This window comes from Ammospiza caudacuta, chromosome Z (genome assembly GCF_027887145.1).
Source record: "Ammospiza caudacuta isolate bAmmCau1 chromosome Z, bAmmCau1.pri, whole genome shotgun sequence".
Taxonomy (NCBI): Eukaryota; Metazoa; Chordata; class Aves; order Passeriformes; family Passerellidae; genus Ammospiza; species Ammospiza caudacuta.
In genome coordinates, this window is record NC_080632.1 from 17,213,631 (window position 1) to 17,285,314 (window position 71,684).

At 43.0% G+C, this 71,684-nt stretch overlaps 2 protein-coding genes across 3 annotated transcripts; one reads left to right on the plus strand and one right to left on the minus strand.

Annotated features, from left to right (window-relative positions):
• Positions 1 to 15,810: 15,810 nt before the first annotated feature.
• On the minus strand, positions 15,811 to 28,588 carry LOC131571598 (E3 ubiquitin-protein ligase Topors-like). The gene is made up of 2 exons (XM_058824377.1): positions 28,529 to 28,588; positions 15,811 to 17,226 (listed from the first exon to the last, which is right to left on the minus strand). The coding sequence occupies exons 1-2, from the start codon at positions 28,586 to 28,588 to the stop codon at positions 15,811 to 15,813; spliced, it is 1,476 nt and encodes a 491-aa protein (XP_058680360.1).
• Positions 28,589 to 32,759: 4,171 nt separating this feature from the next.
• TOPORS (TOP1 binding arginine/serine rich protein, E3 ubiquitin ligase) lies at positions 32,760 to 38,099 on the plus strand. 2 transcript variants are annotated; one of them, XM_058823537.1, is made up of 3 exons: positions 32,808 to 32,990; positions 34,033 to 34,146; positions 34,582 to 38,099. In XM_058823537.1, exons 2-3 carry the CDS (start codon positions 34,087 to 34,089, stop codon positions 37,561 to 37,563), a joined length of 3,042 nt encoding a protein of 1,013 aa, XP_058679520.1. In that variant the 5' UTR covers positions 32,808 to 32,990; positions 34,033 to 34,086; the 3' UTR covers positions 37,564 to 38,099. The 2 variants fall into 2 exon arrangements, with proteins under 2 accessions (XP_058679519.1, XP_058679520.1); XM_058823536.1 differs by lacking the exon at positions 34,033 to 34,146 and having other exon boundaries at positions 32,760 to 32,990.
• Positions 38,100 to 71,684: the final 33,585 nt, after the last annotated feature.

The window sequence follows — 71,684 nt, forward strand, 5'->3', positions numbered from 1 at the left end:
GGCTCCATCTCTGCATCCAGCATCAGGCATCAGGTATCCTCCATCCTCTATTGAGGGATCTCCAGTCAATAAAGAGGGCCACATGGCAGGTTCCTTTTTTGCTCTGTGAGTTGTGGTGAAATACTGTCCAAAGCGTGTACAAAACAGTTTAAATCACTTCCACCAAAGAAAACATTTTTCATTGGCATGGTGGTAGGAAAGACATGGTAACAGAATTTTGGTAACTTTTTGCTCCTTCCTGCAAGGTGCAAGTGGTTCCTCAGGCTCTGATGGCATTTTGGGCGCCCAGGGTGTGTGGGCACTGTCTCTTTAGCTGGCCCATTCCCAGAAGCCCTGTTACAGCAGGACAGCTGTCAGAGGGGCAGGAGAAGGACACTGCTGCAGGAGAAGCCAGCGTCCTTCCCGCTTCCCTGACTGCCACCCCACAAGCAGATGGGCACAACTCATCAGTGTCACCCTGACACAGGGCATTGACCCTTGCCTAAGCACATCCTTGAGGCTTCCCGTTGATTCCAAATGCCCTCCTCCCAAGACTAACTTTCATTTTCCATCCAGGAAGCAATGTCCAGCTGAAGCAATGGAATGTGGGCATCAGAGACTCCTTGTCTAGACAGAGAGTTTATCCCAGGCACAGTCACCTGGCTTGGACACACCCTCAACCCTTCTCCCTATGGAAAGTGAGCACAGGCCAAGCTGGAACCCTCCTCTGCTGCTGTCATGGTCTGTGGAAAGGAGCAACCAGCCATTGGTGTGTTTTGAGTCTTACCTTGTGCTTTGACAGGAAGCTGCCATGTGGCAGGATGAGAAATTAATTAGCCTCATGCTGCTGCAAGCATTTCCAGTCCCAGCTGACAACAGACTAATTAGGAACCTCCCTGTGGTGTCTATTTTAGATAACCATTTACTTTGATACAATTTAACAAGGGCTTTTCTAATGGTTAATTTCACAGGCAACTCATTAGATTAATGAGTGGCAAACAGCAGGATCTTGAATAGACATTTTGAATTCCCAGCTACCAAAAGTCAATACAATTTTGCCAAAGAGTGCACTAATTTTATCGAGTCAAAACATATGCTTCCTTCTGATATTTTGTGTCATGTCATTTGTTTCCATATGTCGCCTTAACCTAAGTCCAGAAGTTTTGAAAACTGAAGGTGACCTTGTAAGTGCAGGTTCTTAGGAGCCAATTAATGCTCCTGAATGAGATTGCCCATCAGAGTCATTTGTGATGCTTGCAGACTGAGCACCAGGGCTGCTAAGTGCACCACAGTGTCAGTGCTGTCTGCTTCTCAGTGAGGACTGAGGAACCAAACTTCCTGCCAGCCCAACAATCCCTGCATCCATGACTATGGAAAATGCTGATACATGTACAACTCCAAGGTTTTCACAGGATCTCCCACAAAGCCTAACAGAATCAGAAAAGGGCCCTAAATCCTTGAAATGGCAGGAAGGAGTATCCAGCCTTTCTACCTTAACTTTCAAATGTTAAGCTTGACCCTACCTAACTGCATCACCACAGTTTGTCTTTAGGAGCCTACAGGAGTGCCAGATGTAGCCCGGACTAAAGTAGGGACATGGGTGGAAAATGAATCCAGAGGCAGCTTGTTTTTCTCTGCACAATCTGTCCTAATGGGAAAACATGCAGGAGGACTTTACTTTTCCTTTTTGTCTCTGCACTGCCTCATGTTCACAAGTTATAATTGTGAGGGTGAAGTATTTGACTCCAAATTAAGAGGGGATGACAGCAAAGGCGGCAGGTTGGACCTTACATTGCATATGATTGCACAGCTTGGAAGGAGGACTAGGGCTCTGGGTGGAGAAAGAGAGCAAAGAACGGGAGCTGAAAGGGCTTGCCCGGGGAATAGGGTGATGCTGCAGCAGCAACTAAATACTCTGGGTGATTTTCAGCAGGATGCAGTTCTCCACATGACTGAGATCAGGTTTTTCGTTGTCGCTAGAATTAATTGGCAAAGTCTCTTTGAAATGAATCTTCGAACATCTGATGTTTTTTCTTTTTCCCTGGGGATACTAACTAACAGTTCCCTGCTTTCAAACACCATCGGAAACTTAGGTTAAAGCCTCAGAGATTACTTTTGCTTCCAAGTTTGGTTGAAATTGCCTTGTGGATTTGGATACATAATTTCATTGGATAAATTGCTAAACTGGGACTGCCCCCTTCAAGTCATTTGCTCAGAGCCACCTGCTCAGAGGCACCCAAACCATCAATGTTTGTTGATGAAGAAGAGTGTTTCCATGCTTTTCTTTCTAAAATGCTATCCCAAACTAAAATCCCTATATTCTTGTCTAGAATAACACATAGGAAGTGAAAACTAGAAACATTAGTGAGGTTATCAGTTTGCATTTCTCAGCACCTTATTGTTTGTAATTCTTGCCTCACTCTCCCTTGCTCCCAGAAATTCTGTGTGACCAGAATTTGGAACACTTCCCCTGTTTCATGGCAACAGAGCTATGCTGTAGAGGCTCCACAAAGCCACACACATTATGATTTTTATCCCTTGTTGCCGTCTGGCTGAGTGTAAACACTTCCTTCCCAGTCCTGTCTGAGCCTTTTTGGATGCAAGCAGCTACAGCAAATATCAAGTGTGACTTCATTTGCTGTAGCTATCTGCCCTCTGCCTCCTGATCCTTCGGGCTGTGGCTGCTTTCCCCCTTGGCTGCATGCTGGGAGGCTGGTGACCCACTTCCCAAGGCTGAAGGCCCCGTGGAACAGAGGGTGGCTGCAGCACCCCGCAGCTCTGCTGAAGCCGAGTGCTGACAGCCAGAAGGCAGTGAGGACTGAATGCAGTTGCCTCTGAAATGCACACTGTGCACTTCCCCCAGCAGATTCCTCTGCCGCAGCCGCGTGACAAAACGTGCTCTTGACTCACTCCTCACAGGTAAATAGTGGCTCAGTGCTATCAGCTTGTGTTTCTTCCTGCCAGGAGCCTCCAAGGGTGCTATTAAGCAGAGGGTTCTAAAGCTTTTTTTCCTGAGGAGTAGCTTTATACAAGTAGCCTGTGTCACACTGATGAAATTATTAGTTCTGTCCTTTCTTGGCAGTCCTTTGGGCATTTCATGGTGCCTTCCTGAGGTCACTGGCACTGCTCTGCTGACTCCTACCTGGCATGCTACTCCATTGGTGAGCTCAGCCTGCCAAAAAACAACTTTGTCTACCAGGGTGCTCATGTCAACAGCTGGGTGCAACTGGATGAGCTGCAGTTGTCGTTCCTTTTCAAACTATCAGATGCTCTTTTTTTTTTGTACTCTTATTTACTATTAAATATCTGTTTCCAATAATATTGTGTGGTTTCTAAGGATGCTGTGTGTAAACTCATGTGTCCTTTGTGCTTTGATGTTGTGGTTTGAGAGGAAGTGAGTTTTTTTGGGATGCTGTGGTCAAACCAATAGGTGCTCAGATTTGAATATTGGCACCTGGTGTGGCCACTGGGGACATGGATATGCCTCTGAGAACACGGGGGTTAAAAGCAGAGAACTCTTAGGAAAACTCCTTTTGTGTTCGGGTGGTGAAAGAGCTCAGAGCTCTCCCTGCCCGGCTGTGGGCTGGGCAGGAGGGGCAGCCACGCGGCCGGGTGAGGTAGGCCGAGCCTGGGACAAAGAGGGGAGGTGAAGCGGCCCCGAGAATGGAAGGGTGGAGGAACATTGGAGAGTCATTGGGCAGCCACCTGTTCCCCCTTCCTGCCCAAGGAGTGAGGGAATGAGAGAGAGAGCGAGAGCCGGTGTCTGTGCCTGGGCCACCTTGAGATTTGATAGCAGGGCCGGCCGAGAAGGAGAAGGGGAGGGATGCGGCGAGGAGAAGGTGCCCAGCAAGGCAGCCGTGGGAGTTCTGGACAGGCAGAGACTGAGATATTTAACCCTTTTCTTGGATGATGGAAACCTTGCAAATGCTAATCCTCCTCCTGAATGAGAAGAGAGATAGGGACGAATAGCAGGAAATGGGCAAGTGTGATGCAAGTTTGTGCAAGTGAAAGATGTCCGAGAGAAGTTGAGAAGAATCTTAGGTGGGAGGAGATGATGGAGTGGCCTTTGGCTGGACTTTTCTTGTATAGCCATGGACAGAACCATTTTTTTCCTGTGACACAGAGACTGCATTTAGGGGGAGGCAATGGCTCGGAGCCAAGGGAGTGCAGTGATGTTATGTGAAGGAGTGCGTAAACAGAGACAACGGGTGAGGAGGGTGGTTGGTGCCCTCGATCTTCAGTGGAGAAGATCTCTGTTCTTGAGACCCCTTGGCCCTAGGGGGTAAAATCTGGGGGGGACAGGTGTCCCAAAGGTGAGACTGTGCTCTTTTTGGAACTGGACAAAGCACCCTTAAAAGGACCCTAGAAGCAGCTCTGGTCCCTGTGCAGTGGTGAGAGCACTGGGCATGGAAGGAGGAGGTCACGATGGCAGATGTTCTCTGGGCAGTGCCACGAGCGACATGGAAACACACGAGGTTTCAACGGTGTTTGCTGGGGAAGCCTATGGCACAAGAGGGACTCCTCTCCTCTTGATGAACTGAGAATTGATTGTCTGAAGGGTGGTGATGGACCGAGAGTTGGTGATCTGAGGAGTGGCAACTGAATTGAGAGTCCAAGGTTTTGTCTTACTGTGATGCATTGTGAACTTGGTTGGGGGGAGGAGGAATGTTTGGAAGGTTTTCATCCTCAGTTCTGTGTGTTTCTTTTATATATTGTAAGTTAATAAAGTTTTTTTCCCTTCTATTCCTAAGTTGGAATCTACTTTGCTCTGTTCCTGGTCACATCTCACAGCAGACACCAGGCAGAAGGTATTTTCATGTGGGCACTGGCATTGTGCCAGCATTAAACCATGACAGGTGTATTAGCAGATGGAGTACTTGGGCATGTTGCAGTACCTGAGAGTCTGTCTGGCTTCTGAAGCTGACCTGATATCTGCTGATAATTTTCCAAAGCAGAAATTCTTTATGGGAACATCATGGCAAGGTCTTGTGGATGAGCTACATCTGAAGACCAAGTGACCACAGCCCCCCATGCTGCATATTTCCTTGCAGAGGCTTGCTCTGCCCCATCAGTAACACTGAACAGCACATTGTACCTGGTTCTGAAGTTTTGATTTTCAGACTCTCACCAAATGTGTGCCATTGATTCCTAGGTGCTCTCTTGCCCTGGGTCCCAGGCATAGCACTTGGTTCCTTCTATACTCCTAGCTCCCTTTAGGGCCAGGGCTATCCTCAGGAATAACATCGTCTCCTGTTAAATACACTGAGAACAGCCCATGAGGCATGGAGTCCTTGGGCTTAAACTGTAAGTATGATCCTGTGTCTCTAGTAAGGGCATTGGTTTTCCTTTTGTGAATTCCTGCCCTAAATCCCACCCTATTCTGCCAAGGGGAGCCACCAGCTGCCATGTTATCCAATGGCCTTTGGCAGAGCTGCTGTGTCCAGCAAATAAAGTTTCTAGTAGTGTTTCAGCATTCATTCTGACCCTACATCCCTGTCAGGATCTTTTCCACATTTCCTATTCAGGTGCTACCTGCAAAACATATAATCTGTCACAGGGACAAAGACTGGATTAAACATTCCTCAGCAACATGTATTAGAGAGATTCATCCCCTGTGATCAAAGGCCCTATCCTTATCCTGTTACATTTAATGGAAATTTTACTAATAACCTCAGAAGACCAAGATATTATTCTCCCTGATTAGTGGACAAGACCATTACAACATTACAGCTTCAAAAGAAATGATAAATCCCTTTGTCTACTCTTTGGGTGAGGGAACAAGGCATGTGTGATGCTTCCTCTTTGGATGATGTCTGTTCTCGCAACTGGTAATCATCTGAGACAGGAGCTGGTGTCCTGTCAGAGGAGTGTGCTGTAGCAATTTCTCTCATCATCAATTTAGCCCTGAGTTTGGAAAATGGCTCCTACTAGATCGGAGCTGAGCTAAGTTTACGTCCATGGTTGTAGCTGTGCATTTCCAGTCCCTGTTACCACTGGTGCTGCAGAACCTGGTGCTGAACTGCCACTACTTTTTATTCATTCCTAGGAGATTTGGTGAAAGGGTGTTGAGATAATTGCTCTGTCTTCCCCTGAAATTTTTATTTTTGGAGTGTGTCTCAAATGTACTTAGAGAAAAGGAATGAAATTCAGCAGTATGACTGCGCTAGCAGAGCAAATGTTTTGCTGGTGGTAGCTATTTCCCCCGTCATGTTAGCACTGAATTTGTTCTGGTATTCCTGAAATGCCTTTAAACACTTCGTTTCTTCTTAAATGCTTCCTTGTGTGAAAGCTAGCTCTGGGAAGACAGTGCTAAGCCTCTTAGTAGAGCAAAGTTGTGCCTGTGTTTAGACTTATTCCATCACCCTCGGTGGCACTTGAGCTGATTCTACTTTTTATGCCTATCACTTTCTCATTTCCTTTGGCTATGATCCCTCTTTCTTTCTGCTGAAATGTTTGGAGGGCAGGCAATTCCATGGCTGCCTGCAGATGAAGCCAGATCAGCTTTCAGCACTGAGCTGTGTAACAGCTGCCCAGTGTCACTTGAGAGCCAATTTTGGGACAGTGTCATCAGCTTTGTCAATCCATATGTCCCAGGGAAATTTTAAGTGGATAAAAGCCTAAGTGTCTATTAATTGGATCAAATTCTTAAATGTATATCTGAGACATCAAGTGTCAAATGGAACACCCAACTATCACAACTAACTGCACAAAACTGTAATTCAATGATATCAGAGTTCCATGAATTCCAGCTATCCCTAGGCACATGATAGCTAAAAGTTTGTCCTGTGCTCACCCGAGCCTGTATATGAATATGTGGGAAAAATATTAGTAGCGTTTTTGCAAATTTTGCCCTTTTTTTGGTGTTTTGTTAAATAAAGGTTCTAATTGCCAGGTTTGTGTTTGTCAAAAGCATGTGACAAAAAAAGCCAGTATGAATAGTATCTGAGTTTTAGTTCCACAAAGCAAGTGTAAAACTTGGAAGTGGAAGCTTGCATATATATATATATATATTTCTAATATATATCTTTCTAAGTTTGCAAATATAAAAATAATCTTTCTAATACTAAAAATGTCCCACTCGCCTTAGATGTGGGACACTGTGTCCTGGAAGATGTCCTCCTGCTACCTGAACAGCAGAGCCCCAATGAGAGCATGCCCTAAGTTGCTCTTTGCCACTGCATTCATTTCTGAACAAGACAAGAAGAGTCCAGGGCTGGAAGGTCAGCTGCACACAAGCTGCATCAGATCCCAGGCGGCTTCTGGCAGGAGGTTCAGCACCAGCCCATCCTGTCAGCAAGTGCCAGGCTGCTGACGGGCTCTCCAGCTCTGCACGCAGCTCAGACAGCTGGTGGTTTGCATAGGTTTGCATAGACAGCCCCATAACTGAAATTATGGGGAGCAACACAGCTCCAGGTGAGCTGTCTGCAGAGACCCTGCCATTGAAAAGTAAGTCTCAGGACTGAGTTTGAACATTTTTCTCTTTGTCTAAACACAAAAGCATGATCAGTTCAGCTTGGCTCACTTGCCTTGTTTGTACTGGTTAAATTACTCACTAGCCTAATAGGGGCTTTCCTTCATCCATTATCTTAATATTTCTTTAATTAATTCATTCAATTTAAATAAGAAACCAATCATATCTGGTGCAAAATTTACTGAATGATAGAGAATTGTGGCTGCTCAGAAGCTCACAGTCTGACATTACCTCTAGATCATTTCTCAATAGACTTCTCTGCATCTACAACATGACAGTTGCCTTCAGGGTGGCCAGAGGAATGAAAAAAAAATAATGCTTATTTATTTTATTTAAGTAACTCATATGTTATAAACAAACTAGTAAGCACACCTCAGCCAGGCATGGAGCATTTATAAATCAGTGTAAAGAGCTCTGTTACTCTGATAGTCAATCGGTATATATTGATTTGCATTTTTCATTGATCAGACCTGCCTGCATGAGATTAGCCTCTTACAATTATCTTATATTTGAAAAGTGAATTTCTTTACAGCACAGGATAACTTTTAATAGTACGCAATAACCTGGCATCCTGGGTCCTTTTAAACAATGGATTTCACTGTGGAAGGTCACATAATACTTTTTCCAGGAATAACCAGGAATTTTTTCAAGTTGGATAAATTCCAGCTCTAGTAACTACACTTCGCCTTCCCCAGCTTCCCCAAAGGTCCAATTAATTCAGGCATTCTTAGCATAAGACTGTTACACACTGCTACTGTACATGACTAGACAGCTGCTGCACTTCCCTCCAGTGACAAATACATCTCAGTGGTGCATGAGCTAATTCCCTGCCACCACTCTGATATGGTGTGCCTGAATGATTCCAGTTCTCACAGTCCTCCAAGAAAAACCACACTGGTAACACACAATTTTATCATGGTCTTCCTAGACCTGCTAATCTTGAACATCCTTTTTTTGTCCTGCTGGTTAAATTCACTCCTGGATCTTGAACTCCCATAGGTGGGGAGGGTCTCAGAGCAGGGGATGTGCCAGGTGCACTGTCAGGTTGTACTCACACAGCACATGTTGTTTTGAATAGCTGAGAAGGCACCCCCACTGAGGTAATTGGTTACCTCCCCATTGCCTAACAGGCCTGTGACACCTGTGTTGGCTGATGTTTATCTGTAGTGAAAGAAAAGTTAAAACCTCAGACAGCGAGTGGAGATAGAAAGCCCATAGCTGCAGTGGTGCCTGTTCTGCTTTTCCTTTTGAATGTGTTTTTGCATCTGTTATTTTGACCAGGTCTCAGTCCAATCCTGGCAGCAAGAGCGTGTTGCTTTGAGCTTATCTCTAATGGTCTGGTGTGACTCCTGTGGATTGTAAAATCAGCTGCAGCGCTCACGTCTGACCCTTGCTGCCAGACTGCAGCCGGCTGTCACATCAGAGTGTCAGAGCTTCTGAATAGGGGGCTTTCCAGGCCTTCAGAAAACTTGCCCCTGTCATAATCACTGAGGTAGTGAGGATGTTTCAACACCAGGGTTGAAAGCAGTGGCCTCTTGCTTCTGTAGTTCTGCTCAAAAGCAATGTGAGGCCCAAAGGTAACCCCTGGCTACACCACCTTGGAGGGACCTCTGTCCTGCTGGAGCAGCAGCTAAAAGCAGCTGGGCTACAATGAGAGATGGTCTCACAGAAAGAATGCTGAATATGACAAAGATCAGAAGGGGGCAGCTTCTCTACTGTGTGCCTTGCTCTTTGACCTTCAGGGATCCTCTTGGACATGTTGTAGGATTTCCAGTTGTGTCAACTCCCAGCATACACATCCAGGTCTGCAAAATGCAATGGGGACAAATTATTTGTGGAGTTGCTGTGAGATGGGATAATGCACACTTCTGTCTCATCTGCACCTGTGGATGCACCTACCTTTCAGCCCACAAGGGTCTCAGTTCAGCTTGCATTGCTTGAGGGGTAGAATTTCAGCTGGCAGCTTCTGGGTCAGGCTAGTGTTGGCAGGTGGAGTAGCTCTGGGAAGGAGGTTGTTCAGTGACAGGTGTCCTACGTCAGTCTCTCTCTGGTGTCTGTCAGGGTTTCACTCAGTGCTGATTTACAGCTTCCTTCCTGCATGGCTTTCAGGACTAGCTGTCATGGTACCAGACCCCTCTTCCGATTGTGACATTGGCATCCTCTGACCACGACACAAAGCACTGGGAAAAGGCTGCAGCAGGGAGGTGGCCTGTGCCTGCCTTTACTGCATGTGCTACCAGAGTCAGCCAGCTCACATTTCATCTGAGCTCAATCTGCAGATGAACACATTCAGTACACATCCTTCCTGGGGAAAGGCTGTTATCCCTGAAACTTTGCTTCTTCCAAGCCCATTAGCTTCCAAGATGTGGTATGGAGTGTAGACAGTAAGTTAAAGGATTAGGAAAACACATATCATTTCACATGTGTAATTAGGCAAATTGAAATTCTACAGAGTGGGATGGGGAAGAGACTGGAAAGGGTAAGAGTGAAAAAAACCCCATGGTGAGAGGGATCAATTTGATTTTTATTTATGGCTCACCATGTGGTATATATGAGGTGAAACATCACTGTAAAGACTGCACACGTGTGGGGAGCCCTGTCCCGGGGAGCCTTGGCCTGGCAGCCACTCAGGCCAGACAAAGCTTCCCCGCTCGGGCTGCGAGTGACCCCACTTGCTGGGGCGATGCTGATGCCCGGGTGCCTGGCACAAACCGCCTGGGAAATCGGGCTGCGGGAGGAGCTTTAGCGCATCAAAGCAATGAACTGCGACACCACCGATGCCATTTTGCTTTGGGTTCCTTCCTTGGAGGGATCAGGGGCTCGCCCGGAGGCTCAGCCCGGCCCTCCTCGCCCCTCGCTCGCTGTCCGCGCTGTCCCGCCGGGCTCCGCCGCTTCCCGGGCAGGACAGACAGACAGACATCCCGTGCGCATCCCGGCCCGGCCCGGCCCGGCGCGGGCACGCGGTGCTGCCCCGCTCGGGAACGCGCCCGGAGCTGCGCGGGCCCGGCCCCGCTCGCAGCGCCCGCTCCGCCCGCCCGGCTGGGGCTGAACGGCGGCAGCGGCCTGGCCCGGCCTGCTGCTCCTGCTCCCTCTCTCTTCTCCCCTCCCTGCTCCATATTCTGTCCCGCTTCGGCAGCAGCACTTACCCTGCTTTATCAACAAACAGTTCTCAGATATAATATTGCTGCACTTGTGCTTTATTTTCATCTGAGAGGTCTATCAATAGGAATCCTCCACATCTCCCCTTTTACAGCAGGATGGGGCATTCATACACCCTGTTTGCAGGGTCAGACAATAGGGATGATATATAGCCAAGTACCATATGTCTCCAAGAAGGGCTTATATTCTAATTTACTGTATTACCATATAGTCACATTTATTCCAGCTCTAGTATTTTTTATATATATATATATATAAAACTAGTCACACATGACCAGTCACACAAATGGGGATGCCATGGTCTTGACAGTATGCAGAGTTCAGCTGATCTCTTTGTGCTGCTTCCAACTGGATTTTTATATTATTTGCATTGCAAAGGTCTGAGGACTACATTTTACGTGAAATTTGCAGCTGAATGTATTTGCTCATTACCATCTAATCACCTGTTACAAGAAGAAAGCCCGTAACTTCAAATGAAGAACCCCTGCCTTGGTAAAGCTGGGCTGTCTTCTCTACAGAGAAACACTGAATGTTTCACCTCAAGAGAACTAAACTAAGAAATGCTCACATTTCAGTCCTTCTTTCCATTCTTGGGCTGATAGATGGTACCTATGAGGAGTTACCTGTTCAAAATAAGACAATTCAAAAGGCAGTCAATGAAGCCACTATCCCTAGCTTAAGGCAATGCAACATTAGGCCTTAGCTTTATTTATTGCAACCAGAAGGGTTTTTCATCAGAAAATAGTGGAGGGATTTAGCCTAGTGACAAAGGTGTCAGCAATAAACCCCTCTTCAAATAACTGTATTTCATTAGGCCTGATCTCAGGTTTCAAGGAGGTCTGATAGAACTGTTGTTAGAGCCATCTGTAAAAGTAACACTGAGACAGCTAAATTTTTTGGGGAGTGCAAAAGATAGCAAACTCCATGGAGTTTATGGTCTTACATAGAACAGCTGCAAAACAAGCAAAGGAAAATATAGTCGTGGCTGTTTCCCTGAGGAGGAGCTGAGGAGATGAACTGGCAAATAAATTGTCTGTGCTCTCAGGCAAGGTGAGAGCTACTGATTGACCACAGCCCTCCTGTGATGACACAGCATCTCCCAAGCCAGACAGGGTTTTAAAGAGCCATTTAAAACACAGCTAACATAGAATTTCTATTAAAGACTTCTGAAACTGTACTGAAACACAGACATAGCTGTGATGGGAAATGTGGGCTGCAAATGGATGACAATGGAGAACTGTAGAGATTAAGAGAAAATAAAACCTGTGGTGTCACATTGTAATGTCCCAGATTAAAAGACAGATTAAAATAAATCTGATATTTAAAAATCTGAGCAAGATGGACCCTGCTCTGAAGGGTAGGATAGGAAAGGAGACAGTTCCACTGGGCAGGCAATGGCAAACTGCCCTCCTCAAGATGGAGCAAGTCAGCAGAGGGGGATATTTTTTCCATCCACCTTAGTCTGTTCAGCACAAGTGACCATATGGGGACATCAGCAACTCATAGATGATTGATTTGTATTTTTCCTGACAGCTTGTTTCTTTCTGAGTGGTCCATTAATTTTGGCTTCAGGCAAAAAAAAAAAAAAAAAAAATCCAATGCAAAACCAAACAACAACCAATCAAAAAACTTGCATAGGGAATTTTGGTTTTGGATAAAAAGAAATGTTTTACAATAAATAGTAGGACAGACTTACAAAATTCAGAAACAATTTTCATTACTATTCCAGATATAATGAGATTTATTAATATATATTAGGACAAAGTCTGTGTAAAAATATGTAATTTAATATGCTTTATAAAATGGTTGTATCTCAAACCACCAACTTTACCTTTGAATGGGTAGTAAAGATAATTTGCAATTTCCTGAAATACTAAAAGCTGAGAAAACCATGCTTTCCTAAGACAGATATTGGTAGACTAGAATAAACTGGCTGTGTTTTCTGTGCAAGATTCACCCACAGATAGTCTATGAGTAAGTCAATACTGCTATCAATTTTTCTTAATTAGGAGGCTTTTACCCATGAGGAAGAAAGAAGCATAACTACATCTCAGAACTACTTCGCTCATGCTTCAGCCTGCTGTTGGCCAATTTATCTTTTTCAGCCACAGCTCTAAACAGCTTCTGGGAAAAGGGCTCATTTGAAGAGTACATACTTCCAGTTTCGGAAGCAATTGTAAAAATAGCTTAGTAGGATTCTTATTAATAAGCGTATGTTCTTTTAGTGCTTCCTCAGGGTCAAGCATAACTCATCTATGTTGTTTTTTGCTATTTAAGTTAGATAATGAAACTGTAAGTGATGCTTTAGAAATCAGTATAAAACTTCTGTGCTGAATTAAGTGGGCAATATCAGTTGCTATATAGAACTGAGTTACTATTATTTTTAGAAGACAGAAAGCTGTGCCTGTAGCCTGCTGATAATTTACATATTCACAGACATATTTTTCACTAAAAGAAATGCTTTTTTCCCTGCTATGTTGTGTGAAAAGCCCAAATGAAAAAAAAAAAAAAAAAAAGATTGATGTCATGCATGTGAATGTAGAAAGCTGTCAAATCAGGCACACACCCTCATCCCTCCCAGGGAACAAAATGCAAAGTAGAGACTTCTAAAACCACTTGCCCTTTAGAAAACGAGACCATACCCACCAAACTAAAGTTTGACTCTTTCCTGGCACAACTATCTCAGTAGACACAAAGTCATGCCTGTGAAAAAAAAGTAGAAAAAAGCCTGTTTCTTCCTTTGCTACATTTATAATAAGTTCAAGCACAACTTGCCACAATTTGAAAGTGAAAAACTCAAATTGAAGTCGGGTTTTTGCTAAGTTCACACAGTGTTCCTTTGAAAATAGTAAAGTAGACAGAGGCAACAGTCTCATACTCTACAGTGTAAAAATGGTGCTTTACTGTTATCAAGACCCTTGAATGAGGCTTTCAAGCTGCATAAAAAACTAACACACAATTAAAAGACAGGAGATAAAACCTGTTTTATATTCCATATTTACAAATCTGTAATTGTTTTAAGGATTTCATTCTCTTCCCATGCCTGCATGTATAATTTGAATTACTCTAGTATGAAACTAGATTAGGCCAACATATGAGAACTTAGATAGATATTTTCTCTTTACAGCCATCCAAGAATTAGATATCTAGCTTAAATTGTCCAACTAGGCTTTCATCCTAGGCCATCTAGTTTTTGCTGAAAGATTGGTGTCTTGGTTTTCATCCATGGGCCAGACTCATCAATGAATTATTACTCCATGCTCTGTTCCCAGATTTCTCCTGGGCGCTTTAAGAATGTGAATCAGACATAAATCAACAACGCACTTACTACCTGCATGGGAGTACAAACATCTAAGGGGAAGAGCTGCAAGGGGTTTTGCTATGCCACAGCAACACTGCTCCAAAATGCATCATCACATCAGCTTAAGCAGTGTAAGGTGGAAAAACGTATGTAACCACTGCCTGAATTTGGGACATTATCTGTATTTTTTCTCCCTGAAAGTGCCCAACCTTTTGCCACGTACGCAAGGTGTTTCTGACAGGCAAAGATCACAAACTCCTTGCATAGACTCAGAGCAGATGTTTTGTCTTCTGAAGCAAAAACTTTTATCAAAAAAGTAACCTGAATTAATGGATTTTTCATAAGGGGCATATGGCAGAGAGATGCCACAGGGATGACGCATGGTCAAAACCATTGAGCATCTCATCTGCTTGCGCTCTTCATCTTTCCATAGCTTCCAAAATGTGCAAAACCAATGTTAAACTACAGCTTTTATTAAACAGAATGAAGAGAAAAACATGGAATTAACCTGTGCATGGAGTGAGACATTTTTACCATTCATGTATAAAGCCTTTTGATTTTCAGAAAGCCATGTGGAATATGAAGGATAACCAGGAAGTTATTTCTACAGCTGGCCTTCTTGACTTGTTTCTGGTGCCTAACTATGCATCAGTCACATACTTTATATTCTCCTAGTGACATTGATATTAGCAACTTGAAACAAACCTGTCTAAATGCTTCAAAATTATCAGGTGAACTTCTGTGAAAAAATTCCCAATTACTTACAGTGATAACAAGGTAACAAAAGATTAAGAAGGTAATTTTTACCATTAACAAAGCCCAACATAATCCAACACACTTCAAGTATCTACGAAAGTGTATATTATCAAGTATGCTCCATTTCCTGGACAGAGTCTCAACTGACAGTGCAAAAATCAACACCCTTGATTTATTTTTCCCTTTCATTAGGGTCTTCTGATGGTACAGGAGGAGTGTAATTTGAACAGAAAGGCATATTGTTTAAGTCTCATCTCATACATCTCTTTCCCAACACTGACTCAGGATCACTCCACTCCCAAGTCCTCCAGTGCACACAAGAAGTTCCATGTTGGTTCTTCCTGTGTCAGGAGAGAGCTAACAAAAGAAAGAAATGTCAGGAATGCTTTTCTGGGAGTGAAGTGCATTTCCCACTGATCATTCATAAAGGGAAGCTGGCATGTGAAGTATGTATCTAAATAAAATTATAAGGACACAGGAGTGAGGAAATAGGCAAACTTCATGCAAGGTACGGGTTTCTGCTCTCCCGAGAAGATCAGTACTAAAAAAAACTTTGATTGTGTTTGTCCTGAAAACTAGGCAGTATCCCCTATTGTCCTCATGAATCAAAGAATTAATAAAATAGTATTTAAGCAGCATTTTCTACCTCTGCCTGTAGAAAAGATGCTTTCCAATGGCTTAGCCCTTCTTGCTAAGCTAATGTTCCAGGCTGCACTGTCTGCCAGACTAGGGAACTTGATTTGGAACAACGAGATCCAGTCATGCAGTGAGGAGATTAACTCACATCCGTTATAACACCTTTTGAGGCAACTCATTAAATGTCTGGCTGTGAAGTCCAGCAACTTGATGGCATTAATCTAATGTCTCATCCCAGCCCTGAGGTTATCAGTGGACAGCTGTAATTACAATTGATTGAAAAGACATTTTCACAGAGGAGTTTCTGTTTCCTGGAATTCAGGCATTTCTGAATATTTTTCCTGTGTTGCCCAGCCCAGTCATTCCAATCTTATTATCTGCAGGCAGGCATATGCAGCTTTTTAGTAACTTGAAATCAAGGTATGAAATTGGCAATATTCTGATGACAGGCAAGCTACAAAGTTAAGCTCTAATGACAAGCTCACATGGTCTTTTAATGGCACTGTATCTACTTTCTGCAACCTCCTACATCCTCCCTGTATGTTGGGGAACGTGGTGAGAAGCTCCTGCTTGGTTCACTGTCACTCCAGCTGTGACACTGGACTGGTCGCTGTTTCTTGACCTCTTCCCTTTTCTCTTCCTTGATGGACTCCTCAGAGTCAGAGGACAGCTCGACCACTTCTGGGGTCCTCTCAGCCAGCGGCTTAACGTACCCAACAATGACACAATTGTCTGAGGAAGAGCCACTGTCGTTTGAGTCAGCATTGGCCTGTAACTCAGTCTGCAGCTTGGTTCTTCGGCTCCCTGAAGCAGAGTCGTCGTCAGAACTTTCTGATGACTCCAGAGGAGAAGCTATGGTTGCACGAACCTCTTCTGAAACGGAATAGGAAGGCCCCGGAGTTTCGTCATCCCACGGGGCCTGACCAAGGCCAGGAACAGACAAACTATTATCCGGCCCTTGCGGGTACGCCACATCGGGAGATATTGTAATGATTGATGAGTCTGAGTGGCTTCCTTCCTCATACGACGGGGCAGGACAGTCGTAATTGGCGTGTTGATCGTATGCTTCTAAGTTAAAAGGACAACGAGCAAAACTGATGAATTCGTGCAGGAAGTGCTCTGTCCGATTCAGCAGAAATGGCTTCAGGTCCTCAGCAAAGGCCTGGCTTTCCAGATCGTACCTGGTTACGTTGCTCATGATGATGTGCTGCACAATGTTGATCAGAGACCCGTGGGCACCAAACAGGACCGTAAGCTCTCGCTTCAGCCAAGGAACCAGGCGGTGAAGGCAAGCAGGGTTGCGGCGGAAGAACTCGGCAGAAATCTCTCGGTATCGGCCGCCGTCCTGGATGCTGCGGATGCGCACGCCGGTGCGGTACAGAGCCCTGCGGAAGGTGATCATGTCCTCCTCCTGGATCTGCCGCAGAGATCTGCCCTCCGCGCTGGCCTTCCTCCTTGAGGCCAGCCTCCTGAGCATCTGCTGAATCTCCCTGTGCCTGTGTCGCACCGGCTCGCTCGACAGCCCTTCAAACAACATCCCGTTATCCGGAGGGGACGGCATCCTTCGGGAAGGGGAACCGCGCGCGCGGCGTTCCCTCGTCAAGGTGGTGCGGTAACGAAACCTCCGGCCGTCGGGGCTGGCAAAAGAGCTTGTTTCTAAAGGGCTGAGGATGTACTCCTTGAAGTCATCTTCAGCACGAATCGTGTGGAAAATGGAAAAGAAGGGTTGCTTGCAGAGCGGGCATTCTGCTTTGTTCTTGGACCACTCTTGCACGCAGCGGAAGCAGAACCTGTGCAAGCAGCGATCCAGATACGCCACGTTGTCAAATCTGTCCAGGCAGATGGGACACTTGGAGTCGGGAGACGCATCTGTCGGCAGCTTACTGGTGCTGGCTTTCGGAGAAAAACTGCTATCTTCTGCAATCTCTCAGCTAACAGAAAGCACCTAGTACCTCCCACATTTTAGGATTACCATTTGGCAAGTGAGGTCATCCCTGCTGCAAAGCACCTTGGAGCATGAGTCACATCCTGACCTGTGAAGGACGGGCTGAGTTTACTCACTGAGATAAGGAGTTTTTCCAAGCAAATGCTCTGTGTGCACCTCCTGTTTCCACTCTTGGCTCTTAGCCAAAGGGTGCCCACAGGGTCACAACTTGCAGTAGAGATTCAAGGGTCTTTCTCTTTTTGTTTTTATTTTAGTTCCCTGCCGTCTCAAGGATGGTCTTAAGCAACCATCTCATCTTGATGTGACCTGCAGGCAGCTGTCAGATGGCAGCATTGCTCACTGATATGTGAATGGGAATTGAGTCAGAAACTCAGAAAGCAATGGTTTAGCTTCAACAACCACTATTTTAAGCCACCCAGTTCTCACAATCAAGTGAGCTATTTTACTTTATAAAATAATCATGTTCTAAGGCAAAAAAATAAAATAAAACTTGTTTTAAAAGAAAATTAATTATTTTTGTCCAGACAAAAATATAGACTCAGTCTTCTGGACATGAAAGGAATCTAAATATACCATCCAAACCAGCATTATAATCCAAAAGACCAAGAATGTACAACATGCAGTCACTTACCAAAGGGACTGAATATTTGCAAAATAGCATGCTCCTCTTGAGGAGCTCTCTGGGTAACAATTGGAAGGGAAGATAGAAAGAAATTCAGTATGATCTGCAGACTTTTATTTCTGAACATGGAATAATATTTAATATTCCTGGCACAGGCTCTTCTATGCAAAGCCTTCAAGCTCTGAAATGCACTGCCTTCTACCAGCAAGCTGTAAATCCTCCCAGTCATTCCTCACACTCCTGCAGGGCTGCTCATCCACTGGCCAAACAGTAGCCACATTAGGAACCTGACACCTTAAACAAATTCAACACTTGCCCTTTGGTTGGCTGATGGCAAAGCAGCAAGTTAAACTGGAAAGGTCAAGTGGAAATCTCTGAACAGAGTGAGCCATATTGCAGACACAAAGTAAAGCGAGCAATGAGTTCTTGAGCTATGTGAAAACTGGGTCAAAAGGGCCTGAAACAGAAACTGTTAGGCAAAGTGAGAAACCAAGGTTGTTATTTCAAAGGCGGTCCATGTGGCAATATCGCTCTGTGGCCAGGATGTGCTTTGCTTTTGGCTCTGCTCAAGACTGCAGGCAGTTTTGAACTGAAAGCAGAGGTTGTATAAAGCAGATGCAAACTGCATTGGGAGCAGAAGCCATGTTCAAAAACAAGGTGTGCAGGGAAAAGCAAAATCAACAATCCTGATAAAGGGAAGAAATTACATCACATGCTTTCACAGATAGGCAAGGACAGCATTGAAAATCTTCCACACTCACTAACAGGACACATATTCAGAACTTTTAACGTTCCAAGGATTTCATGCATGTTGTCCTCTTAAGTCACAACATCTAAGCTTCCAGCCTTCTGCACCTTGACTAAATCTGCCTCAAAAGAAGAGCAATGAAACCAGAATTGTCTCCATCCTCCTCAAAGAAGGGTGCTAGCAGGACAGTGCTTACAAGAATCCCTGTAACACCCTTTGGTAAGCATTTCAGAACTTACAAAGGTGGTGCTTTGTGATCCTGGGCAGCTTCTGGTCCTTCATTGCAATGTATTCAGAGCACACAACACTGAGCGTAGAAACAGGGAACTTTGAAAAAAGAGATGCATGGCAGGTGTGAACACTACGAAGACAACCCATCCTTTCCCTGGTGGAATGCAATCAGAAAAAGCATTCCAAACCAGGACTGCGGGAACTGGTGTAAGACAATAGCAGAATCCTGCACTGAAAAATTTACCTGGAAATTTGTACAGAAATACTAAGGGCACAGTGGTTTTACTAGAAGCCTTAGCCTGTTATCCCAAATTATCTGTCCTTACATCTTGGAAAAAACAGCCAGCACTTGTGAACAGGGACTGAAGTGACATCCTACTGTAACAGCAGCTTCTTTTAAAGAGGATGAGCCAGGTTGAGTAGAGACCATAAGGGAAAGAATAACAAAGGTAATTCACATTCTGTCTTGCTTCCACAACAGCTGAGCCCTGCACACAGAAAGGCTTCTGAGGCTCCCTCCTCTGCTCCTTGTATGCAGTGGAAATGCTGCTTTTATTGTATGCCACATCATTATGTTGCAGCTGGAGAAAGAAAAAAAAAAATATAAGCCCTTTTTGTACTTGCCTATAAATGGTCAGGTCATGAAAGAAATAAATTGCAACAAATTATGAGGTCCTACTCAAACTGCAGCTCTGTGCAAGCACAGAGTATTCCCAGGTAAGCTTGCCCATTTATTTAATGTTCCTTTTTTTTCCATTTAATTAATTTTCTTTTTTTCCCCCTTTTGTAATTAAATATACTTTAGACATCAAAACAGCCAATATGGAACAGCCTGGTTTTGAAATCCAGCATGCTTTGTAACCGTGGCAAGCTCTCAGAGTCAGGCTGATGCTGCAAGGAATGAACTGCACATTTAAGTTACATAAGCAACTTTCACTAGAGAATATGTAAAATGTCAAAATCTGGTACTATGCCTTATGTTCCTCTGTTTCAGAGTTTAAAAGTTAAAAACTACTGCAAAACCACCAAAGGTTTTCAGTCACAAAGGTGCATGCTTTGAGCTTTAGATATTTGAGAAGTATTTTAAGATGAATCTTGGTGATTTGAGAAGGTTTCAAGGTCTGATTTTTTTATTTAGTTTATTCAATTTTAGCATTCCTGGAGTTTGGAAAGTTAGATGTCCATCTGGATCCCACAGTTTTAAGATTTTTTTTTTAATTCTGAGGTAAAATAACTTTCCTTGATATTCACAAAAAGGCAGTTTACAAATATAATCACATGTGATTTCCTTTACCATGGACGCATGATTCAACTGGCTGCCAGCAAAACAGGCTGCTAAATGCTGAGAAGGTTTGCAATCAGTCTGCAATGAAAAAATCTATACCCCCTCCACCAAAATTTACATGGCATAGTAACGAGATAACATAATCATTGAGCAGAAAGCAACCACATGAAATAAATGCAGCAAATATTTGCTTATCCAGCCACTAAATAAGTAAAATGCAACCTAGATTGAGTGAGACAAAAATGGAGAGTCCTTATTTTTCATATGATACAAACTATTATCATACTCTTCCTTAAAAAGCCACGTGAACAAGTTGAAGTTACAGCGTGGTGGAAGGAGAGCACAAGCACACTCGTGCTGTGCCACATCATATTTGTTGTGTTCTAAAGGCAAGTTAGCTCATTTCTTGCAGCACTTGTGAAAGCAGGAGAAAAAATAGATGAGGGTGGGGCAAGAAGAGAATTTGAAATATAGAAACAGAGCAAACCCCCATTCTCTTCTTCAAGTTTCAAAGGCATCGTCATTTGCATTTCCATAACTGAAAATTGAAAGTGCACATTTACTTCTACCCTTTCAGATGTGATATTGTACAAATTCAAAATGGGCCCACAGTCTGAAGAGACACAACCCGGAGTCCAAGTCACCCCTGAAGTACCAGCAGAACAAAACCTGTGCAGGGATACAGCAGCCAAGATCAGTACATAGCAGCAGGTCAGCCCCTCAGCTTGGTCTGAGGTGCCTGTACTTCAGAGACTGTAAAAATAGAAAGCAGCAGGTTTTTAAGAAAGCACCAGCATTCAGTAGTGCTGCAGGTTAATGGTATCCTGTTAAAGCCATATGGATCAGTGTCATGCAGACACCAAGGAGGAAGGAGAAGGGGACAGGGTGATGAAGAAAACTGAGACAGGAGAGTGGGAAAGCTGAGGAAGAGAAGAAGGGTAGCTGCATCTCCGCTGGTCTCTATGGCTATTGCACAGTCAGGAGCTCATCCTGAAAATGGCAATTTAATATGTCCACGCCCTAGGCCCAGAAACACTGGTTCCAGTGTCTGCTCCCCACAGGGATTCCCCATCTGGCACAAGGTAAAGAGCAAATCAAGCTCTGGCTGAGCATCCCATAATCCAAAACTAATCCCTCAGATACTCCTTTGGACACCAGCCACCTTTTGTGCCTGATGCCACACACTGGGTAAAGCAGCATCAGCTCCTTATGGCCATTCTCCTTGGCACAGAAAGGCCCTGGGTGCCGCCTGTGCTGGCAGGGTGCTGTGTGGGGAGAATGCCAGCAGGCACAGCTTTGCAGCCCACCTTGAACCAGAAACATATCCATGCACACACACCAGAGTCAGACAGCACTTCAGATCAGGTGAGGCACCCCTCTAAAAAGGCCTCAGGTTATGTGCAAAACTTGGTCATCGTTTAGGCAGGTGTATAAGAACAAGGACAAGGAGATGGTCTGTGTGCTGGTTTTGGCTTAGGTAGTGTCCACTTTCTTCACAGTGCCAGTATAGGGCTGGGTTTTGGATTTGTGATGAACAAGGCCTTTGTTGCTCCTCACCCACACCACCAGTGAGAAGGCTGAGGGAAGGAGAAAGGCAGAAGGGATTGTGAGAGGACACAGCTGCAACAGCTGACCCCAAATGATCCAAGGAATATCCCAGTCCTACAGCTTATGGTGCCATGCTTAGCACGTAAAACTCAGGGAAGAAGAAGAAAGGGGAGGAAGTTCAGTCATGGCATTTGTCTTCCCAAGTCATCCTTACACAGGATGGGGCCCTGCTCTCTTGGAGATGGCTGAACACTTGGCTGCCTATGGGAAACAATGAATTAATTCCTTGATTTGCTTTGCTTCTTTTACTTTCCCTATAAAACTGTGTTTATCTCAACCCATGTGTCCTGTCCTGCTGTAAAAGGGGAGATGTGGAGGATTCCTATTGATAGACCTCTCAGATGAAAATAAAGCACAAGTGCAGCAATATTATATCTGAGAACTGTTTGTTGATAAAGCAGGGTAAGTGCTGCTGCCGAAGCGGGACAGAATATGGAGCAGGGAGGGGAGAAGAGAGAGGGAGCAGGAGCAGCAGGCCGGGCCAGGCCGCTGCCGCCGCTCAGCCCCAGCCGGGCGGGCGGAGCGGGCGCTGCGAGCGGGGCCGGGCCCGCGCAGCTCCGGGCGCGTTCCCGAGCGGGGCAGCACCGCGTGCCCGCGCCGGGCCGGGCCGGGCCGGGATGCGCACGGGATGTCTGTCTGTCTGTCCTGCCCGGGAAGCGGCGGAGCCCGGCGGGACAGCGCGGACAGCGAGCGAGGGGCGAGGAGGGCCGGGCTGAGCCTCCGGGCGAGCCCCTGATCCCTCCAAGGAAGGAACCCAAAGCAAAATGGCATCGGTGGTGTCGCAGTTCATTGCTTTGATGCGCTAAAGCTCCTCCCGCAGCCCGATTTCCCAGGCGGTTTGTGCCAGGCACCCGGGCATCAGCATCGCCCCAGCAAGTGGGGTCACTCGCAGCCCGAGCGGGGAAGCTTTGTCTGGCCTGAGTGGCTGCCAGGTCAAGGCTCCCCGGGACAGGGCTCCCCACACGTGTGCAGTCTTTACAGTGATGTTTCACCTCATATATACCACATGGTGAGCCATAAATAAAAATCAAATTGGTCCCTCTCAGGTATGTGAATTTATGATTTAGAAGATACCACATAGTGATACATAAATACTAATTAATGAATGGCAACCCTGCAAGGATTTTCGTTTGGTGCTTATGTGTAGTTAAAACTGAATTAATTGGCTTTACGTCCTGAACATGGAAGTTCAGCACATGCTTTTGTATGTGAATAGTCACCTTGAAGTCACTGGGAACAGCTGTCAGTCATGGGAACCTTCATATCTGTCATGGATCTGAAGCCTACTGCAGATGTTTATACGGAGCATGATTTTTTTAAAAATTGTTTGCTTTTATTGAGTTTGATGCGATGATTTGCCCCAAGTCAGGTGAGTAATTTGTGTGGATTTTGGATTTAGTCTTCTAAAGAAAGGAAAAGGGGAAGAAATTGAAACAGAGATTGTGCTAGGGATTTATCCTTCTTGAAATAGACACTTTTACCTGCCACAAAATGTATTGTCCGTCCACAGTTACATCTGAAAAATAACAACAGAGAACTCACAGTGTGTTTTCCTGCATTTGAGAGCCTTTGTAGCAGTGTGCAGTGACAGCAGGATGACTGCAGCTGATGAAAAATTATAAGATGTGATTATCAAGCTGCATAACCAGCAAATTATTTCACTTGCTTGGGTTTGATATTTTTTCTTTTTGTACTCTAATGCTGGCACCGAGCTTTTGGTTCACGATAAAAAACCAATATATGGTCTTAATTGTAGTTCATAATTTAATTAATTTTGATTACTTTGCTACTTGAATCAGTGTAAGGATAGAGTCAAAATATCATCTATATCTTTTGTAATGGAGAACTATGAAAATCACTCTGTCAAAAAATAATTTGTTGAGGAAAAATATATTGTCCTGATGACTGTAATCAGTAACACACGTAGTGTGAACAAAGTAAATGTTGTCTTTATCTGCTGGCCATGGGCTCTTAATTGCTGCAATTATTTCAAAATGAGTGGAAGAAAATGCGTTTTCCTCTTCCTTAGAGTGACTGTTGTCCTTCTGTTCTTAAGTGTGATGTGTGCCACAGAGGAAGGAACTAAAGGAACGTACTGTCTATGATTTTTGGTCTCACCAAGTCCAGAAATTGCTTTTAGAGCAATCCTGAATAGCCACACATCTGTACCCAGTTAAAAGATTATTATGACATTATTATTATTAGAAATCGCTGCAGCAACAACTTGTCAAATGAACCATTAAAAGCAAGCCAGACTCACTGAACCACAGTAAAATCAATTAACGGCTGCTTGGGGCAACATATGGTCTTTGAAGGTCTTTATCTTTTTAACCATTTGTCTCTTCCAGTGTTTGTGGCAGAGCTCTCCACCTCTTTCATTTGAATGCAAAGAGCCATTTCAAATATTGTAACTTCCTCTTAGTAACAAGCTCATTTGGTGGTGTGTCACTGTTAAATTGGACCTCTACTGACATGCAGAAATTTGAATTAAAGGGAGAAAACACCTTTTACTGTTAAGGAAAACGGTGTGTTCTTTCTGCTTTGGGAATTTCACTTGAGCCTTTTTGGCTGTTGCTCTACCCTACGCCCTGAGCGCCTCTTTTGTGGTTGTTGTTTTTGAGGCTGAAGTTTCAGAGATGCTGAACCATTGGTTTTTTCAGATGACAAAAAAGGGAGGTGGAAGGGCGATTCCCGCGGCTGGATTTGCACAGTGATTGCCGGCTGTGCCGGGAGCGTGAGCCAGCACTGCCGTCTAGCCTCGGCCGTGCGCCCTGCTGCCTCCGTCCGTCCGTGTGCGAGCTAACGCAGCTCTGCCGAGCCTCCGCCGGCCAGTCTCCTGTTGTACTCACTTCTGTTGGGAAACACAGGATCTTCTGAAGTGGCCACAGCACGAGATGAGGGATGGAAGACGGCAGCAAACAGTGGAGGAGATCTGAAGTGGCAATGCATCAAGAAAAGTCACCGTCTGTGTTTGCAGATAGGGAAATGAAACCCATCTGTCCAAACTCTTACAAGATATCTGGTGGCACAACAAGGCAGAAAAACCAATTCCAGGTCTGTTCAGTATTTCCAATGACAAAGCATTTGCAATGTCATTGAGCAGGGTCTCCTGACATAGCACCCCCTGCTATATCCTTTGGGCTCTGTGTTGAATCCCACTTTCCTATGTCTCTCTCTCCCTTTTCCTTCTCTGTCTCATACCAAAAATACTTCTTTTTTACTCTTTCCCCACAGAAGTTGTAGCTTTTGCTTCTTGGTGTGTGGTGACCTGTGAGCTACTTGACTGAAGTAGTTTGAAGTGCTGTGTTTAGGTTTTATATGCATATTTTGTCTGGACATCTTGGGATTTTAAAACTGTATTGCTTCCATTCACCATGAACTTATGTTTGTTTACCAAAATCTGTGTCTATATAGCCTTTACGTTACAGATGGTAGTGCATAAATAATAAAGAGGATAACAAATATATAAAACATTTTTACTATATATGTGAATATATGTATAATTATTTTTAAAGAGGCAGAAGGTTCTATTAGGGCTCTAATAGAAGAAATTGCACAATTCCTCCATTTTCAAACAGCATGTAATGCAGGAATGAAGCAATTATATTCAAGCTTTCTGGGTAGTGTAACTTGTGAGAAATTGATTATTATGATATATTAAAGTGATTTAAAGCTGTATTTAGCCCAGAGTGGCCTGACAAGTGATTTTGTTTCTTGTTTTTACTCATTTTCAATAGACTTCTTTAAATAATTCAGCTACAACAGTAATCATAGAATCATCAGGGCTGGAAAAGACCTTCAAGATCATCAAACACAACCTTTGGTCAACCACACCCTGGCATTTAGACCATTACAAATCCAATAATTTCTTGAACACTTCCAGGGATTGTGACTCCACCACTTCCCTGGGCAGCTTGTTCCAATACCTGCCAGTGAAGAAATCCATCGTGATGTCCAACATGGACCTCCCCTGGCACAGCTTGAAGCTATGTCCTCTCCTCCTGCCAGTAGCAGCCGGAGAAAACAGGCTGATCCCCACTTTCAGGTAGCTGTAGGGAGTAATAAGGTCACCCCTGAGCCTCCTTTTCTGCAGGCTAAAAATCCCCGCTCCCTCAGTCACTCCTACAGAACTCACTCTATACACACTCTACCATCTCTGTTGCCCTTCTCTGGACACACCAGCTCCTCAGTGGGTTTCTTTTAGTAAGAGGCCGAAAACTGGATTTTTGAATTTTTGAATTGAGGTGTGGATTCACCAAGTACAGGGGCATGGTCACTGCCCTGGTCCTGCTGGCCACGCTATTGCTGGTACAGGCCAGGGCACCACTGGCCTTCTTGCCACACTGCTGGCTCCTGTTCAGCCATTGTTGACCAACACTCCCAGGTGCTTCACCTCTGGGCTGATTTCCAGCCCCTCCCTCCCCAGCCTGCAGCTCTGCAGGGGTTGTCGTGACCCAAGTGCAGGACCTGGCACTTGGCCTTGTTTAACCTCACACAATTGGCCTTGGCCAATCAATCCAGCCTGTCCAGATCCCTCTGCAGAGCATTCCTGCCCTCCAGCAGATCAACTTGGTGTCATTTGCAAAGTGACTGAGGATGCACTTGATCCCCTCACCCAGATCATGAATAAAGATGTTAAACAAGACCGGTCCCAACACAGAATTCTGTGAAACACCCCTGGTGAGCAGCCACCAGCTGGATACAGCACTGTTTGCCACCATTCTCTGGGCCTGGCCATCCAGCCAGTTTCTAGCCCAGTGAAGATGCCAAGCTGCAGGCTGCCAGCTTTTCCAGGAGTGTGCTGTGGGAGACAGTGTTAAAGGCCTTGCTGAAGTCCAGGCAGACACATCGACAGCCTTTCCCTCATGCTCCAGGTGGATCACCTTGTCATAGAAGGAAATAAGGCTGATCAAGTAAGACTTGCCTTTCCTAAACCCATGCTGGCTGAGCCTGATCCCCCCTGCTTGTCTTGTACATGCCATGGGAGCACACTCAAGAAAATCTGTACCATAACTTTTACCGGCACCAGGTTTAGCTGTCCTTACATATTCTTATCAACCTTATAATTAACATGTATCCATGGGTACTGCCTCATGTTAATGAGACAAGATTATATTTGAAGGAGAATCTTTTGTCTCCATTAAAGCAGCTGTTAGTGTGGCTGCATACCTAGGTGAATCAACTAATCATTTCATTAAATGAAAGTCCTCTTAGGTATGCTAATCAAAAGCATGCTGATCACAATTTTTTTTTCAGACAACCCCCCTGAAACCTAAACAAACAAACCACTTCAAGGTTTGTTGAATAAACCAGACTTACTCTGACATATAAGCTATGCTTTATTAAAGAGGATTAAAGAAAAAGAAGATCTGAGGGAGATTTCATCAGCATTATGCATATATTCCTTTAGCCATCTCTGGTGATGTCATCTGAATGGTTAATGCTGCCTAAACATAGTTATTTGCTGCATCATTTTGAATGTGACAGGAAACACAAGGTTTCTGCTCTGAACTGCATCTTCTTGGGTGAGAAGATGGTGGATACTGAGCACTGAAACAAAACCCTTCTGATTAAATCCCAGAAGCAGGCTGAGGGGGTTTCTATGTGCTTCTTGACTTCTATGAGCAAGCATACAAGCAGAAGCTGAACAGAGTTTTATCAAGAAGGAGAGGTGGAATGTATAACACTGTCAGTGAACAGTTTCACAGACAGCTTTTTCAGAGGGAGGGAGATCAGTGTATTAAAAAATGAAATAACTGGCTTTAAAACTTCATAGGTGTGGTTTAAACCCAGCAGGCAACTAAGTACAATGCAGCTGTTTGCTCACTCCCTCTCCAGCAAGATCAGAGAGAAAATCAGAACAGTAGAAGTAAAAACCTTATGGGCTGATAAAATAACAGCTTAATAGGTAAAGCAAAGGACACATATACAAGCAAAACAAAACAAAGAATTCCTTCACCACTTCCCAGAGGCAGGCAGGTGTTCAGCCATCTCCAAGAAAGCAGGGTTCCATCATGCATAACAGTAATTTCAGAAGACAAATGCTCTCCCCCTTGGTTCCTTCTTCTTCACCCAGCTTTATATATTGAGCATGATACTACAGGGTGTGGGATACCCCTTGAGTCCACTAAGGCCAGCTGAACTGAGAGTGTCCTGTCTTCTCCCAACTCCTTCTGTGTCCCCAGCCTCCTCCTGGTGGTGTGGGTAAGGAGCAACAAAGGCCTTGGCTCTGTGGAAACCCTGCTCAGCAGTAACAGAAAATGCTTTATATTGTCATCACTGTTTTAAGTGCAAATCCAAAACACAGCCCCATACTAGCCACTGTGAAGAAAACTACCCCAGCTAAAGTCATACAATTTTTGTCATGCTGTAGTCCAACATGATTTTATAGAATCTCATTGACACCCCCTATTTCCTCTCCATCCTTTGATATAATACACAGATATAATTCTAGGGACACCCCCTGCAAAAGCCCACCAAATGCTAACATATGTCCATAGAATGCCAGCTGAATTACTTTCAGGGCTCATGAGCTGAGGCTCTGTCTGTTCTGCTGGTCACTCAGGACAGGATAGGAGAGGTGATGTGCTGTGGTACTGTGGCCTAGAGCCAGCTCAGGTGAAGTCACTGCTGCATTTGCACTGGTTATTGTAAGAATTGTCCTCCATTGGTTCATGTGGCTCCTATTACAGTAATTCCTGTAAGTAAAACTCAAATAATGGGTTACAACAATTTAAAGGCATTTTGTGCCAGACTGAAGGGTTTAAGAGTGTAATGAACTACTTACCTTGCTTCTAGCCTGGCTAGAAACAGGGGTTCCTGCTATAGCAATTACAGGGTCCACCATGGACCTCCAGAGGATACAGAAGGACAGCCTGTCTGACCATGCCTTCACCATGGGCTGCAGGCGAATCCCTACCTCATCACCTGGCTCACATCCTGCCTCTCCTTCTTCAGGAAAAGGGTTTCTCACACTCTTCCCCTGTACTGTGGACTCATCCACAGGTCACAGCCCCTTTGGCTCAAGTTCATACTGGAATTCCAACCTGTCCCGTGCAGCAGACAGCTCCAATGCCCTGGCCACCTGCCAGCCCAGGCACATCGCGGCTCTTATCAAAATGTTCCCAGGCACAGCTGAGTGAGATAAGAAGCAGAGCACTACAGCAAACAGCCACCAACAAGCACTGGATTGCTATACAGCGTCAGGCAAGTGACCCCTGTGGGCAAGCACTGCAACCTGCTGATTAATAATTTAACAGCCATAACAGCTGAGAGTTTAATCTAGCACATTCCAATCTAGTCTGTCATAATCTGAGTTTTCTGAGCTCCCCATTGGGTCCAAAGAAGGACCGTTGTGGTTTAACCCCAGCCAGCAACTAAACACCCCATAACTACTTGCTCACACCTCTGTAGTGGGATGAGGAAGAGAACTGGAACAGTAAGTGAAAAAACCTCATGGGTTGAGATAAACACAGTTTAACAGGGAAAGTAAAAGTCACAAAAAGAAGCTATGCGAAATAAGGAATTCATTCATTGCTTCCCATAGGCAGCCAGCCAGGTGTTCAGCCATCTCCAGGAGAGCAGGGCCCCATCCTGTGTAAGGATGACTTGGGAAGACAAATGCCATGACTGAACTTCCTCCCCTTTCTTCTTCTTCCCCCACTTTTACATGCTAAGCATGGCATCATACAATATGGGATAGGGATATCCCTTGGGTCATTTGGGGTCAGCTGTTGCAGCTGTGTCCCCTCACAATTCCTTGTACATCCTCAGCCTCCTCACTGGTGGTGTGGGTGAAGAGCAGCAAAGACCTTGGCTCAGCAGGAAAAAAACCATCCCTATGTTATCAGCCCTGTTTTCAGCACAAATTCAAATCAGTCTGAGAGCGTGAAGAAAATTAGCCCTACCCCAGCCAAAACCGGCACCTTCCCACTGGACTAGGAGGTATTTTCTAAATCTCTATGGGGCCTTTAATCCCACTTCTCTCTTATGGGGGATGTAAAAGTGGCTTCTTGCTTCTGCCATCATGCTGACATGACTTCAGGTCAGCATCAGGATGTGGAAGTGGAGATGCTTTTTGACCCTTGACATTTACTCTAGTATTGAGCTGTGACAGCAGTTTAGGAGAGAGGTTACAGAGAATAGACAGGCTAGAGAAGTAAAAGCTCTCGAGTGAGACTATCAGTTCTTTCAATATATGCAGAAACATCACACAGGTTTCTCAGCTAATAAAAAGAGAAAGGTCTCCTTCTGCCTTAGCTTGCTGTCACTGTGCAAGGTCCTTGTCCTCAGCAGAGACATTATCAATTGTTTTATCTCTCTTGTGAGCAGTCACAGTCTCTGCCTTGGACTTCAGGGAGATACGAGTAAATGGACAGGTCTTGATCCTCCGGAGATTTTTAAAGAAGCATCTCAGACAATGCACATTAAGCAGCAGGCTAAGATGAAGGGAGTGAAATTCAGCTGCTGTTGCTGCTGCTGCTTCCCCATAGTCCTGCACGGCTCCACCTGCGGTGCAGGCAAGCCAGCTTGGAGGGGATGATGGGGAGTATTTTGCCATCTCGTGGCAGCTCTGAATTAAAGCATCTCTACGCGATCACAGAGACTCGCTGCCCAGAAGGAGCAAAGCCAAAAAAGAGATTTCCATTGAGCTGGCTGCAAAGTGACCCTTGGAAGGTTTGCAGCAGAGCAGGCTACAACCCTGAACTGCCCGGTACCTGCCCATGTGCCGCTGCAGGTGCACACCTGTGGTGGAACCTAAAACAAAGGATGAGAAGATAGCACTGAAGAGGACCCAGCCTGGGGCAGGCCAGTGGTCAGAGACTATTTCTAACTCCTGTTCTTGGTGTCATGCTGCTGGAGATTTCCAGCTAGTACGGGAAAGGGGTGGATAACTGCAAGCTGGTGAAGTCTTCAACCACAGTGAGGACAAGGGCACACTGAAGCTGAGTTCTTTTGATGTGGACAGTGAAGAATGATCCAGCCAATCAGCTTTGGCTCAGAGAAAGTCAGAAGAGAGGCAGTGAGCCCACAGAAACCTCTGGAGGAGCACTGCTATAGGTCTATCACAATTTTAATGTATTTACAGGTGATGTAGCTAAGATGGGAGATGCTGAGCAAACCCAGGGATTGAACAATTTGCACCTTCCACTGAGCTCCTTTCCCACAGGAACTGTTGCTGCTGTGCCTGAGGGAGCACTGTCCGAGGTGCCAGGGTACACCAGAAATGGGGCTGAGGGTTGTCCCTTGTCAGGGACTGCAGATGTCACTCTCAACAGTGTGGCACTGCCAGGGCTGTGACTGATGCTCAGGGAGACACGGGACCTCTCCACACACCTATTCCTGAAAATCAGCAGAGAAAAATCCTGCTGATGACTAAGGGACTCCAAAGGTCCTGATGGCAGAAGGAGGAGGGCCAGGCTCACCAAGAAAAGATTGTTCCCCAGCTTCAAGAGGTATGTGGGATGAGGTGCTGCCAATCCTCGTGGGCAGTGGCCACGAGTTCTGCTTTTCAAAGCTGTTTAGAAAACCAGCACCTCAAACCGGATCCATTTTACCTCTAGAATTGCTTCTTTTCAGCTCAGAAATTATAAACCCCTGTGAAGAGCCCGGAATGCCTTTCAAGTATACCTTTACAATTCCACGACCCAGAGATGAACTGTCCAAGAGGGTCCCACCTTGCCTAGGAGCTGACACATGCACACAGCATTTATCAAGTTGACAGAGTACAACTATTTGAGATACAAATCCCTCCTATTGTGCCAGCAATGGGAGCGGGTAGGTGCCAGTGTGGGGGCAGGATGGGTATGTGTGCCCCAAATGCACCTGCTGGGGAACTGAGGAAAGTAAAACCAGTGAGTCTTGGCACCCACACACAAAGCAGGGCTGCAGGTCACAGCCCACATGCCTGGTGCTGCCTGCTGTGGACATAAGAGAGGTTGCATCTGCCCTGAACACCAGGGAAAATTACTGGGAGCAGTGATGTAATTCCTGAGCAAACTTCAACATGGGCTACCTGGTGAGGAGCAGGCAAGTCATGAACAATAGGCCTGTGCTGCTACCTGGGGAGATCTTTAGGAGTGGAGTACCTGTTGGGAAGCGCCAGAGCAGGCATTTACTCTTGAGCAAGAAGAAGGACCAGCTGGTGCGTGGGAATGAGTAAAATGGATCAGGATGTGGGGCAGGGCTATCACATGAACAGAGGGCTGTGCTGGTACTCTGGGCATCTGTGAATTCACGTGTGCTTTTGCAAACTTTAGTCCATACTGACTGTGGGTAAGAAAAGGGAAGGGCTGGCTGTGCTTGTGTTTTACCCAAGTCCTGGTAGTAATAAATGCAGGTACCGTGGCAGGCTGCGCCCCACCTGCGGCAGCCTGCACAACTGGTCTCGTCCGTGTTCTTTGCACACTTTTATCTACTCCAGGTATGCACTTGTAAAAATCAGTAAGGACAGTTATTTTTCTCTTTCCTAATAACGGCTTATTAAGAAATGCTTTTTCTGTCTCCTCTTTGCTACGTGCTATTTATGTTTTACTTGCTCAACCAACCACAAGACTACTCCAGTCTTCCATGGAGTCCTCTGCGCTCTGGGAGACAGTGCCAAGCTCCCGCTGGCGCCGCCGGCGGGCTCTGCCATTGCCTCGGGCAGCCCCTGGGGCAGGAAGCGGCTCTCCCGCGGCCGTGGGAGGCCACCCGCGCCCCTAGAGAAGGACACGCCGGCCGCGCCCCGCCGCGCCAGCCGCCACCTGCGGAACAAAGCGCGCTCCGCCTTGGCGCCGCCACGGCCGCGACTCCCCTCGCTTTCACCCGCCCGGGGCCGCCGCCGCCCGGGCTGCTCCCCGGGGCTGCTCCCCGGGGCTGCTCCGTACCGCCAGCCCTGCCGCTGCCCCGCGAACACTCACCGGGCGGCGCAGCGGGCCGGAACCCGCCCACCCGCCGCCGCCATCCCGGCCCCTCCCCGGCCCCCGCCCCGGAACGGCGTCACTGCGCGGGGCGCGGATGTGACGGCGCCGGCCCCGGCCTCGCTCCCGGCAGATTCCGGCTCAGCTCCGCGCCCGCGGGCAGCTGTTCCTGTGGCAACGCCGCCGCCGATGGCGGACTCGTCCCGGCGCCTGGCGGAGGGTGCCCGCCGCCGCCGCCCGCCCGGGGAGGAGCGGCGGGAGCCTCCCGGCACCGGGCGCTGCCGGACGCGCCACAGGCTGAAGGCGGCCGCGGCCCTGGCCCGCACGGGAAGCGAGGGCCCGGCGGCGGTGAGTGCGGGCCTGGGGGCGGGCGGAGCGCCGTCTCCTCCGGGGCGCTGGGTGGCGGCTGCTGAGGCAGGGGTGGCGGGGAGCGGGCGGGGGCGGTGTCGCAGCGGGCGGAGCGGGGCGGGGGCCGGGGCCGGGGCCTGCTCACCCGCTCGGCAGTGCCGGCACTTACTTGAGCCCGGGCTGCGCCTCTGGCGCCCCAGCGCTGCTGCTGCCCCATCCCCCGGTGTCCTGCCCCCGCAAAGGCCTGCTGCCAGACAGGCTGCAAAACATGGGCTAATGGATTTTGAAGTATGGTGGTAACTTATTTCCACCGGATTGTAATGCCTTAGGGTAACGCCAAAACTGAAAATAACTTTTAAATCGATTGATTTTTTTGTTGACCATGTTTGAGATCTCTCATTATTTCACCGCAGCCAAGCACCACATAGCCACTTGCACACTCCCTGAGATCAGGGAGGAAATTGAAAGGGTGAGAGCTGAAAAACTTGTCAGTTGAGATAAAGACAGTTAAATAAGGATGCCTAAAGCCATGCACAAAACCAAAATAAAACAAGGACTTAATTCACTGCTTCCGATGGACATGCAGATGTTCAGCCATCTCCAGGAGACCACAGCCTTATTGTGTCTGATGTGATTTGAGCAGACAAGCATCATTACTCCAAACATCTCACGTTTTCTCCTTCTTTCCCCCATGTTATATATTGAGGATGTCACATGGTCTGGAAATCCCTTTAGTCAGTTTGGGTCACCTGTCCCAGCTGCATCTCCTCCCAGCCTCCCATGCCCACCAACTTCCTCACAAGTGTGGAAGTACAAAAGGTTCTGTGTAAGCCCTGCTCAGCAATAATAAAAAATATCTCTGTGTTATCAACACTGTTCAACGCCAATTCAGAGCTCAGCTCCAGACCAGTCACTGTGAACAAAACTTACTATCTCAAGCAAACAGCATAACAACCTACTAGATAAAAGACAGTGTGTACTTCAGCATGACATCTGGTTGTTTGTCCTTCGGTCTTGAAAAAAAAAATACTTATTTTGGCAGGAACACATCCCTGGAGATTGTCTTGTCCAACAAACTGTGTGTGGTCCAGCATGAATGCCCAACAAAGAGGGGCAGACTGTGCAGGAACAGAACAGGTCCAGCAGAACTTGGAAGGTGATAACATAGTTAAAGTCCAATTACTTCTTTTGGTTGGTTTGTTTCAAAGTACAGAGTTAACTGTTCTCATACTTTTCATATTTAAATGCTAGATTTTTTAAGCTATATATTGGAGGATACGATGTAAATAATAAATGTACTGACCACATCAACAGAGTTATTTAAGGGTGGGGAAGAAGACAGGCCTGCCTGTTACCTTCATCAGTGCCAGCATGATTTGGGTGCTGTGTAAAACTTGCAGCACTGAAGAACTAGACCTCACTGTGAAGAGAAGTCAAACCAAGTAGTTAGGTCATACTGCCTCTTTGTTCAGCATTCTCTCAGAGCTCCTGTTGGGTTTTGCAAATGTGAAAGAAATTGTTACGGGTTTCTACAGGGTAAGATTTTTGCCTCTCTGTGACAGCAATGATCTTCTGTCTCTGTCTTTTCTAGAACATGACATCAGATAAGGAGTTTGCAGAAAATAGCAGTTTTTCTCCGAAAGCCAGCACCAGTAAGCTGCCGACAGATGCGTCTCCCGACTCCAAGTGTCCCATCTGCCTGGACAGATTTGACAACGTGGCGTATCTGGATCGCTGCTTGCACAGGTTCTGCTTCCGCTGCGTGCAAGAGTGGTCCAAGAACAAAGCAGAATGCCCGCTCTGCAAGCAACCCTTCTTTTCCATTTTCCACACGATTCGTGCTGAAGATGACTTCAAGGAGTACATCCTCAGCCCTTTAGAAACAAGCTCTTTTGCCAGCCCCGACGGCCGGAGGTTTCGTTACCGCACCACCTTGACAAGGGAACGCCGCGCGCGCGGTTCCCCTTCCCGAAGGATGCCGTCCCCTCCGGATAACGGGATGTTGTTTGAAGGGCTGTCGAGCGAGCCGGTGCGACACAGGCACAGGGAGATTCAGCAGATGCTCAGGAGGCTGGCCTCAAGGAGGAAGGCCAGCGCGGAGGGCAGATCTCTGCGGCAGATCCAGGAGGAGGACATGATCACCTTCCGCAGGGCTCTGTACCGCACCGGCGTGCGCATCCGCAGCATCCAGGACGGCGGCCGATACCGAGAGATTTCTGCCGAGTTCTTCCGCCGCAACCCTGCTTGCCTTCACCGCCTGGTTCCTTGGCTGAAGCGAGAGCTTACGGTCCTGTTTGGTGCCCACGGGTCTCTGATCAACATTGTGCAGCACATCATCATGAGCAACGTAACCAGGTACGATCTGGAAAGCCAGGCCTTTGCTGAGGACCTGAAGCCATTTCTGCTGAATCGGACAGAGCACTTCCTGCACGAATTCATCAGTTTTGCTCGTTGTCCTTTTAACTTAGAAGCATACGATCAACACGCCAATTACGACTGTCCTGCCCCGTCGTATGAGGAAGGAAGCCACTCAGACTCATCAATCATTACAATATCTCCCGATGTGGCGTACCCGCAAGGGCCGGATAATAGTTTGTCTGTTCCTGGCCTTGGTCAGGCCCCGTGGGATGACGAAACTCCGGGGCCTTCCTATTCCGTTTCAGAAGAGGTTCGTGCAACCATAGCTTCTCCTCTGGAGTCATCAGAAAGTTCTGACGACGACTCTGCTTCAGGGAGCCGAAGAACCAAGCTGCAGACTGATTTACAGGCCAATGCTGACTCAAACGACAGTGGCTCTTCCTCAGACAATTGTGTCATTGTTGGGTACGTTAAGCCGCTGGCTGAGAGGACCCCAGAAGTGGTCGAGCTGTCCTCTGACTCTGAGGAGTCCATCAAGGAAGAGAAAAGGGAAGAGGTCAAGAAACAGCGACCAGTCCAGTGTCACAGCTGGAGTGACAGTGAACCAAGCAGGAGCTTCTCACCGCATTCCCCAACATACAGGGAGGATGTAGGAAGTTGTAGAAGCTGTTTATCTCCTGCAGTTGAGAAGATGGAATCAAAAGGGGATGAGAAGAACAAATACAAAAGAAAAGATCTGCCTCCACAGGACTTGAGTTGGAGCCCCTCTCCAGGGAGTGATACAGTATGCTCCCCTTGGAATCACAGATTGTCTAAAAAGGGAAAGTCTAGAAGCCCACAGTCCTGTTCACGGGACAGTCGAGGCAGCCATGGCCATCGGTCTAGAAGGGAGCACCATAGCAAAAGCCAACTTAAAAAGAGACGATCGAGAAGCAGAGATAGTAGCAAACATAGGAGCAAAAGAAGCAGCAGAAAATCAAGGGCTCATGACAGCAGAGCCTCTCTGAAAAGCCAGAGGGGCTCTCTAAGTGGTGAGAGCACTGCATCCAGAGAAGTGAGCAGATCACGTTCATGCAGCAAAGGCCACAGTAAAAGGAGATCAAGAAGTAGAGACAGCGATCACTATTATGTAAGAGACAGTTACCAAAGTAGACACCAGTGGGGTTCTGCTTTCTGTAGTCGAAAGTTGTTTGGAGACAGCTATGAATCCTCCAGCAGAAGGAGGACCCGGTCTAACACTCTTTACTCGCGGCAGTCTGCTAGTCCAGAATACAGGATACGATCATTTATTGAGAGGACAGATCTGCATAGCCAGAGGGGACTCCATGAGAGGCACTATTACTGTTACGAAAGATGTAGGTCAAGGAGTCGGTCAAGCAACAGATCAAGGACTCCTTCTGGAGGAAATGACAGAATGAAAAGTGAAAAGCCTGGTGGAAAAAGGAAGTACAAAACTCGCCACCTGGAGAATACATTCATGGAAAGCACAAGTCTAGAAAGAGAAAATGAGTCCAAGAAAACTTCCTCAAAATTTGGTGATTGCTGCAAAAATGAAGATAGCCTGTCAGACAATCGTGCAAGCAGCGAGACAAAGCGTAAGAAAAGGAAGAAGAAAATGAGGAGTCCAAGCGTGGAGATAGTCTATGAAGGAAAAGCAACGGACACAACGAGGCATCTTAAAAAGAAAAAGAAAAAGCATAAGAAGAAACACCGGAAACATCAGAGTAGCTCAGTACATTCTTCTCCGGTGGTGATTACAATTGATAGTGATAGTAGTAGCAAGGAACCAGAAAGTACTGGATGGGACAGCAGTATTACATGGACAGGCACATCTCAAATAAATGAGAGGGAAAATGAGTCTCCATCTTCTTTTCTGAGGAGGACAGGATGTGAGGAAACTGCAGAAGTAGACAAAAAGTGTGATATCTCTGACACAAGGGAAAACTTAGATGGTGGCGTTAGAGATGCTGATGTCAAACTTCAGGAAACAGCAGCTGATCAGAGTGTTACCACAGTGAGTACCAGCAGTAACACCTCTCACACAGAAACTGTAACCAGTTATGTTCAGGAAGCACCAGCAGCGCCTTCCAGTCAACTGCCTTCCCCCAGGACTTCCTTCCTAGAGTGTCCAGAGAGAGAGCCATTGATACTGAGACTTCCTAAGAGACTTGTCAACAGATCCTCGTGGTTTGATTTCCCAGAAGAAAAAATGTAGTAGGCTTTCCTTGGAACACTTGTTAAAACTGTGAATTTAACGACTTTCTTTTTCCCCTTGAAAACTAAAATGTCTGATAGGGTTTCTGTCTGTTAAAAAGATGTCTAGGAAATGTATAAAACTTTTGAATGTGTATGCACTTTGAAGTCAAAGAAGATAGAATATTGCTAGTATGTAATTTTAAAAGTTTGTTAGAGGGCTCTTTGGAAGTTTTAATTTCATAAAGCCATCCACAGAGTGGATTTCAAAGTTTTGTGTAAACCAAACAACAGAAAAGGAATCCAAAACAAGAGCCTAGAAATGCATTTTATGGGGATTGTTCTTCTTAGACCAGAAAAATGTTTAGTTCATAAAAAGTGATTCATTCTGAATTCCAGCATCATTTCAATTTCTGGTTTAAGCAGATCTCTGCTGAAAAGCAGTCACTGATTTATTTCCACAGAAATTCTCAAATATGTCAAAGTCTGAATAAAGCAATAAGTTTTTTTTTGTTGTTTGTTTAAATATATTTACATATGTACTGTGTGTTTTGCAAATGGAGTTTTTTCTTTTGGTTTTGAGTGTTTTACGTATCCAGACCATTGGATATTTTTGCAGTCAGGAGAACTTCAGGTTGGAAGGGTTGTTTGGAGATCAGTTGGTACAAGCCTTCACTGAAAGCAGGAACTTTGATCAGATTGCCTGGGTTTGGTTCAGTTCTGAGTTTTCCCAAAAGCTGGGTGGCCGCTCTGTCCTACCCTTTCTAAAATAAGAGTTTTCCCTTGGGAAACATTTTTGTTTTCAAATTTCTTATTTTTATTTCCCTTTTTGGAGCCTGTGCATTCTATAGCTGTGCAATCTTCCAGAAGTCTTTTCCTGTTCTTTATATCCTGTGGCTGCATACTTGAAAAACATCTGTCTTGTCTAGCCTTGGCAATAAAAGGTCTTCCTCCTGACCTCCTTGAAATAACCATCATTCACCCAGGTCAGCGCATCCTAGATGTCCTGCTGCAAGTATGTGCAATTCACAGGGCTCTGGCAGGGTTTTGTTTTCCAGGTTTGGCCCTTTTCTGTGTGCACAGCAGTAGCTCTGAGGGCTGAATGAAGAGGGTACCTTCACTGTCTCTCCTGCATTACCTCCATGAGTTTTATGGATTTGACCATGGCTGGTTGCTTGCCAGGTAGTCAAGCTGCTGCTCTGTCAATTTCCTTTGTCTGCAGGATGGGGGAGAAAGTAAGATGGGAAAGCTGGGTTGAGGCAAGGACAAGGTACTGTCACTAGCCAGATAGAGCTGGGTACAATTAATGTCTTGTATTGCCAGTGAAAAATTGAGTAGGAGGAGAAGAAAAAAAAGGCAAAACTGAAACTAATCTCCCCTCCTTTCTCAACTTCACTCTTTCATATGTGCTCTTCTACCTCGTCCTCCCCAGCTGTACAGAAGGATGGGGATGTTAAGTCCATCACATTCTTGCTGCTTCTTACTCCTTACACCGTTCCTCTGCTCTAACATGGGCCCTTTCTACAGGTATGCAGTACTTCTGAAACAGATTGCTCCAGCTGCCAGGAAACCTGCTCCTGTATGTGCTCCTAAGCATAGGCTTCAGCTCCTGACAGGAGCCTGTTCCTGTGTGAGATCTCCATGGGCTTGAGCTTCCATAAGGGCATCTCTACCTGCTCCAGAGTGGGGCTTTTTCACAGCCCTGGAAACAGCAGTAACTACTTATCATAGAGTTGGTCCTCCTAGGAGGAAAAAACAGACTCCCAAATCGACTTCTGAGTCACAACTTCCCCTGGTTTGTCCTGTCCCCACACTGGATTGGTATCCCTGGTGGCCACCCCCCTTCCCCTGGAGACCAAATTCCTCTGCCCAGCCTTTAGCTCCACTCCCCACCCCTTCCCTTTTTCAAGCTGCCTGCTCCATGTGGTTCTCTTTTCCTCGCTGGGTCCCCTTCAGCCACGCTCCGCTGGAATAAAACCTTGCAAAAGAGACTTTCTTGCCTCTGTCGCTGAGCCAGTTGTGGTGAGTATCGAGTGGGGGTTTGACTGCATTGCCTGAACGTTAACTCCGCTTGCTTTTCAAGAAGAGCATTTTATTAGGGACAGATAATAGGCAGCAGCACCCACCATTCTGACACCGCATTTTTACACCGTGGTCTTCATCACCTGGAAGTGCCCAAGCTGTGGAAAAAGGCTGCTCCTTCCAGTCAGTTGGCACAGCATAGCTGAGCCTGAGAGGGAGTCAGGAGTGGTGACAGTCAGTCACCTCCACTCTTGCCCTGGGAGCGTCTCTGGGCTGCAGGGTCAGGTTGGTCCCTACCATGGGATTAGGTTTCAGAGAGCACAAATGTCTGAGGGAGCCAGGGCACTGGGAGGTCCGGGGGCCGCATGCTGAGAACTGTAGTGGTGGGCTTGCCGTGGTCCAGTCTGGCTGTTGGCTGCCAAGAGCTCTCTGGCGTCTCCTGGGAGTGAGTGTGGTGCCTCCCTCTGTTCTGTTCAGCACCAAGTTCTCCTGGGGGGCAGGGGCTCAGGGCCTGGGGTGTCCCTGGCAGATGGCTCAGGGATTGCTGCTGCAAGTGCTGTTGACTGGAAGGCTTGGTCCATTCACACAGCTGGGATATCCTTGGCAAAAGTGGCACTTCTCCTACACCCAGAGTGCTGGGATGGAGGGTACAGGCTATCGAGGAGAGGGCAGGGCAAGGTGGAACTCTTGCACTAAATAGAAGGGAGAAGTTTAATACAGCCCTTACAGTGGGTGGTGATGTGGTTGGGAGTCTCTGGGTGAAGATGATGTGGTGGAAGACAAAGCAGATATGGTGGGTGTCTTCTATCAGTTGCCCAGCCAGGATGCCAGTGCTGAGAAGTTAATTTAACAGGCAATTAGGAGAAATCTCTGGATCAGCAGCCTTTCTCCTTGTGGCAGATTTCAACTTTCTAGAGACCAGCTGGAAATGCCTCCTGCTATGGTGAGCAGATTTGAAAAATTCTTACAGTTTATGGGAAAGAACTTTGTGTTATAAGTATTCAGAGAGGTGCCTAGGGAAAGGAAAGGTATCCTAGACTTACTGGTTTGTTATGAAGAAGGCCTGTTGGTAGATGGCATGGTCTTGGGCCACAGTGATCAGGAGATGGTTCAGCTTAAAAATGTCAGTGCAATGAGGAAAAACGAACTGCAGGGTTGCTTCTCTGTTTTGAGAGCAAACATTGCACCACCCAGGAGTCCCATGGGAAGCTGCTCTTGAGGTCTCGGGAGCTGCATGCTACATGGGATCTGCTGCAAACACTGGAAAAGAGCAAGCTGGCAGAAAACATTCTCAATACTTCAAAGACATTTACAGCATGGGAAACTTCATTTGGTTGTTTTTCATTACACTGATTGCTAGGAAATTGTCAGTAAAACAGGGTGAAGGGTGAAGGGTGTCTAGGGCAGTGAGCACAACTGAGGAAAACAAGTGTGCTACAGGCCACCATTGCTTTCCAGTGCTGCTTGTGTAAAATCAGCTCATGACTCCCACTGCACCTACCTGCCTAGTGTGAGTAAGCAGCATGACTTGGCGTCAGCTGCTACTAAGGGTTGTACGTGTATAGAGAAGGCATTATGGCTTAGCCCCAGCTGGCAAATAACTACCGTGCAGCTGCTTACTCAACAGCACCCTACCCCACTGGCATGGGGAGAACTGGGGGGAAAAACAAAAGTGAAACTTAACAGTTTAATGATTGAACTGGAGGAAAATATAATAGTAGTATTAGTAATAGTAATAAAAATGAGGGAGAGAGAGAACCAAAGAAAAGTAAATAATGGACAACATAAGTGCTCACCACCTGCTGGCCAATGCCAAACCCAGACAGGCCCTCATCTGGATAACTCCCCCCGTTTATATACTGGGTGTGACATTCTATTTTGTGGAACATCCATTTGACCAGTTCAGGTTCCCTGTTTTGGCCATGCTTTTCTCCACCTTTTGGTGTGCTTCCTCACTGTTAGAGCATGAGCCGCTGAAGAGTCCTTGGCTCAGAGTATGCATGCCAACAACAACCAAACCATCAGTATGTTATCAGCATCATTCTCATACTGAATCTGAAACACAGTGCTGTACCTGCTTCTAAAAAATACCTACTCAAATTCCAGCCAAAACCAAGACAAGGACTGAGCTGCGTTAATCAGCTCAGGGCAGGAAATGAGCTTTATCAATTCTCTTCTAGAGTTCCTGTGGCATAATCTTGTAGGCTTAGACAAGACTTCAGCCAGCAGTTGTGTTGGATTTAGCAACCCACATAACCTTATCCAGGGCTATTTGACTTTTCCTGGATATTCTGCCTGTTTTCCAGGTGCCTTTTGAGAAGAAGGTGTCTTACCTACCTGGGGTGTAAAGCCCTGGACTCTCTTGATATGTTTCTTTAAGGTTAAGATTTTTATTCCCTGGGACAGGCATATGGGAGATACACAGTGTTCTCAGGAGGTTAAACAAATTTTTACAGGCAAACTTAAGAGAATAAGGGTACCTGGCAAATTTTAAAACATTCAATTGACATAAAGCATTTCACAAGACATTGACTTAGCAAACTCTAACCCATCCAACTTTAAGTTACCCAGATTTCAAGAAGAAGAAGAAGTTAGGGAGATGGTATTTGTGCAATTGCTTTTATCTGCTTTAGCCTCCTGGAACCCCCCCCTCCATGTGGGGCTTCTGGTGTGCCAGTGGCTGATAACCATTTTAAAGCTGGGTTAGAGGCTCCAGGGAGGTGGAATATGGAAAAGTGCATCATCCCACTTTTTGCAGAGCTTGCCTTGCCACCCTGCCGTGCACACACACACTTTGGTTGTTTTTGAGCAAATAATGATTTTCTCCAGTCTCTCACACTGGGGTAACTTGAAATCTCAGGAGAGACAATGAGAGCAGATAAACCCACCAGAGTTATTTTGCTGTACATGCATGCAGAGCTTACTCATGTAGGCCTGGGATGTTTGTGGTTCATCCTTTCAGAAATACATAATAACCTAGGGTGTTCTGTAGGGACCTCCTCCTTTAGTACCCACCTGCTGTGCTTCAAATGAGTTTCTAAGGTTCATCACATTGAAGTGAAACTGCAGAGATGAAGCATATTTCTGTCTCCAAACTGGACAAGAATCCAAAAGGTGGCTGCAGAAAATACTGCTGCTGTTGTCATGCATACCTATTGAATATTTTACTGGTAGATGAATCATCAGCAGTGCCACAGATGTTCAGTGCCGCAGTTTTAAGAAGTTTCAAGGGCCAGTTTCCAGCAAGCTGGAACTATCTGCAGTTCAACAGGTTTCATGTCTTTTGCCATGGAGTGATAGAAGACCTGGAAACATCCCAAGCCTAGCTTGGCAACCTGCTCATCTAGGTATGTTGTCAGTAGTCTCCAAAAAAGAGAATTAACTGAAGCAAGCCTTTTGTTATTAGCAAGGACTGAGGAAAAGTTCCCTCTTAGGATACTTCAGAATGCTGAGTCCTGAAGAATTTTTTGCCCAAGGTGTGGAATGACCAACTGCACATTTAAGTTAGTCTTTAGTCCTGATGAATAGCATATGAACCAGTGTGGGTTCATATGTTATTCTTCAGGGTGGCAAAAATACCATTTATCTTTTGAAAACCTGTAGCCATTAGAGATCAAATGTCCATCCAGAGTGTTATGCACAGAAGTCACAACTAAGTGACAAGCTGCTGTCCAAGGCATTGAGATGAACATCAAGTGCAGAGGGCAAAAGACATGCAGAGCATAACTTTTTTTTTAAAGATCTTTCACTTTGTGAGTGTAGCTGGGATGGTAAATTTAATCCTCAGCAAATTACTAGAGCCAGGTCACACAGTTCCTCCAAAACAGAGGGCTTTGTGCCTTGAAGTCATAGCAGTTTCTTGTCCATTAGCTGAAAAGTCAAAAATTAATGTACATAGATGTACATGTACGTGTATGCACACTGCATGCATTATGTTTATGGGGAGGGAGGGAGAGAGAGCAGGGGGTAGAGCATGAGTAAGCCTCTTGTACCCTGGGAGAGGAGAAAAGCAACAGCAAATATTGTGCATCTCCTGCATGAACTCCTATTTTATTTGGATATACAAAAGAAGGAAAAAATCTGAAACAACAAACCACTGGATGGATTGGTGTCTTGTAAGATTTATGAACTACTAAATTAAGAAGAGTCATTTTACTCTTGCTGTTGTATTGCAGGCTCTTATGCAAGAGTCAATAAGAAAAGAAAAAGTAAGTTACTTTCTCTGTGAGAGCATGTACAAGTACATAAAATAGGTTCAATTAATCTTTTCAACTACTGAATTTACTCTGGATAAACAAAGCATGTATCAGATTATACATTCTAGAAAGGTAATCAGCCTTTTAAAATGCTTCACAGTTCTGCTTTTCCCATTACTGTATTTCAGATAGTTTTCTGAATGGGAAAACTGTTCAAGTAAAATGTTAAATGGCATTCATTTGTCATTTTCTTGCACAGACCAAGCAACATCCTGCTAAATCTCAAGATACATAGTCATTATGAAGCTTGCATTGAACTGTTCATCTTTTTTTACTCTTTTTCTGAGGTAGTCCTCCTTTTTAATGTTTAATTTCCAGAACTCCTGCTTCAATTGCTAGAGGTAAAACTCTGCAGGAATCACACAGATGATTAAAAACAGAGGACCATCACAAGCTAGTGATTGAGCTGTGTTCAGGTGACCTGTGCAGGCAGCCTCTGCTGCTTTAGCTGTACCTATAGATGTTTCTTCATGGCAACAACCCGTGCTCCAAACCACATCACCAAAATCATGGCAGAAGAAACCTGTAATTTTAGGCTGAGGCATTAATGAGTGGAAACAGATTTTATCGATTCCTTTATATGGTTAATTTTTTCAAGAAGGAAAAAGGAAATCTCTATATTTTTCATGGCAAGTTGTTGCAGCAATAACTCAGGACTCTTGCTATGAATTAGGTGATAGTAAACAATGGAATTAAATAGTCCCTTCCAAGTTAAAAAGAAAGGGAAAAAAATAAAATGTGAACTAAAGAATTCAGCCACAAAAGAGAACTTCACGTTGTTCAATGGCACAGCTGTTTGTGAAGGCATCTCAGTTTCAGAGAGTGAGAGATTTCTTACACTTTCATCATTACACACTAGATGCTGTTGCCCACTTTAAAATTAATGCAAGAATTTCAACATTCCAAAGTGTGATAAAATACCACCAATTTATTTTGTTTTAATTCCAAATTTTCTATTGTTTTAGGTGAACTTTGCTATTTACTGCCAGATTTACAGGGCTGGTTGGCTAAACTAGGTTAGAATGATCTTCCTAGGGAATATTAATAATCCTTGTTTCAACATGTCATAATTGTCAGAAGTTAATTTCATTATTGCTGTCTTTTTGCCCAGGCCTATTGGTTGGTACAGAGCAGTGATGGAAGACAGTGTACAGTTAGAAAACAACTTGTGCAGGAAACAGCTGGCACCACAATGAAGATTGCCAAAGAAAAAGTTGCTGTCACAGAATGCCCCTACCATGTCCCACAGGCCAAACAGGTGAATAATGATCTCATCTCCTACACAGCACTGAGCAGAGGTGTTGAAATAGTATGTAACATATTATCTATGTTGTAACTACAGCTGCCAGAGATAGTTTCTTATAAGAATGCCTTGTTGTCACCAATTAGAGAGTATCATGATCAGTTCCAGTTCCATCATAACTGAAGGTAAAAAAAATAATAAATTTTATCAATGATTTAGCAACATCTCTACAAAATGGTTAAGAGCCATAGGGCTGGCATTTTTCCTCTGCTCCTTCCTCTCCTCTTTATTAATCCTTTTAGCACCTTTTCCATTTGTTCTGCAGGTTCCCCGAACATCTCAGGTCTTTGATCAGATAGGGCAATATGGGCAGAGTGTGAATCTTGTGAAGTTAATGTCAGGGCCCTTGGGGCATTGCAATCCAGCCTTCTCCCCAGCTCTTGTCTGCCTACACGGATGTCCAGCTCTGGCATGGTGCAGCCATTAGCCCGGGGTTGTGGTGTTGGGGTGCCAGGAGGTGCCCATCACCTGGGGGCTTTGCATCAGCTCAGCCCCACTGGTTTGTCCTTGTGCCCAGACCCCCAGCTCCTCAGCCAAGCTGCCAGCTATTGTCACTTGCCAGTATTTGGTGGAGGTGCCAACTGTTTGGGCTTCCAGTTACCTTAGCTTTGTGCTGCATGCCTCGAGTCTGATTGTGTGCTGCTCTGCTTCCAGGTCCTGAAATATTACATTGCCAGTACCACTTGACAGTGATCTAGCAGGAGAATCTAGAAAACTGTCAGAAGAACAGCTTTGTGCCATGCTTTCATGTTGAGTAAAAAGGACAGGGAAGTAAATGTCTCTGCAATGGTGAACTTTCCTGCACAGTTTCTCTTCTCTGTTTTCCCATGGTCTTTCTTACTTTAACTTAAATTTGTCCATGCTATGCCTCATTCACATCTGCATGTACTTTTGCTCCATCTGCTCAGGCAGATTGTTTTCCTTTTATTTATATTGAAGCACATAGATGTATCAGAAGCACAGCTTAATTGCTCTGCAACTGTCAAATTCTCTATGTGCATAAAAGGAGGGAGAGGGACTTTTTATATGGGCAGACAGTAACAGGACAAAGGGAAATGGTTTTAACTGAGAGAGAGCTGTTTAATTTAGATATTAGGAAGAAATTCTTTTCTCAGAGGATGGTGAGGCACTGTAACAGGTTGCCCAAAGAATCTGTGACTATAACATCCCTGAAAGTGGTTAAGGCCAGGTTAGATGGGGCCCTGAACAGCCTGATGTAGTGAATGCCATCCCTGCCCATGTCAGGGGCTCTGGAAATAGATGATCTTCAAGCACAAACCATTATATGAAACTGAACATGCAGAGTGAAGTTGAGAATAAGCAGAGTAATGATAACCCAACTGGTTATATTTTCTTTTTCATAATAGAATCCAAAGTGATATCTCTCAAAAATTAAACTTTGCTAATATCTATAGGCATTTGCTTTGCACAAGCTGTTTTTTGTAGGGGACTAAAAAATCGATTTTCCAGTCTTTTTTCTAAAGGCAACTTTATTTATAATCCAAATTGCATCTCTGATGCTATTTTCATACATCTATACAAACTGGAAATATTGTAGACCTGAAGAAATTACGATTTTTTTTCAGGAGAAGAGAGACAAATAAGGATAGGGTAAGTAATTTTTCAGCCATCTGCCTTCTGAAAGCATGCTGCCAGCATTCGTGCCTTGAGTTGAACCCCACAGCATCATAACCTCTAGAGATGAAAATAAGAAAGCACGGACAAAATGGGTAGTGGTATTTGGCCAATGTGTTCTGTCTGATTCTGACTGTATACATTACTATGGCTATAAACAATATTTAGGTTTTCTCTGAAGGCCTGCTGAAGTGAAAAATCCTTTGGCAGCCTTGCAGCTTTTATGGCTCCAGGGTAAGTCTCCAGTGGAAAATGTAGCATATAGAACAGAATCAGAAAACTTCACAATGGTAACAGGACGTTTCAACAGCAGTATAACTTTTGAACCTCATATTTTTTTTTGTGAAACAACTGCTTTTGTGAATTTTCAGTGAATGGCATATAAGTGAGCATTTGCATGTACAAAGTTATATCAGACATAGTGAAATAGACTTACAGACTTCCTGATGAAGTCTGTCAGATTTACTAGTGAATTATTTTATTTCTACCGACTTTGTGAACTATCTTGTCGAAGGGCATTTTTGTTGATACAGAGTTTCTGAGTGGCTTAATACATGGCAATAAAAATGAAAAACATTCTAAAGGTCTTTGAGGTATTTCTTTTAAAGTCAAAGACAGAGTTTTCCTAAGTCATGAGTTAGAGTGGAGGCAATTCTAGATAAGCCACTCCTTTTGAATTAAAACATCTTATGGGAATGTTAGGAATATTTGTTTCATTTTAGCACATTTTAGAGATCTCAAAAATGCCTTATTTTTCTAATTTTCCTCTTCTGGACACTTGACTCCAGACTCCCTGTCATGTTAGTGAGACAAACTCAAGAGTTTAATGACAGCTGTTGCTGTGACCTAAGAAGGGCTTTGTGCAAGGTGGAAGTTCTGAGGGTGCTGTCAGCCTTCCTGGGGCATGGATATAAGAGCCAGTGGTACCCTGTGCACCATTAGAAGCACCGACACTTGTCTTCAGCTACAGAAGAGCACCCAACAACTTTTGGTGTTCTCTTTTGAGTGTGGAAAGTACATTAGTCAGACAATTATTTTCCTTTCTCTTTGTCTGCCTGGGCTGGGTTTTTGCCTGGCTTTGGAGTCCAGAAAAAAAAAATAAAAAGAGCATGCAGAGAACCCTAAACCCTTTGGTTGCATCTTTTCATAGCATTTCATGACTTTTTACTCTTGTATTTATTTTAAGTTTAAGCTTAGAATAGGATACTTGAAAAGCAATTTTCTTGAGTTGCGGAATTTCACAGCATTTTTGGAAGTAATTTTCTTGTCTTGAGCTATCTTGTGTGCTGTTTGCACAGCACATGATAAAAATATTTCCTCTATCCTCACACTTCCTTCTACTGGATGAAAACAGACATAATTGCTTGACTTTCTTTATATGCAGCTTTTATTTCTGTCTCCTTTTCTTAATTCTTCTCATGTTTCCTGGTTCCAGTACAGCCTCTGCATGACTAATTGATCCATCTTCATCAGGTTGCCATCTGAATAAATGATTGTCACAATGTATAAATATGGTGTTTACTGGGCAATGGCATTTTAAGAGATATTGTACACTTCCAATTTATCATGATGGCTTTTTGTTATGAATTGTACTAATCTTAAATATATTTGGCTGCTTTTTCTGCAGGAAAACAAAAAACAGATCTGTGAGTTTTATCTCCAGGACTGTTTTTATCTCCTTACTTCAGTCTCTGGTCATTATTGGTGCAGTCAAGTATGTGGCTGGTGAGTTCTGGAAAATTGGTTGTCTGGGGTATTGTTGGTGTCTTTCAAATACACTCTGTATGCTTTTGACTGTACTGGTTTGCACATTTCTAGACCTTTTTAGAGGCATTTTGAGTTTTAGCTAAGGTCTCCATGGTTATGGGGCTAATTTCTGGTGGATTTGTCCTTTGATGGTGCTGAAGTCATGAGCAGAGCCAGCCAGAGGCTGCTTGTCAGTTTTGTTTTCAGAAACTTCTTACTAGCAATTCTGTTCCCAGCAAGAAGTTTCCAGGTTTGTGGTTTCCATATGTTTGATATGGAAATAGTGATTTTTTGCAGGGCCTATATCTGTCTGGCCGCTTCAGCTGTGCAGTGATAGCTAAAGTGCCTCTTCTTTGCCAAAGGGGTATAATACTGGGTTTTTTTCCCCAGCCTATCCACTGGGAGTGGTTGGACTGTGCTCTCAAGCGCATGTTGTGACTCTTGTGGTGTCCTGTGCAGGGTCGGAAGTTGGACTTGATGATCATGGGCTGTCCCTTCTAATTCAGGATATTCCGTGACTCTGTGACTCCAAACCCACACCTCACAGCACAGGAAATAAGAACAGTGATCTGATTTCCTGGCCAAGCCCTGACAGACTGCCTTCAGGAGGAGAAGTTGGAAAGTGATTTTTAACAGTGACTCAGTGTCATCATCTTCAGCCTAGCCCTGACTCAAACTATCAATGAACCTGAACTGAATCAGGAAGAAATCTGCATCCCAAGTTTCATGCATGCAAACAAGTTCATGTCTCCTCTAAGGCCTTGTGTGGATGAAAAAGCTGTGGTTTGCCTTTCCCCCCAAGACTGCAACACTACTTACATTGCAGTTTTATGGAGTTTTAAATTATTTTGAAAATGGTCTTTCTAGTTCTGATCACTCTTAAAAATGTAGCCAAGCAAGGGTATCATCTATTAAAACAAAAGTCAGCCAGCCAGCCTTTGCTGCTCAGCTTTTGCTACCAATCTGTTACGCCTGTCACAACAAGTTGACAGATTGTCACAATAAATGGCAGAAGTTTAGGATGTTGTTTTGTTTAGCCTTCATATGAAGTGCTTTGAAACACATTTTAATAGAGGAGTGTAATTAAAGTATAGCAAATGAATTCTGAAAGAGGGGAATAAGTTACACAGCAGTTAAAAATGGATAGAATACTATTCTCTATTATTTTTGGTTTACGTGGGGGGACAGCAGATTACCACAAGTGGTTGTGAATACTGAGGAAATAAGTATTGATAAGGAACTTATTGCCTGAAAGCAAACTAGGAATGTGAATATTTTATTTACTCACTCAAATTACTTAATTGGTAATTACTACTCTTAAGCAAGTTCAGATATTGTGCAGCCTGCCAAATATTCACCCTGTAAGAGCAAGAAAGCCTAGTGTCAGTTCCAAGAAATAAAAATGCCCAGCCATTGGTATATTGTTATATTTTTTTTATTAGGTATTCCTGTTCTGTCTGATTTTTCACAGAGATCTGATATTTTTCTTTGCCTTTTTTTTTTTTAACTATTCTGTTCTAAAACCACCTTCATATCTGTCCTGAACAAGTGTGTTTGAGATTGCTCAAAAAATCACCAGCAAGAGAATGAGCAAAAGTCAGATTTAATATTAAACCACGAAGCACAACAGATTTGTTGGCAAGATTCACTCTACTTACAAAGGACAGCTGAGGCACAACAAGGGTGGAGGCAAGCAAAAACAAAGCCAAACAAAACCTCGGCTATTAAAACAGAAATTAATTGAAACTACCTAAGTGTGTATGTGTGTCTCTGTGTAAAGACAGTGCAAAAAAGAATGAAAAAGAATGCATCTTAAAGCTTAACAACACTTAAACTGAACAGTACTTTAACCTAACTCATATCTTTATTTACAGCTTAACCTTAACAATCTAATAGAGAAATAACACTTAACAGCATTTATCCTAAATTATAACATAACCTAACTTCCAGACATATGCACAAAGAGTGCATATGCAGACATATGCAGACATAGTGCAAGACAAGGTACCTGTGGAAAAATTCTCCTCAGAGGTCAGTGAATATACTCACTTCAGATGCTTTTGCATCTCCAGATGGGTCCCACTCTGTTTATAGGGTTGCATGAGGGTGAACTTTAGTCATTACAATGTTTCATCCTGGCCACAGTTTGGGTTGGCACTTTCTTTGATAGTGTGAGAACAGGAAAGTTATGCCATTCAAGCCAGATAAATATTTTCCAAGGCCTGTTGTGGGAAAAACAGAAGCTCGTGAGGAGCTTCTGAGAGGAGACAGTCGTTTTTGATAAGCTCAGAAGGATCTGAGCCCAGGTGGCATTTTCAAGGATGAGGTCTAACAAGCATTTTCTCAGAGAAAAATGCAGCCTGAGAAGGTGTTAAGGGGGATCATGCCACCACAGTATCTCAAGCCATCACTGTCAGCAGCATGGGACATTTGCCATTCAGACATGTGACCTTGTTCAGCCTTGATCCCTCCTCATCTTGAATCATAGCTCTACCTCTTGTTCTAGTCAAATGCTTTCAGAGGGACTATTCTTTACCTTACTGTACACAGAGGACTTCCCATCCATGCCCTTGTGTTTCTCTGTCTTGGCTTTCTGCACATGCACATTTTTCTTTCTCACAGGCGGTGAATGCCCTTTGATTTCCCATCCCTCTGACTGTATCATTAGAGTTTTGGCTAATCTCATTAGTTCCCATTTAATTACTTTGATTTGACTTCTTCATGACTGTGTTATTTCTTCTTCCCACTGTACTTCCAATCACCCCCTGTCCTGTCTGGTATTCTACTAGCACTCTGTTGTGCCAGTTTCAGCACCCCTCTTTCTCTCTCTCCTTTTGTTATTACTCAGTTTTCCATGTTAGTACACAACATGGAAAGTAATAGAGCTTCCATTGCATTTCACTGAAAATTTGAATTTTCAAAGATGTGGATAAGATTTTCCAGGTCTGAGGGTGGTGAAAATAGAGATTCTCAGAGTATCACCTGATTCTGATGGGGCCAAAAGGTTCTCCAAATGCTCACTCCTGCAGGCTGGACAAAGAAAAGACCTGCCAGTATTCTGCAACTTGTATAACTGGAGAAGTGTTCCTGGAGTGCACAGTCACCTAACTTCTCTCCTGAAGGGCTTGCCTTTCACATGTGCCAGCCAGACTGCAATGCAGTGTGGATGTGGAAAGCTTTTATCTCTAGGGCTTGGCATATTGAAGAAGTTACTAGAAATTATAAAATAGCAGTATTTCTTATTAAAATTGCTGATGTTTATACTAGACTTCTGTACATGATTACATTGCAGAACATTGCCAAAGCAAGCAAAAATGTTTGTGTTTTTCAAAATTAAAGAAGAAAGATCATTAATTCTTTTTTGTGTAAGGAAGGGACAGGAACTGGCTACACCATATAATGTAGTTATCTTTTCAAATCAATGCAATGTAAAAATGATCACAAATGAATTAATATTGTTATTGTTCATGTATACACACACAGAGACAAATTTTCTAACCAAGTAATGGTATCACAAACAAATATTTAGAATTCCCTTGGTTATTTTGTGTTTTTGCAAAGAGCAAATACAAGGACTGGACCAAGCAACCACACAACACTGTTAAAATGCCTGCTCATGCCAGGGGGTCACTTCTGTGGATGAGCCTTGCAGAGGCTGGACATTGGGTAAAATTTGTGAAAATTTCTCCTCACTGAACCAGTTCAGCCTGCATAGGTTAGTGTACAGATCATCCTGTTCAGCACTGCTGAAAGATTCAAAACTTAGGACAAAGGTTTCCAGGGACCTTCTTTGTCTTGGTTGAACACTGGCCATCTCTCTGTACTGACTCAAACAGCCACAGCATGACCTCTCTGTCAATTTCTTTGAGGCTTTACAGGCCATGTTGTTGTGTTTGCCAAGAGAGATGGTGCTTTTTGCAGAGGTCTTGTCCTCCTCACAGGCAAGAGTCAAGGCCAGCAGAAAAGATATATTATCCCCATCCTTTTGGTGATGTGGAATTGAAGGATGAAACTGAAGGATGAATTGAACCATGATAGTTAGCCAAAGTCAGAGAGTACTGAGACACGCTAATCTGAGACAAAGTCACTAGGATCTGACTAAGAAGAGGTTTCCTTATGGTTTGTCTTAAAGAGAAACCCCTTGGAAATGATGGTCAGCAGAAACCCTGAGATTCAGTTTAATAAAATTAATAAACATGGTAAAATTATTTCCACTAGCAATAGTGCAGTCAGTTTCATAGAAGAGCAGGAGAAAAACACACTTCATGAATAAAGCAATCCAAGGAAAGAGATGAGGAAGGAATTCTATTAATTTAAATACTCATGTGAGTTTAACTAAGTTCCTAGGAAATAATGAACTATAGGCAATGGCATCCCATCTTCAGTAGTGATGGGTTTCTAAAGAAATTAATGTTAAAGTATTTGGTTGAAAAACATATGAATCATTTAGTTGAATGTTCAGTAGGAAGGAAGTGGCTTTTCAGGCCTGTTGCTTAGATTTCTGAAATCAGTGAAAATGGTGCTATACAATCATTTTGGTATTGCCTCAGCTTCACACTGGGGCAAGCAATGTGATCTACAAGCTGACAAAGACCAGAGGGTGCACTAGACCTCAACAGGCCAGCTCCCATCAGTAGAGCAAAACCTTTTTGCAAAATTGAAAATCTAACGAGCTCCCTGTGTGAGTATTTAAAGGATTTGGATACCCATAAGGACTGTTTTTGACACCTGAAGTCTATAGAATTTACACAGTGTTTGTCAGACAGGCTTGTAGAACTGATCCACAGTGCATCCCGTGTCATGTCTTTTACCCACATTCTATTGATACCATCCTCATAGTTCTATATATTAGATTTTCAAATGACATAGCCTTAGATAAACAGCAATGTATCCCTTCCAAGGCAAGACATTGTTTATAGAAAGCCACAGGTGTTCACAGAGCTCTGTGGCCCTGCATTATGTCAAGCGCTGTTCAGAGCTCAGGAGAGCTTCTGTTGCTTCACATTTGCTAAATAGCTTCTGTGAAATCTCCTGTTTCTTTCTTCCCTACTAGGTTTCTCATATTTAAGTAGTCTTTCCCGAACCATAAATATTCTTCCTACAATGAGCACTATCACATATGAAGATAAAACAGGAAAGAATAGGAATCTAGATTAGGAATAGGCATTTAGAATAGCATTTTTTGTCTTATGTGCAATTTATTCTTAGAATACATAGTTCCCTTCTGTGATTTATTTTATTTTGTTTTGTTTTCCTAATTTCTGGGGTTTTTTTATCTAAAGTTGTTCATTTGCAGAGCTACCACATTTCTGTGACTTGTACACTGAGATCATTTAAGTGATCCATCAAAGCAGGTTCTCTTAGAGTAGGTTGCCCAGGACCATAACCAGTCAGGCCTTGCATATGTTCAGGAATAAAGTCTCCAGAACCTCTCTGAGCAACCTGCTCAACTGTTTGACCACACTCACAGCAAAAGTGTGGGATTTTTTAAATATTTAAGTGGTATTCATTGTGATTATATTTGTGCTATTTGCTATTTATCTGCTCCCTGGGTACCCTTAAGAAAAATCTTTCTCTGTCTTCTTTAGTCCCATTTGTATATAGACACATATGTAATCCTCCCCTCACCCTCCCTCAAGTTGTCCAGAGCAATTGCAGGTCCCTATCTCCTGACAGACAAGGTAGCTCAGTTATTGCACAAGAATATGTATAATTCTGAATTTATATTTAACCCAAAGCATATTAATTTAATTTTTCTTATTATAAGTGGTGTGAAGGGACACCAGAATAAGCCAAAATCAGGTGAAAGAGTGATGGCATAACCTATATTAATGTCAATTCACATTATTTTAAGGCTCCTTCATCTGTTTAAATAAAACTGGTGCCATTTCTGAAATTTGAATTGGTCTCAGTTTTCTTGGAAAATGGTTTTCTGTATTTTGTTGCCTTGCGTCTATTTTTGTCTACCACAACCCAGTGTTTGACATTGGTATGGTTTTAATCCTTTAATCATGGCTTCATTGTGATACTCTCAGAGACCTAGAGATGGGGGCTTCATTTCTTTGTTCCTCACATGCTCATGTTCCTTGCATAACTTTGAAAATTGAAAGTAAAATGCAATCACTGAAAATCACTTTTGTTTCATCTTACAAAGATGAAAATTAACAGACAATCTTTTATGAAGGTAAAATTAAGCATTTTTCTCATTTTCTCTATGCATTGTTATGAAAAAGGACTCAAGAATATACACACTCAAGTCTTCAGCTGCTGTGTAAATTTGTTCCAATTTTTTTGCTTATTCTGGTGATTCCAGAGCTTACTGTTTTGACTATAAAGATGCAAGCAATCCTTGTTAGATTAAAATTGTCTCTCTGTAGCTAAGAGCTTGTACCTCTAATGTTTCATATACAAATGAAAATTAAATATCTAAAAGTACAGGCACTCTTATTCCTAAATACTCTCCATTCTGTTTGTAAGAGGGAAGAGCTGACTTCAAGAAAATCTGCTCTTTAATCTTCTCTAGACAGGCCCGTGTGTCATAGTGCTTTTGACTGGGCAGGCTGATCATCAGCTTTCCAGTGCAATGAAGTATCTTATGAATTGAGTGCAAAAGCTCCTTAAGCAGCAAAGTCTGCAGTTCTGCCTCTCAGCAGGGAGGAATATTGTTTCCTCAAAGAGAATCTACTACAGTGGTTTGTAAGGAGTGGGAGGCAATCCCCACAGCTTCAAAACAGTAATTTCAAAGGAAATTTCATGTCATCAGATGGCCAGTGGAAAAAGAAAGAAGCCCAGTAGTAATATAAATGTTCTCCTGCTGGTGTTGTGAGGCAGACAGAGAGAAGGAGAGAGAGGAAAGTGTGGCAGTTTGAACAATACCAGTTTATAAAGGCAACACCAAAAATTGCCATTATCAGCACTCATGTCTTTCAGTTAAATCCTGAATTGCTTTTGAAAGCTTAGACCACAGATAATGACCCGAAGAAGAAGCTTAATTGTTTATGAAATCTTTCATTTCTGCTGTTGAGTGCTTCAAATTTAACTTCATAACCCATATTACATTGAGAGATAGAGGATATCTGTTTATTTTAAAGGGAAATACCCTTCACCAAATGTCCATTATATGAGCAGTGGAGCAGAGCAAGACTTCTAGAGGAAATTAACAAGTCCAGTTGCTTCCTTCCATAACTGGAAATGGAAAACGTATTAAAAGTGAATTATTAGCACATTTATCGAAAGCCAGGCATTTTTGAAGTGTGTCAGACTGCACATTAAGTAATCTGGAAACATTGAAAATGTTCACTAGAGAGTCTCAAAATTTTAGGACAAGTTAGCAAAACTTTTCAGTGAAATCTGTCCTCAGTTCATAGATGGTAAGGGGAATTCCTTAATCAGAATAATCAATGACTTAAGGAGACTCTTATGGATAACTCCAGCTGCACAGGGGTCTATAAGACAACCAGGGTCCTAATCACTTGTTAACAGCTCTGACTGTCTCCCATTAGTATTGGTTTTGTCTCTAAATTCCCCTTGAAATTCATATGTGTTTGGAAAAATTGCTGAATTGTTTCTGCAAAATGCAAAGAATTTTGACAAACTTCCCTAAAGTATGAGGACTAGTGAGATGGTACAATTTTTAAGGTATTTAAAGTTGGGAGTAGAAGTGTATGCTAGTAATTGTGGGTTTATTTTTTATAAAATATACTACCTTTTTTTTATGTACTATTATTTTGAACATATTTTGCTGTTGAACAGTGACAAAGGATCACTACTAGCAGGAGTTTTATGCTTCTTTCTATTTCCTTACTTGACAGTCAACATTAATATTATTTTTTGTGTAATTCACTTGGATGGACAAGAGTTTTTACTTGTCCAACAGAAAATTTTTGAAACATTGTGTAATGGTTGTACACAATGTGTCCTCCCCCCCTCAGATAATGAGTGTACTAAATCTGTGCACGTAGACCTTAGGAAATATCGCTGTGTCCTGGTTCGGGGCAAATTTGGGAGAGAACCCCCAGAGAGGCTTCTCTAGGAAAGCAGATTCAATCGGCCCCTCCCGCCCTAACCAGTCCAGGAGAAAATACGTCCTTAGAGAAAAGTGGAAAAAACCTGTTTATTAAACAATAAAACCTAAACAATATTATTAAGTAAAACCCCTTGCTGGTCCAAAAGAGATGGCAAACTGAGAAAGTCCCTGCCCGGGTTGCAGCTCAGCTCACTCAGTCTCTGGTCAGTCCCTCGGGCGCTGGAAGTGCTGCGGCCCAGGCCCGGCCCGGTGGGCCCAGGTGTGGGCTGCCGGTGCTCCCCTGGGTGTTCAGTCCAGAGAAGGTTTAAACAGCTCCAGAGAAAAGGGAAAGACACAGGCCAGGAACTTCTTTGCCTCAGCTAGCTAAACTCACTAAAAGCAAAGGAGATCTCTGTCCCGCTGTCTGTCCATCCGCAGACAACACAGTCAGGAGCAGGAATGTGGAGGAGTGAGTGCAGTGTCTGAAAACAAACTGCTGCTTCTTCTCTCCCCCCTTCACTCTCTGGAACAAGTCTTAAAGGTGCAAAACTTATTATTCAGCATAAAGAGAACAAGAGAATTGGGGATAACAGCATCATATAGTCAACACAGAACACGGTGGTTTTGGTATAGAAAGGAACTAATGAAGGTGGCATCTGCTCTCTGTGTTCTTTCACTAGCTGAAGTACTCTCCTGCAAGACTTTGCTTTGGTAGCTGCTGTCTTCAACAGGATTTTCAGATGGCTGCTTTGGGTAGTCAGGCTTGGCTGATTAACTTAGTTGATTAAGCATGTTGCTAATAATGCCGAGGTTGTGGATTTGATCCCGGTATGGGCCACTGACTTAGGAGCTGGACTCAGTGATCCTCATGGGCCCTTTTCACCTCAGTATATTCTGTGATTCTGTCACTCACAAGCAATGATGTGGTGTGTAGGCTATGCTTATATGCCTGAGCTGTCACTTTTGTTTGTCTGTGGGTTACAGTTCCTGCCTGCTTAATCTTCTTCAGCTAAGCCAAGCAGTGCAGGCTTTTCTGAAATGTGGTAGAAGGGAACAACTGATTGGAGATGCCAGCAGCACCACACTGTCACTGTCCCAGCTTTGGCATGCAGACACCATTGTCTCAGCCAGAAGTCTGTAATTTAATGGAAAATAAAACATCTCCAGAGCCATTGTTCCCAATTGCAGTTCCTGTCATGTTATTTTAATTACTTGAATTTGTTTTGCAGTTAATCAGGTAATTTATATTCTAGCTTATTCTGTTTTAAAATTGTCTGCTCTTATTTTTCTTTCTTTACTAAATGTGTGAACAAATTGCTGTGGTGCCAATGTCTATATAAAAACAGCAATGAGATATAGATCCCCATCAATATTTTCCATCCACATAAGTTTTTCAAAGGTAAAACAGTTAACAGAAAGTGGTCTATTGGGTAAAAGGTTTCAATGAAGGATCTCTTCTTTTTTTCTAAACAAGTATTGTTTTATTTTTCAAATGTATTGCCATTACAAAGGACAATAACTTCTAATTCTTAGGTGTCAGCTTTGGGTATTATTTGGTACCTTAGATTCATGTAAAGTTGTTTCAATGCATGCATACACATGCCTTTGCACCTCTGTGTATGCATCAGGTGTGGGGACACTTTGCTCTGTTTGTTTCAGTGAAAGGAAGGCAAATAACAAAATACAGCCTTTGAACTAACAATAAATTTGTGGTGTTCCATGGATTTCAGCTGAGGAGCTGGTGTGTTCATAATCTCGGGATCAATTTTCCTGGTATGAGGCTGCTCTGTATGAGTGAGAATAGAGCTATGTAGTCCTTGGATGCTAGAGGTATATGATAGGCTTGTAACAGCTAAAAGCCTCTGATCAGGTGGATGTGAACTTCATCTTAGTGGACTATGATTTGCTTTGTGACATGTGCAACATCACATGTCTGATGTGTGTCCTGGGGAAAAGATCACCTCTTCTACATGACTGGATGGCAAAACCTTTTTGTAGTTATAATCAAGCAGCAATTATTTTGTTGGAGGGTAAACAAGATAAATGTTCGTGAATTAACAACTGCAACATCATTTCTTATTTCACTACTGGAGATGTACACCAGGGCCTAAAATGCATCTGCCACTCACTTTTAAAGCAGTTCTAGTTGAGGCTGCACCAGAAGAGTTTGTTCTGGGTGCTCCAGAGCTAATGTTGCTACTCTTATCTCTAAAGAGCTCAGACCCTTGTGTCCTGACAGAAGCTTCCATCCTGCTTCTTTCCAGATTGCCTCCACCTCTCTCGAACCTTAGAGCCAATACTTCTCTGGGCTCCAGGAATTTCTGTGCAATTGGTTTTGTGAAAAAATCAGTTTCCGTCAAGTTTAGCTTTTTCAAACTATGCCCCACTAAGAAGCATTTTCTGTGACCTTTTGGCTCCCAGTGCTGATGAACTGTTGTTGTGCCATTTCCCTCATCTGCAGTGCTTGTGACATCAGTGAGGACCACAGGATTACCTGCAAGTCTGTGCAGAAGGACTGAGCCTGTCTGGCAGGTTCAAGCACCAGTCTTTACAAATGCTTAAAGCTGATCTCTTCACTTGGCTACTTGGGCCTGCACCACCTGTTGATCTATTAATTATTTCAGCCCACTGAAAATCTCTTTGGTGTGTTTCTTTCTGCTTCATAGTTTTTGAGGGTCAGCTTGAACTGTTTTGCTTTGACTGCACAGACAAATACTTTGGTATGAATTATCTGGCACTTTTACAAATTTTATTACTATTGCTATATAAGTGTGAAACCCTTTATCTGCTGCCAGTAGATCTCTCCTTCTGTCTTTTGCTTCTTTGGCTTTGTTTTGCCTTGAACTTGCTCTAGTTTTCACCTTCTGTTTTATATTCTTTACCATCAACTGCCCTTTTCTTACAGATAATGCATATTCATATTAACCCCTCCCACCATCTATGTCTTTCCATATTTTTTTGTTCAGTTGGATTTTTTTACTACTACTTTGGCCTATGACATTGTTGCATTTACAGAAGGGAGTGGGAGCTGGAGCAGGTACTGTAAGCCTGCTGTAAATTTGTATTACAATGGAGGTTAAACTAGGTGAACTGATGGTCTTTCCTTGCCTGAACACGTGTCAAGAAGGCATGGGGTGGGAGAGGAATTCAGAAACAAGATGCTGTATATCATCTGGCATGTTTCCACTAACTCCTCTGGGGCAAAAAAATTACCAGGGACTAAAAAATTACCTGAGATGATTATGGGCCCTAGATGCTTCATTTTGTCAAGTGCATTTTTGAGTAGGTATTTGATGCCAACACAGTGAAGCATCTTCTTAAGGAATGATTATGCCTAAGACAAGTCTGAGGCAAATTGAGGAAAAAAGTTGGACTATTTTTCAGAGTAACAGAAGTAACAATTTACAATTTACAATTTACAAAGTAACAAGTAACCTTGTTTTTTTATGCAGTAATGGATGTTGTATGCTCAGTTAATTTTCAATAATTCATATTCTGGTTACTGCATTTAATAATTTTTGAAAAATCCTAATATATTTTGTCCATTAGAAGAGCATTTAACAAACAAATCTAGTCATTATCACTAGAATTCCTACTTTACCTGCTTGTAAAATAGGTAAAGTATAAAGATTATAGCCTAATAGGCTATAATAATTTTTGAGACTAAAAATTTAAAACTACACAAGAGAAGCTGTTAGGATATGTGTTGGGAATCACTTCAGATTTGGTCTAGATACATTTCTGTTGCTTTGATCAAGGTTTTCTGTGCAAAACATCTTATGTGCTGCAGGACACGGGAGCGTAGATGGCAGTGGTGGTGATCCATGCAGCTCAGGAACGTTTCCATATGTTGAGGAACATGTTCCCTGAGGCAGCTCGGGGTGCAGCTGCAGTGGGAGCTGCAGGCTGAGCTCAGGCTGGGCCAGCCCAGGCACAGAGGCCCTGAGGAGCCCATCCTGGGCACACAAGGGCCCGGGGCCTGTGGCCCAGCCAGGGCACCGGACACTGGGACACGGCAGGAGCCGGCGGTCCCACACCTTCCCATGCTCGGTGAGGGGATAAAAGCCCAGGGGTTCCTTGGTTCTGGGTCCCTCCCCAGAGACACCAGCCCGAGCTGTTTGTTTGTTATTGTGCTGTGATTAAATGATTTTAATGGCTGGGATGCCTGAGACTGCTATGGGAAACCTGGGGTCAGCCCAGTGAGGAAACCTGTTCAGACTGTGGGAATGTGGGAGCTGTAACTGGGAAGAGCCCCAGGTCCAGCTCAGGTGGTGCAAGAGTGACTGCCAGGCAGGGAAGTTTCCTTAGTACTGGGCATTGTCAGCTGCACCAGAAGAGTGTAAAAACAAACTTTAGACTCCAGAGAAAATGTTCATTTTCATCAAACCTGATTCAATTATGGACAAAAGGATGAGAGTTTGCTTTCATTGTCATGTTCACAATGATCCTGAATGCTCCTACAGCATAAAGAGATTTATGCCTTTGAGTGCTGCAAAGTTTCTGAGCTCAGGAACATTTCTTGGCAATGAGTTTCACAAGGTAGTTGAGCACTAAAAAAATGCATTTCCTTCCATTGGTACGAAATGTGTTGTCTGACAGTTGTATAGGCTATTTCCTTTCCTATTATTTTTTGATATTACTGGTGAAGATGTTGGTGGTTCAAATTCTTTTCTCTGTCTGATGCCTGCCCAGCCCACCAAATAGCTTTTAGAGGTCTTCTGGGGGTGGTGAATAAATGGGCATTATTACCCTGTGGAATCTTAGCTGTCTTTTTCGTGTGTTGAGTTGTTATAGAATTTATTTACTCTAGAAAGTCTTTATATCTTATATGCAGAGTCTGCATGTGGAGCTAAAAGCAGCTATGCATGCTGACCCAAGAGATGGTGGTAATAAGCCCTCAAACAGGAAAGAAATACTGGAAGAAAATATTTATCTGAAACAATTTGTCACTACTGTATCTGTTGAAATAAAATGCAAAGGCACCTGAAATGCCATTTGGTAAACAAACCTTCAAAATCTGAAGTAACTTAAGAGGTATTTTCCTTTGAAAGAATATGCAGTACTTGACAACCAGTATTCAAGCAATTAGGGTGCCTTGGTAAGCAAATTCCTTTTGACATTTCCTGTTAAACCTGTGCCATCCATGACAACCATACTATTGTTGCTGAACTTTGACTCTCTTCAATGTGATTCTATACTTTTTTATTTTTAATTACTCAAGCTAGAAGTAACAGCACATGTGTCTTTGGTGTATTATAACTACAGCTAGCTACTAAATAACTGCTTTTAAGTTGGCTGTATTTGGCTTGCAAAGTATCTCTGAATTATTCAATTTATTCAGAAGAGGGAGGTAATATTTTATTAAGCCCCTTCACCCCTTCTATTTGTCACAGATATTTGGGAGATCTTTTGATAACAGCATTAACACTGTTGATGACCACTGTTTGTGGTTTTTACCTTTGCTATGTGCAGAAAAGTGCCAAGACTAAACCTGAAAAGGACCATCAGCATTAAACTTTCTGGCAAACTGGAAGGTTCCTTTAGGTACAAGTATTTTACTCATAATGGGTGTAGAGGAGTTGAGGGAATTATTAGTGTTCAGAAGTCTAGAAATAGGTACTGTTTTGTGCTTTGTTCTGACTGTCATTAATTAAATTGCACCACATGGGAAAAGCTGGTAGAGATAACAAACATAGAAGTGATTCATTCAGTGTTGATTCTGTATGGACAGATTTCTTTTACTGGCCATGTAGATTCTCAGTAGGTTCAAAAAATTTGCATTTCATTCAGGGTTATTGTCCTCCCTGCCTGTTTTCACAGCTGTTGCTCAGCTGTGCTGATGGGTAACACTGAAGTGTATGTAAGAATTCTAAGGTCAAATGCTCTGAAATGTTTTTTATCTCCTAATTATCAAATATTTTAATTCAGAATCCTTATATGAAAGCTCTAATTGCTCAGAGTTCTGATGTCATATTTGGTCACTAAAAGTTATCACTGAAAATGTAACTAAATTATGTGCATTTCTCATGGCTGTGTTTATCACACAGTTACTCATACTATCTCCAATACATCATTACTAGAACAATGTCCAAACTCCCTGATTAAAAATTTAATACCTGGAATAAATCTGATATGGTATCTACCTGGAACTCTGTCTAAAGTCGTTGCCAGTAAAAGATTCCTGATTTGATATCACAGAGACAACAAATGCAGGAAAAAATAATAAAGGAATTTCCACTCTTTCATTGTGTTCACTTTAAATTAGCTGATACAGTCTATGTTGTGATCTCTGAAAGTCCTTTATAACTAGAGCTTGGGAGAATATTTATGCTGCAATAATTATTGACAGCTGAGATATATATCCCTCATATACTCTAATCTCCATGCCAAACAAACTGAATGATGAGGATATACTGACATATTTGTTATTAAAAATGTAATGTCCTGTGAGTAGTTGTTGAATAAAGATTTCTACATACCCCTTTTGTTATGATGATTCTACAGTTTTCTTAAATTGTCTTTAAAATATCTTGTGTTGTTCTGTATCACTGTAGTGAACAGTCAGTGTATAGCATCATGAACAAATCTGTTTATAAATATGAACATTTCACACAGGAGCTCTATAAACTGTTCAGCCAGGTAACAGTTTATAACTTGCTGTATTTAAAATAAATTGCTTTTAAAAGCTTAAATTGTTAATGATTTCTGTAAAAATGGCTTACTTGGAGAAAAATGTGCTGTTATGAGCATTATTAGCTGAGAAATCCTTCACACTGGTTTTAGATACGTTGTCTGCAAACTTGATTTTATTAGAGTTGGTGACATCATGCAGCTCTGACAGAGGATGATTTTCTCGAGTGCATTTCATGCATGGTGATTTGGTGAAAGTATTATTAGGAGGAGTATTTTTCTAGCTTAAAATGTTCTACTCTTACAGTGAAAGTGTAAGATACCGTTTTATTTGTAAACAACTGAAGTGTAGTATCTGCAATACACCACACAAAAGTGTAATCACTGTCAAAATGACAAGACAGCATCACAAAAATTGACTGCTGGAATTGATAGAGGTGACAATCAGGCTCTGAAACTGTTTTGTTCTGATTGCATATTCATGATTCCTCTCTATAATGTTACGGTGACTGTGTGAGTTGTTCTAAGCAGATGTTTTGACATAACTAGACTGACACCTTGTACTTTGTGAGATTTGCAAGTCTAATCTTTCACACAGTTCCTTTCACCTTTTTTCCCAATGTCTAAATCTTGACTTGCAGGCTTAGTTATGGGACACATCCAGGAACACGTGCATGCAGGAGTGCAGCAAACTGCTGCACCCATGTTGCTGCACCAGTGACGGTGCATCACCGGTGATGCAGCAGTGACCCTGTCTGACACCGTGCAGCCGACCCAACAAGGAGCTGTCAGAAACTGGTGAACACTCATTCAGCAGCAGCTGAGAAATGTGCTTTCATGCACACCCATTTGCCTGAATTTCTCTCTGTCCTCGGGTAGCTCTTTGTAAGATGACTCTGTTGTTTGCTGTTTGTTTGACTCATTTGGCTTTTAGGAAGTCTCTTCCAGCATGCTGTGCCATAACAATGACAGCTGCGGGTGAGTGAATGATAAAGCTGCAGACACTTGTTGAAATAGATGGCTCCATTTGCCTCTTGGATAATCAGAAGGCAATTTTCTCTCTTATTTTATGATTTTCATTCAAGTTCAGAGAAAAATTTGGAAGGAACAAAGCAAAGACATTGTCCCTATTTTTTCTTTCATTGTTTGTTTTTCAGACAAAGTCAAAAGAGTTTGTCAATTTTCCAAATAAATGATGATTTAATTTTTTTTTCTTTTCCCAAGAAGCCAAAAAAACCCCTGAAGTTCTATATAACTACATTCCTGAAGACTTTCCAGATTGTATCAATACATAGTCAGTGGTCCAGAAAGGAAATTACTATAAGGGCAATTTATGAAACTTGTGCAAAAAGAGAGATGAGTGAATTGCATTTTTATTTCACATTAATTCTCTCTTTTTTCTCATTCTCCTGTTAACTGTACACAGAAAAGTTTTAACTTGATCTTGATGCAAAAATAGAAAAGGTGGGTTTTATAATTAAATAAATTATAATTCTGTTGTGCAAATAAGAACTTCTAGTTCCTATCCATCTCCATTCATGAACAAAGGAAATATATACTATAGGATGTAATTAAAGACTCAAACACATGGGAGGAATCCCAAATTTACTGTTGCTTTGTCCAGTTGCTGCCTTACATCTGACTTTCCTCAAATCACAGTCTTTCCACCATTTTTCTGGGTGCTGCTGCCCATGTTTTCATGGCAGAAAATACAGAAATCTTACACTGGCTAATCTTTTTCTCTGTGTAGGCCACATTTAATTGCCATCATGCACCACAGTCTTATATATGGATATAAGAATCCATTTTGTGCAATAATACAGAACCCAGTGCAAAACAACTAAATAACTATTTAGTGCAATACAAAATATGGATTTGACTATTTTTTGAGTTAAATATGCTTCTGAGTGAAAGAAGAGAGGGCTATCCCTCTGCAAAGTGGGCAAGCTTGCCGAGAGTTGTACAGACAGCTGAAAGCTGAGTTTTTTGCCTGAGGAACAGTGACCAGGGTAACAGGGCAGTTTCCTTTTGCTCTCTTTGTGCATCCAGTATAAACACATGTCTATTTGTTGGACATTGAGGATGAGTAAGCTGCACGAGTGGAGAATCTGCTGTACTCAAGATTAAAGCAATAGGTCCTGGTATTTTGACAAAGCCAGTCAACGGCAAACCTAGACTTTTCAGACCAGGTCACCTGGGTTTAAGGTATTTGAAGTGAGTCAACCAGACAGAGAACATTGTTGAGTCTGGTCCTTCAAAGGGGAGTAGTTCACATGGCAACACCTTAGACTATTGTCAACATTTCTGCAGTACCAAATCAGCCTGAAGCAGCAGCTGCAAGAGTATTCAACCTACCAGAAAGCACATTTTGATGTCTACTTAAATGAGAGAATGCATTTATAAACTTGGGTGGAACTACAAAACAGCTGGTGCCTTCACAACGCAGCATGCAACCTTTCAAGTGTCTCCATGTCCCTCCCAACTCCTAGACCTACGTACAGCTGAATAGAAAGAGTGAAATCACCTAGGATGGCAGAGCTGTTCAAGCCTTGCTGTTGTCAGAGGGGAGGCACAAATGGCTTTTCTTACTCTGCCTGCCTGTCCCCTGCTGGAGGCAGGGACCTGCTCCTCTGCTGCAGCTGCCGTGGGAGCTCAGGGTCCTGCACTGACACCTGTCTGCTTCACACAAACCAGAGTGGTGCTGTGCCGTAGCCTGCTCTGATAACTCTTCCATCAACTGAGGGAGCAGACAGCCCACTGCTGGCCTTGCTAAAACCATAAAGATGTTCTCTTTCCCCTAGATGCATGGTCCAGAAAATATTGGTGATCATGCAAATTTTGGAAGAGGTGTCAAAAAGGAAGAAAATTTTTGTAGGATGATGACATATATTTTGCAATTCTACTGCTTTTTAAGATGTCATACATTGAAATGAAACCTTGTAAATTTTCTTATGATACCTATAAAGTTTGTTATGTTAGTGTTAATACCTTTATGAATTTTTAGCATATGCTGGTGCTTTTTTGGAAACAACAAAAACAAACATGATAAAATGCAGTTTGTTAAAAATGGAAGTGTTTTATAGAAATCTTTCTCTTAAAAAAAAAGAGAAAGACCTTTTTTAATTTTTTAATTTTTTAATTTTTTTAAAAAAATTAAGACCTTAATTTGGTCTTAAGCACATTTTCTGTTTTCTTATGTCAAGGCGTTTCGTAAATGTCAAAATAGGTTTCTTCAATTTATAGAATACATTAATGTGCTGTATGTGCATAGATATTATGTTAGTAGATGTTAACGGAAACATTTTTGAGTTTTATAATAAAAGGAGAACAAAATGTTTTAATGATGTTGGCAAATACTTAGATATTTTTGAAGTAAGTATTTCTGCATTTTAATTTCGTGGTATTTTTTTATTTCGTAGTAAATATATGATTTTTGTGACTTTTGACTTGCATATGAAGTAATATATTTCTGCTAACTGCTAGGAATATCTTCAGAACACAAATTGTATTTCATGAGTTTTCTTCACCTTTTTGTGAAGAAATAGCAACACACATTTTCCCACAAGATGGCAGAGGCGAGTTGTGGAATTTATGGGTGAAGATTTAGGGAGACACAGGAAAATCTGAAAATAGAAGATGCAGGTTCAATAAATGAGGATATTATGAAGTCAGAGGGAAAACTCCAGATTTAATTCACTTTTTTCTGACCAGAGTAGCATGTATTTTATTGTAAGATCATATACCATGGCTTTCTGACAGCAAGCCAACATTGACTACAAGTTCTTATTACAGTTATCCAAAACCTTATCTTTATTTTAAATGAAGTGTTTTCAAGTACAAATTTCACTCTCAAATACATGTTTTTATATTCATATGGCTGAAAAGTGTCCTTTATTATTTTATGCTGTTCACTGTGTAGTTAGAACTCACAAATTATTAAAAAAAAAAAGAAAAAAAAGAAGAAAATGTATTTGAAAACACAATAAGTTTCATTACATGTGTAGAGATAAATACATATTTTAAAATTTTATTTATTAATATTATTAATTAATATTTTATTATGCCAGATGTTGTTCTAAAACTCATTCAAATTGACATTAAAACCCCCATAGGTAATGAAATACTGCATAGTTGAGTTGTCGTAAATGTATAATAAAGTCCTTGTTCAATAATGAGAGAAACCATCCATCATCAGTGGGCATACAGTGATCTTCCCTGTTCCTAACTGAGAAGCAGACACATGTTTTTCACACAACCTTCATAAAAATCCTGACTTTTTTTTTATTCTGATCTAGTTTGAGCTTGGCAAGGAAAAGAGCGGAGTAGGAAAGCCAAAACAGCAAACTCCAAGCCTTAAGTAAAAGCTGGTGTTTTTTCCCTGTTTTGTATGAAGCAGCTTGGACTTTTGTCTGTCTCTCTATGCATGTGTGCGTGCACACCTCCCCCAGCCCCCCTGCCTAATTCCAGCTTTTCCAACCCTATTTCCCAAAAGAATGTTGGGGGACAAATCTATTCTGCTCATTATGAACACTACCATGATAGTGCAAAGAATGATCATTTCCGAAGATGTTGGTGCGGAGTGAGTGGAGATGTGGTGGAAACACAGGTGACCCGAGGTGCAAAAACAGGGGACAAGGCCAGCTTGCAGCAGCTCAGGAGCTGTCCACATGAGTTCAGCCCTTCCGAAGTCACAGCTCTTCATGAGGGATGGTGGATTTACTCAAGGAAATGTAAAACCTTCCTGTGAGATTTGCATGGGGAAATGGTTCATCCAGATGGGTCCCAGCTGAGGTTAAGAATTGCCATTCAGAAAGCAGAGCTTGGCCCCATCCAGCAGAGGCACTTGCTGATAAAGGGTCACTCTTGGATACCTGTGTCTTTCCAAAACGTGAGAGGGACAGCTGAGGGTGTCTGCTCCACAATGCAGCAGGGAATTCTGGCTGATTCTTGCTCTTTTCTGCTGACATGGTCAAGTCAGGTCAGGTTCCCACCTCGCACCTTTCCCAGCAAGGTGGCATCAGCCCACTTTTCACAGGCAAGGAGAGCTGGCACAGCCCAAAGCCAGCAGAGCAGCAGACGGGAGCGATGGACTGACTCTCTCAGCTGCTCTAGGGGCAACAAGAAAAAGGCTGCAGGGGACTGGAAGGTCTTGGACTGAGTCTTTCAATAAACTTAAGTTTCCCTGTCTGTCCCTCAAATGCTGTTACTCTGTTGGGTCTTTGAGTGTACATTTACAGAAATGCGTGTTTTGATGTCAAAATGACTGTGCAACTCATTTCTCTATTGTTGAACAGATACAGATATTGCTTCCATAAGGTCTTGGAAAAGAAATTCCACTGGGAAGGATGCTCCACAATTCACCCAAAAAGTTTCCCCCTTAGGTGTTTGAGAACTTTTGCTAATCTTTAGCATAGCTTTCTTTAACAATTATAATTTGTGTTCATGATTTGGAATTTGGTTTGGATTTTTTTTTTTCACCTTTGACCAAATTCTAATCTGCTTTGCAATTGCTAGGTTGATTGAGGGCTTTGAAAGCTGATTTTTATTTCCTGTGGTTTCTTTATCTTGACTACAACAGTTTTTTTTCTTCATTATATTTTATGGCTTTCCTCCTTTATACAAATTTTTGTTATCTCCATTTGCTAATAGGTAGATTCCACCTCTGATGAAATCACCAGGAGCTACACTATTCTCATGAATGAAAGTTAAATAAAGTTAGGAATGCTTTAAAGCTAATTGATGCATCATGTAGGTATTATATTGGCAAATGCAAATAAGGTGCAGGCTTTATTCTGGCATCTTGGTATCCTTTAGTTTTAACCTGCTACTGAACAAAAGTGACTGTCAGGTATTTTTAAGTTTTCAAAACCCTTTGTTGCAACATAGACTGAGATGATGATGTTTGCTCAATGGAAAACTTTATAAGATGTGGTTTTTGACTTACAGTTTCAGGTTGTCACTGCTGTTTGGATGTCTCAAAGAATGGGAAGAGCCTGATTCCCATGAAACCACCATAGCTTGTACAAACCAGTTTCACAGAAGTAAAATTCGGCTTGGCTTCTGAAATCAATTGCCTGCAAGAAAAACCAGAGAAGCTGAAATTAAAAAGAATTTGCCTAACGTGTTTTCAGTTTGCTTCTGTTGTGGTATCATCTTTTTGATGTAGGATTAATTTTATCCAAATAGAGGGTTCCAAATGGAAACCACTAGTGCTCAACGATAAATAAGACATATTCTTACCTTTTCCAAGTGTTACCTACCATGCCCTGAAGAGTTTGAAAGTTTTACCTCTGTTGTGAGTTGGTTTAAACTCTTTTGACTGCATTGTCACAGTAGGAATATACGCTCATAAAAAAGTCACCATAAAGTTTAATTTGGAAACTCATTTAAAAAAAAAAAAAATCTGTAATCCTGATAAAATTGATACCATTACCTCTTTTAGAAAGTACAATCAAAGGATGTAGGAATAGGAATGATTTTTGTGCTTTTTAATTTTTCAAACTGTGAAAAGAAAGTGTAGCTCACATGTGAAATTTCAGGCTGTTTGCAGAGTCTCACAAACATGTGGTGGCTTGTAGTTAAGCACAACAGAACAAATGGAATTGGCTTCTTCTTCTTTCCAATTTCCAGTGAGAAAGCTGGATTGCCAATTGAAGAGAATGGGTTTAAAACGGATGATATAACAAATTGTTACTTTTTAAATTCTCGCATGCACAAACAAGAATAGATATTGCTTATCTTTTCACATTTTTTACACAGTGGAGAATAATATTGTCTTGTATATATTACTCTGTAAAATCCCCAAAAAGTAATATGCAAAAGTATATCACTTGGTTTTGGAAAGAGGAAGGCTGAATCTAGGATGTAAGTCAGGTTCATATTGTAAATAAAATCAACAAATTAATTTAGGGCAGTTTTCTCTTTTGAAAATGAAATTAAATACATGATTTCTTATGCATTTTATTCATTTCAGCATCTCTTAGTTTGGGCCATTTACATGTAACATTAAAATATTCCATGATATCGGGCTCCAAAAAGACCTTGGAACTGGAAAGTGAAAGTTTGTCCTTTACATTTCACCAGAAACAGGGATTCTGAGCTCATTGGTTTTTCAACTATACTGTTGATAATAGATCAGAAAAAAAATCTGATCCATTCTTCCAGCTCTTTTCATCTACTAATTGGAAAAGAATAAAAGTATTTTGAGTATATAATGCTACAAGCAACTCTCTGAACACAAACAAGGAATAGAGATATCAGTACCTTGTCATTAGTTTATAAATTGGAAGTTTTACAAATAGTGCAAATTAAAGAAGGAGGAAAAAAGATTGACGCTCATATTAAAGTGGATTCAACAGTTCTGTCTGACTTGCACTTTACAGCTGAAGTAAAATGTTTTCTCTCTCCTTCAGGTACTTTCAGAATTTCAAGCTGACTTATGCATGAGTTTTTCCAAGGTCTTTTTTCTCTGGTTGAGAGGCTCCACATTTTTATTTATTGCTTACAAGTTGAAGAAATTCACTTGTATATTTAGAAACTTCATGAGGTTCTGTAAAAAGAGCAAAAAGACACTGCTGCCTCCAGAAGAGCTTATTGCCCTCTCTGAGAAATGATGCATGAAATACGCTTTAAAAAAAATTGAAATAAAATGTATAATTAAAATTCAGGGATAATTTCACCTTTTTCCTTGGTTATTTTGAGCAAAGTATGTCCATTTATCAAACAGTTTTGCCACCAAACTAGGATACTCTGAAAAAGCCAAGGAAAAATGCCAAACCACTTGCATTTAAGTACTACAAATCTATTTTTATATCTGCCAAGTTTTGCTGGGCTTCACACCAAAATTATGTGAAACTATAAATTTCCTACTGTGCCACTCTGGCTCTCCAAGGATTAATTTAGAAAAGAGGAGTAATAGCCCACATGTGTGTATACCAAGAGTCTTTCTTGAAAGTTTTGTTTTAACAGCATTTTTAGGTGTTTTCTATCTCTTTACAGTTTTAGAGAATAAAACCTTCTAGCCAAAAGTTTTATATCTTGCACTGAGCACCTGGCCATTAAATGCTCCTGAGTTTTAATCAGTGCAATAGTATGAGGTCTCTTACACTTGTGACAAGGAATTTTACTACAATACTATCAATGAACAGCTCATGCAAAAACCCCTCATACACTTAATTTTTTGGCAATTGTCCTTTCCTTGCCTTCTTGACAGAACAATTCAGTACTTTCTTCTACTAATTATGACACTTAAGCACTTCAGAAAACACTTTTGGTCTTCAAAGGTTTCTTCAAGCATTAAGTGATATTTGTTACATGTCAAAACGTTGACATGGGCCAGGCAGAGAAAGAACAGCTTCTTTGTAGGAGCAGGTGAAGGTCTGGGACTTGGTTCCATTTGAAGTTGTCCTCACACAGCCTTTTCTGCAGCCAGGCATGAGTTCATAGCCAGTAACTGCACCCCGAATTAGCCCCCAGCTGCCTTCCAGAAGGTTCTGCACAAAATAAAGCCAGACCCAAGCCCCAGCCTGGATGCCGCCTCTGCTTTC

Coding starts and splice junctions, on each gene's coding strand:
- LOC131571598 (XM_058824377.1), bottom strand. CDS start 28,588: ATGGTGGACCCTGTAATTGCTATAGCAGGAACCCCTGTTTCTAGCCAG. Junction 17,227..28,528: donor CTAGCCAGGCTAGAAGCAAG/GTAAGTAGTTCA, acceptor GTTAGCTGAGAG/ATTGCAGAAGATAGCAGTTT.
- TOPORS (XM_058823536.1), top strand. CDS start 32,832: ATGGCGGACTCGTCCCGGCGCCTGGCGGAGGGTGCCCGCCGCCGCCGC. Junction 32,991..34,581: donor GAAGCGAGGGCCCGGCGGCG/GTGAGTGCGGGC, acceptor TGTCTTTTCTAG/AACATGACATCAGATAAGGA.